At 47.6% G+C, this 72,089-nt stretch overlaps 1 protein-coding gene across 1 annotated transcript; it reads left to right on the top strand.

Annotated features, from left to right (window-relative positions):
* The first annotated feature begins 31,986 nt into the window (after positions 1 to 31,986).
* On the top strand, positions 31,987 to 61,786 carry LOC142301786 (ras-related and estrogen-regulated growth inhibitor-like protein). Its single transcript, XM_075342806.1, has 4 exons — positions 31,987 to 32,230; positions 35,329 to 35,382; positions 47,737 to 47,813; positions 58,268 to 61,786. The coding sequence occupies exons 1-4, from the start codon at positions 32,083 to 32,085 to the stop codon at positions 58,694 to 58,696; spliced, it is 708 nt and encodes a 235-aa protein (XP_075198921.1). The 5' UTR covers positions 31,987 to 32,082; the 3' UTR covers positions 58,697 to 61,786.
* Positions 61,787 to 72,089: the final 10,303 nt, after the last annotated feature.

Here is a 72,089-nt window from a genome sequence, read left to right as displayed (position 1 = left end):
CATGCTTGCGCATTACAGTACTTTGATCTGCCCTCAGCAGGACAAATGAAAGTGTGCCGGGCTGTGTGGATGATATAGACGCGTTATTCACACGGGACTGAGTAGAAGGAGGATGGAGATCACAGCAGAGTGGAGACGCCGGACCAGAGAGCAGTGACACCCATCAGACCAAATTGCCCCATGGGTGAGTATAATAAAAGTGTTTTTCTTCTGTTTTACAAAGCGGCCTGGGCTCTTATATAGAGAATTGTGGAATGTTGTATATAAGAACCTACTGGTGGTGGCTGCAGTTTATAGTCGCCAAATCTGGTGACAGGTTCCTTTTAATCTTAACATCTAAGCACATGCTTTAATAGTTTTACACTTACTCTTAATTGAAATTCCTTATTCTTATGACAGATATGTCATGGGTGATGAGGAAAGAGGTGTTTGATGGCCAGCTATTAAGGGGTGGAGAAAGCTGGATTTTTTTTCAGATACCAGCTCAGAAATGTCATCGAAGTTCCACCGGTTGTAATCCCAGCTCCTGCAGGCGGCCACCACCGTCTGCCTCCTGGCCACAGGGTGTCTGGGCTACGACCCGGACACCTGACAGATGTTCTCCTCTTTCCTGTCACTCTCCCTACTCCTCTCCTTCCTCTCCCTTTCACTCCCCAACGGGAACGCCTCTGTTTTTTCCGCCTCAGGGTCCTCCGAACTCCTGGGTGGGCGGAGCCAACCACCTGGCTCCCCCCACCTGGTGTGTACGTCAGAACCTGAGAGGGGTGACTCAGGGTTTTAGGTTGGCTGATGGTACCCTTTTTAGGGGAAGAATGTTGTGCGGGGGCCTAACTGTGACTACCTGGCTAGTCCAGGGCGTCACACATGCAACTTTCAGATCGTGCTGGCTCCCCCCTTTCTCTGTAGTGACAGCAGATAGCAGCCATCACACATCACACTGGTAATGCCCCTTTTATTTAAAATAAGCTCTGGAGACAGACTTCTCTTCCAGGCAGCATCTGCCCCATAGCCTGGAAGAGCAGAGAGAACAGAGCGGTGCAGAAAGAGAGCAGAGTGCCCCGAAAAGACCACGGGGGGGAACAGATGGAAAGATGTCGGCGTTCCCGGATGGGAGCGGAGAGGCGCCTGCTGCTGGAGCGGCGGGACCCAGAAGGAGCAGAGGTGGAGTAGCCTTTAAGGATGAGGACTGTGGCCCGGGTGAGCTCCCCGCTGGAACCACTGCCTGGTTGGAGCGGGAGCTGGGTCGATTCTGTGTGAAGGTGAGGGCGCAAAGTTTGCAGCAGGTGCTCGACTGGAAAGCGGAGGTACGGAGGATGGTTGCCGTGGTGTGGGCCCATAAGCAGAGGGCCGTCGCAGCCGTGCAGCGCCGGGATAAAGCCACGCAGACCCCCATGTCGTCCCTCATCAGCTGGGAGCTGGAGCCCGCCAGTACCGTGAACAGTGAGCCCGAGGTAGTACAACTCATGGAGGAAGGAGTGCCGTGTACGCTGCCCCCGCCGCCGTTCCCGCTGGAAGTTTACAGCCCAGGGAAATACTGCACCTGGATGGGGAGCCCAATTGATCGTCAGACCGTCGGCCAGTACGGTCCCCTGCGGTGGTAGCCGCCCTGAAGTTGCAAGTTTTACAAGTTTTAAATGTTTTTAAGGACCCGCTGCTACGAAATCCCGTGTTCCTTTGTTGAACGTCCCCATGTTCCTGGGGGACGCCATCCGGTACGCCGGGTGGAATGAGCTGGACCCTGCCCGACTTGTTGAACGCCGCTGCGGTTGGAGTCCCAGTGGGCGCCATCAGGGGTCGGAGCCCCTAGTGGAAGACGGCAGGTAGTTGTGAGGAGCGAGGACAGTTTCCATGAGTAGAGTCCGGTCTATCGTACCCGCACTGCAGGCAGTGGAGGACGGGGTCTTTCTAGACAGTGTCACCGTGAGTGAATGTGGCATTGGGGACCCGTGCAGCCCTGTGGTGGACAGGGGAAAGTGGCTGGAGGAGGCTGCATCGGCAGTGAAGTCCCGTTTGTAAATAGACCTTTGACCGGCCTGTCCCGTCCCGCAGCCTCCGGAGAGGCAGACTGGAGGAAGGGCCTGCGACAGAGGAGGCCGAGGCCCCGTCACCACTGCAACCGGTGACAACCCTCCGGGTCTGGGGTCCACTGGACGTGGGGCCCCTGAGAGACTGCAACTGTGGAGTTCCGTACCCGTCCATAGAGCAACACGTGGGCCCGTTCCTGGACTGGGGAAAAGAGGTGCTGCCCGTTTCTTCGGGGCAGCATCAAGGTTCAGGTTTGCTTGGGTGGGTGACTAAAGGACCCAGTGCCGTTCCCGTTATTAATAAAAATGTTGAAGTTTGCAACGTTAAAGTATGTGCCTCCCGTAAGGGACGTTTCTACAGAAAAATGCTTAATTTGTGAAAAGTTAGTATACTTGTACCTGTTCCGTTTTATCTTTTTTCAGAAAACAAAATAAACCGATGGTAGATGGGCAGCCCGCAGATGGTCTTCATTAAACCAAGGGGGAATGTGACGCCCTGGACTAGCCAGGTAGTCACAGTTAGGCCCCCGCACAACACCCTTCCCCTAAAAAGGGTACCATCAGCCAACCTAAAACCTTGAGTCACCCCTCTCAGGTTCTGACGTACACACCAGGTGGGGGGAGCCAGGCGGTTGGCTCCGCCCACCGAGGAATTCGGAGGACCCTGACGCAGAAAAAACAGAGGAGTTCCCGTTGGGGAGTGAAAGGGAGAGGAAGGAGAGGAGTAGGGAGAGTGACAGGAAAGAGGAGAACGTCTGTCAGGGGTCCGGGTCGTAGCCCAGACACCCTGTGGCCAGGAGGCAGACGGTGGTGGCCGCCTGCAGGAGCTGGGATTACAGCCGGTGGGACCGGGGACGGGCGGTGGCCCACCGGTACCGAACCGGGGAACCGATTGGAAACCGAAGCACCAGGAGGGGTACTCAGACCCAGTACGAGGCCCAGAAACAACTGGGCTGAGTCAAATCAACTGATTGAGGACTGGACTTGAGGTCCCTTCCCATCCAAGGCCTGACTGAAGACAACAGCCCACCCCAACAAGGATGGAAAGCCACCGCCAAGGCATAGAGATCCAAAGGGCCAGCGTCTGCAGGCAAACGGGTTCCTCAGCACACATCCAGCTGGGGAGCGGAGTACCGTCGCTGAGGCGTAGGCAGTCGAACACAAACACAAAAAGGTGCAGGAGAAAGGAGGCAACCACCCGCCCGAGAAAAAGGGGAGAAACGCAGCCGGCTGCGGGCACCGTCCACCATCTTGTTTGGTTTACCAGAGACTCCAGCGTATCTGTGATAGTGAGTACACCAGTGCCCTCGGGCCGAGCACTGCGCCGCACCGCATCACCACTGCCCTACACCAACAATTTACAGCGACCCCCTCGGGCCCCGGGACCATCACCCCTGCCCACGGAGGGGTTAACACCAAGCTGCGGAACACCGTCCCCGGGAGCCTAGTCAACGGTAGCGGTGGTGTCCATCCATTCACCACAACCCGTGGGTGGCGTCACAAACTCAAATTCCCCCTTACAAACAACCACGGCTCCGGCCGTGGACCTCCCCAATAAAGTCCCTGCATGTAACGCCAACCCCCTTTCAGAGCAACGTGACCCCCGGGTCCGCGAGGAGCTCGAGCCACCTACCGACGAGCACAGATCCGAGCGGCTCGGCAGACGGCCGAGCCCCGGGGCGGTACACATGCATCCTATAAAAAGTGCAAATTCACAGATTTATTCCAACTGTACTATAATACAAAATGAGATTTTTAGCAAATAATTGATCAATTTTTTGAGCCACTCCTGCCACGTCACAGCAAATCTCAATAGTCGGGTCCTACTCTATATTATGTATTTCATGTGCCATGCGACCTCATCGATATATTAAAAGCAGAACCATAATATACTGAAGCACACATACCTGTAATCTATATATAACCGCTTCCATGTCGCAAAAAGAGGCAACTGTGGATAAAAAGCAGCCCAGGTCCCAGCATGTGCAGCAGACGCCTCACATACCAGGACAATTATTTATGGTTGCTGGTCTGGCACTGTGATGGTCAGTTCTGACATTGTCCTGGTATGTGAGGGGTCTGCTGCACATGCTGGGATTTGGGCTACCTTTTATCCGCAGTTGCCTCTTTTTGCGACATGGAAGCGGTTATATATAGCAGGGCCGGCGTCACCACCCGGCAAACCCGGGCAAATGCCGGGGCCCTGGACAGCCGGGGGGCCCACTCGCGAGTGCCGGGGACGGCAGTCCTCGCAGGAAACTGAGGCTGCCGTCCATTTAAGGTGCTGCATCCTCCTGGTTTGAACTTCATGTGTGGGCGGAGCTACCGTGTGGCTTCCTGCTCCAGTCCCACAGCACAGATGAAGGAGGCGCAGTGCCAGCCAGCGACCTCAGCACAGCACTGCCCTCCGGCGCTGTGTGGGCCCCCTCTCCACCAGTAATTTTCAGCGGTATGTTCTACACCCCTGCGCCCTACCCGATCTGTATGTGCCCTGAGTCCCCGCCCCCCACTTTATGGACCCAGTGAGGTGTATGGGTTCCCCCCCTCCGAGAGGTATATCCTGGCCCCCCAGAGCTGTGTGGCTGTGTATTCGGGCCCCCCAGAGCTGTGTGTGTCTATGCCCCCCTGCTCCTCCTGTGATGTATATATTGTAGCCCCCAGCCCCACCTGTGATGTATACACAGCAGTGTCAGTGTGCACTGTATGCGGCCATGTCTGATAGTGACGACCATCATGCAGCACAGCCACATGCCCAGGAGGAGCTGGATGGAGACAAGCGGGAATGTGTCTGTATGCATGTACGATGTGTATCTATGTATGTCACTGTATATGACTCTGTATAGATTTGTCTGTTTATAAGTAATTTTGTGAGTTTGTCTTCAACTATGTACATATGCCTGCATGTGAATGTATCTGTATATGTGCGTGTCTGTGTGTGGATGGGGCCCACTGAGACTCTTCCGCCCAGGGCCCACAAAAACCTGGAGCCGGCCCTGATATATATGTTAAAGGTATGTGTGCTTCAGTATATGGTTCTGCTTTTAATTTATCTAGCAGGCCGTATGGCACATGAAATACATAGTATCAATTAGGACCCCCCTATTGAGATTTGTCGTGACGTGGCAGGGGTGGCTCAAAAAATTATCAATTATTTGCTAAAAATCTCATTTTGTATTATAGTACAAAATCTGTGAATTTGCACTTTTTATATGATGCATGCCACTTTCAGATCGTGCTGGCTCCCCCCTTTCACTACAGAGCTGTGTGTGATTATATGGGTATGCTCACACAAGCCGTTATGACTCGCACGAGTATCAGATCGCATCACCCGGCACGGCCGCACAGCATCCGGACAGAAGCGTCTCAGCTGCATAGAAATACATGCAGCCAACTCGCTCCTGTGAGGAGAGTGTGCGGCCGTGCCGGGTGATGTGATCTGATAGTCGTGCGAGCCATGTGGCTCGTGTGATCGCACCCTAAATGACACTTGCAGGTTCCTCTCAGCTTCAGCCTCCAATTCACAGACAGTGTTGCAACATTGTTGCAATGAAGCAGAGCTCAGGGAGCTGCAAAAAATGTGTTTGAAAGAAGAGAAGTTTAATTTCTCCTCTTCTGTGTCAGTTACTTGTCTCACACTGGTAACACCCCTTTTATTTAAAATAAGCACTGGAGGCGGAGTTATCTTTCAAGCAGCATCCGCCCCATAGCCTGGAACAGCTCATTTACATAAAGTGATAAAAGATGATTTTTCCACAAGAAGGCATCTGATATGAGACATACAGGTATGGATTTTTTCATCATTGTATAACCTGTATGCCCCTATTAACAGTTTAAAAAGATCAAAGTGGTGACAGATTCTCTTTAAGTAACAAGTCAAACCAGATACTTTATTTGGTACATGCAATACGTGGCACTAGAGTTGAAGTCTTCTTCCTTTCTGAAGACACAATCTGCATATTAATGAGAACTTGTCACCTACTCACCTGTGGGGCGGTCCCGTCCGATGGATGTCACTGATCTTGACCAGGCGCCTCCTATTTTCTTACGATTGCCATCTTCTTACCCTGCTTCGTGTGGATGATGCATCCTACGTCACACACAGAGTGTGCTCCATTGCACTCTCGTGCATGCTCACTTCTCTCTGAGGGCAGATCAAAGTATTATAGTGCGCATGCAAAGGTGTTCTTTGACCTTTCCCCTGTGCACTACAGTACTTTGCTCTGCCCGCAGCAGGACAGAGAGAAGTGTGCAGGAGGACACTCTGTGGATGATGTAGGAATGCGTCATTCACACAAAGCAAGGAGGATGGTGATCGCAAGCAGAGAGGAGGCACTGGGTCAAGATCAGCGATGCCCATTGAACCTGACCGCACCGCAAGTGAGTAGGCAACAGGTTCTTTTAAATTTCCCAGAGGAACCATTGCTCGGCCTGTTTGTCTCCTTATACTCTTTGGCACTCTTGACAAGGAAAGACATGAGGAGAGTTAAGGCAAACACCCTGAAACGCATGTCGACAAATAAAGGGCCCAATTTATTGTATAGGATTTATTGAAATCATTTTTATGTCTTGTGGAAGCTGCTTTTTTCCCACACATTCTTCAAAATAGGACTTGCGGTTTATCGATTAGTCTAATGTGGTTTATGAATCTGCAAAATAAAAATGTTCTTTATTTTTGCCTTTAACGGTTTCTTGTGACTTTTCAGCACCAAAAGTCGGAAATGATTTGAAAAGTCTCAAACATGCGCCAAATTGAAAACTCCTCCAGAAGCTTCTTCCAGGGGTAAACTGGAAGGAGATGTGCGAAAAAATAAGACATTTTGACATTGCATGAATCTGTCTAAGGCCCCCTTCACACGTCCATGAAAAAACACGCACGTGTGTTAGGTCCGTTTTTCGGGTCCGTTTTCCGTTTTTGTGTCTTTTTTTTGTGTTCGTGTGCCATCTGTGTGAATGCCGTATGCTAGGCATGTGTGCGTGTTGGTTGTCCGTTTATGCGTGGGAGAAAAAACTGACATGTGTATGTGTTGTCCGTGGGAATTTATGCGTGTTTGTGATGCACAATGTCGTAGATACATACCCGCTGACGGCAGACAGAGTCGCGCGTAGAGAATGAACTCGGGTGAACCTCACCCGACTTCATTGTCATACCGCGGCTCTGTCTGTGTCGCGTCCTGATTAGCGGTCACCCGTGAAGGACTCACCGGTGACCGCTAATCACCAGAGTGACTGAATGGAGTACCCCTCTCGCATACTCACTGTTCCCCGATCACCGGCGCGGCTCTGCACGGCTGTTCTCTAAACTCCGGCGGCTTTTCCTCTTTTGAAAAAGCCGGCCGCTCTTTAAACAATCTCGTATTCCCTGCTTTCCCCGCCCACCGGCGCCTATGATTGGTTGCATTGAAGTCCTTGAAAAATCCTTAAAATCCAAAAAAAGTGGCGCCGATCCCCAAATGTATTATATCAGATGTACGGTAATATTTTATAGTAGCCGAATAAAAATTCCTCTCATATAATACATTTGGGGATCAGCGCCATGTTTTTTTGGATTTAAAGGATTTTTCAAGCACTTCAATTTACCAGTTTTCTGTGGAGGTGATTTCACAGTGTATCAAATCCTAGTGAGCAGCAGATCAGCACAGAGATTGTGGAGATTGATCCTAAAGGGATCTTTGGGTTTGACCTAACTTGAAACAAGGTGAGTGCAATTTATGCACATTTCTTAATCATTTTTTATGCTTTTGAACTACTACATTTAGAGTGGTGCCGCGTGTGTCCCTTTTCATGTTAAACCCCTCAAGGTTTACCATCGTATGATTGGTTGCAGTTAGACACGCCCCCACGCTGATTGACAGCTGTCTCACTGCAACCAATCACAGCCGCCGGGGGTTGCAGTGAGACAGCTGTCAATCAGTGTGGGGGAGTGTCTAACTGCAACCAATCATATGCGCCGGTGGGCGGGGAAAGCAGGGAATACGAGATTGTTTAATGAGCGACCGGCTTTTTCAAAAGAGGAAAAGTCGCCGGAGTTTAGTGAACAGCCATGTAGCGCCGCGCTGGTGATCGGGGATCGGTAAGTATGAGAGAGGGGGGAGACTGACCGACAGACAGCGAGGGAGGGACAGACAAGACAGAGAGACCGACCGACGGACTGAGGGAGATTGACCGACATAGACAGGAAAAGAAAGAATGACCGACATCGCTAGAAAAAATAACAAAACGTACACGGAGCATACAGAGATGCATCCGTGTCACGTATTGTGCGCACATAACCATTGATTTTCATGGTGTCCACGTGTGCGTGTTACGTGCAGAAAACGGACATGCTTCCGTGCAAAACGGAAACACATACGGATCACGAACACGGACATTATGAAATAACGCACGTGTGCCCTCAAACATAGATTAACATTGGTGCATGTTTGGCCGTGTCTCCGGTACATACGGAAACGGACCAAACACGGACGTGTTTCACGGACGTGTGAAGGGGGCCTAAAACATCTGGATAAGCAAAGTCGTAAATGAAAAAATAACTTAAATAGTGGTAAAAAAAAAACCACCATAGAAAATAAGGTGCAAATTCTATTGCCTTTAAAAAGAACAAATTATTCCAGAAAAGTGTAAAAACAGCAATGGTGAATCCGGGCCACAGTGCCTGCTTTGTCTTTTATCCTAAGTTATGTGGGAAGGCTTGTTAAAGGGTCGATATTGACTTTTAGGCTATGTGCGCACTAGGCCGTTTTACCCACAGTTTTGCTGCGGAAATTTCTTGAGAAATCTTTGAAATCTTTCTGCAGACATTTCCCAGCAAAACCTATGGGAAAAACAATAGCTGTGTGCACACTGCGTTTTTTTCTCAAGAAAATTCTTTGTGAAGATTGAAATGTCATGAGAAAATGTGCATGTCACTTCTTTTCCGCAGGTACCTGCGGAATACCCCCGGTATTTCATTCCATTCACTGTAATGTAATCGCGAAATTCCGGGGGTATACCGCAGGTAGCAAATGATGTGCGGTATATCCCCAGTATAGCCGCGATTTACCTGCGGTAATGCTCATCGCTCCCTGCGGTTTTGCAGGATGTGATGTCATTATGCCAGGAAGAGGAAGCGGAGCAATGTAAACACACACGTCACACTCCCTGGACGCCGCACAGAAGCACTTCCGTGTGACGTCCGGCGGGTGCCCGTGCAGTCTGTGTCCCGCTCTGGCCCCACCGCTGCACGCACAGCAGTGTCAGTGTCTGCCCACAGTGTCAGCAGCTTGTCACCCTGCAGCGCAAGCAGACACTGACACACAGCAGTGCGTGCAGCCGCGGGGATGCCTAGCGCTGCTGTCAGGAGGTGAGATGAGATCATTACCTGCTGTGACGATCTCCTGCACTGCTGACGTCACCGCGGTCACTGCTGTCTATGCCTGTCTCGCAAGCGGCCCGAGACTGTCACTAGCGGTGACGTCACGGGCTCTCGCGATACTGCTGACAACGCAACGGGCATAGAAGGCAGTGACAGCGCTGATGACAGGACTGTAGGAGATCATCACAGCAGGTAATGATCTCATGTATCCTCCTGACAGCAGCGCTCGTCATCCCCTGCAGTGACCTGGGCTATTGATGTTAGCTCAGGTCACTGCATTGCTCTCCCAGCCAATGGGGAACATTCTGTTCTTCATGGACTGGGACAGCGACTATGGTATGGATCGCCGCGGGACGCCCCCCCTTATTGGATTACGCCGGACGTGGAATTGATTGTTCTTATCAATAAATTGGTGAAAGAGGGAATGTGGGGAGTGTTTTTTTTCAATTAAAACTTTTTTTGTTGTCTATTTTATATTTCTTACTGACTGGGTTCGTGATGTCAGGTATCTGATAGACGCGTGACATCACTAACCCAAGGGCTTGATGTCAGGTGACATTATACATCTGGCATCAACCCCATATATTACCTCGTTTGCCACCGCACCAGGGCAACGGGATGAGTTGAGGCGAAGCGCCAGGATTGGCAGGTCTAATGGATGCGCCACTTCTGGGGCGGCTGCAGCCTGATATTTTTAGGCTGGGGAGTGTCCAATAACAGTGGACCTCCCTAGTCTGAGAATATCAGACCCCAGCTGTCTGCTTTACCTTGGCTGGTGATCCAATTTGGGGGGGACCCCACGTTTTTTGTTTTAAATTATTTATTTAATGTAAAATAACAGCGTGGGGTGCCCTCTGTTTTGGATTACCAGCCAAGGTGAAGCTGCCAGCTGTGGTTTGCAGGCTGCAGCCGTCTGCTTTACCCTAGCTGGCTACAAAAATAGGGGGAACCACCACGTCATTTTTTTTTAAATTATTTATTTATTTTTTGGCTAAATACAATGCTAGGCACCCTTTAGTGCCACATGAAAGTCACTAAAGGGTACCAGCTTAGAATATGCAGGGGGTGGGACATTTATAGGTCTTTCTCATCTATCTATCTATCTATTCATCTATCCATCTTTCCCTCTATCCATTATCTGTCTATCTATCGATTATCTATCTATTATCTATATTATTTATTTCTGTTGAGCATAAAAAAAACGCAGGGACCAACCTGCGGAAAAAACGCGGCAAAAACGCATGCGTTTTTCCCGCGGATTTGGTGCAGTTTTTTACCACAGGTGCGGTAATCTTCAACTCCCGGAAGTTTCTCAAGAAATTTTCTTGAGAAAAATCACTTTTCTAGTGCGCACATAGCCTTAGGATTACTACTTCCAGCAGGTGGCACTAGAGTTCCTGACATTTTCCATTTTGAAGAGACAATCTGCTCTTTGAGAATGCTATTGTGCTCAAACACTCCTCAGCCTTGAGGACTTTATTGTGCTCTGCCTAAAACAGTTCATAGTGTAAGTAGAACGTGTAAGAACATAATGAAGGGGCACAGCGCCCGAAAAATCATCCATACACCTACGGCACACTGACGCAACTGTGCCACAGGTGTATGTCCCTTATCGTCAGTCAGCGGCTCTGCTACATGCTGTAGCACTAAGGTACACATGGAGTACCTACGCCGAAAATTTACTGCTGAAGCTTGCTATACAGGTTTGTGTGTGTTTTCTTTGTCGTCAAACCTTCTCTGTAGTCCAATGGAGTTTTTTGTAGCACTTTGGTGCACACCGGTCATCTATGCTGAATACCTACATTGCGGATTTGATCTGGTCATATTGCAGAGTGATAACGTGCGGGACATGACACAATTGTTTAATTTTATTAACAGTTGTGATTATAAATGAACTTGTATATGAATTGATGGAATTTAACAAATATAAAAATGATGAAATAATAAATATGAATTGATGTGCTGGGCTGTTTATTTTTCTGTTATTCACAGGAACCTGCTAGTCAGGGCTGTGGGCCGAGTTATTACCAGCCCAGAAGTCCTAGCTCTGGTACATCTACTTGAGAAAAAAACAACAATTCTATCAAAACTGCATAAGGCTATGTCCGCACGTTGCTTTTTACCTGCTTTTTACCTGCTTTTTTGCTGCTTTTTCAACTGCAGCGTTTAATGCCAAAATGGTTGTGTTCTGCTTTTCAAGCAAAGTCTATGGGAATTTGGGTTTCTTGTCCGCACTATGCAGTTCAAACTGCAGCCTTTTTGTTGCAGAACTTTGGTCAAAAACTCAGCTTTGCAGTGCAAAACCCAAATGGCAAAAACAATTGACAATTGAGTGTTTATGCATACCGCGTCAGACTAGCTACCGGAGGAATCTCCAGTAATACCAGGTCTGGCCGCAGTTACCTGCACTGAACCCCGGAGCTGTCACAGCCCGGTCTGTCTGCAGCTGTGCTGAACTGAACAGCAATCGCTGGGGAATCAATCACTCGGCGCTCGCTGTTCAGGCTGCACTCTGGAGCTCTGGACAGCTCCGGAGTTCAGTGCATGTAACCGCGGCCAGGCCTGGTATTACTGGAGATTCCTCCGGTAGCCAGTCTGACGCGGTATGCAAGTGTCAAGGATCCGTGTAACATGCGTATGACATCTGTATGACATGCGCATGCCACTCGGATTCTGATTTTTTCTCGCTCCCATAGGATTGCATGGGGGAGCGAGAGCTGAGACTCGGTGAAATCGCAGCATGCTGCGATTTCACCGAGAGCACGAGACGTGCCGTAAAACATTTAGCAAGAGGACACGGCCTCATTGATTAACACTGGTGCGAGTGCGATCCGATTTTCTATCGGATCGCACTCGCACATAGAAATCGCAAGTGGAGAAGAGCCCTTAAATGCAGGCTCACGTGGCGAGCCCGCATATTTCCCAGCACGTCGGCTCATTTGATCAGCTGACATGTAGCTAACAGGCTCGGTGGATCGAAGGTCCACCAGCGCGTGTGAACTAGTTAAATCAAGCTGTCAATCTCTGACAGCAGGATTTAGCGTGCGCCATTCTCCACCTCATCAGTAGCCCATGATGTGATGGGGTGCCGATGGATTGTCATGACAGTCGGGGTCATCTGATGACCCCTGTCACTGTCATGACATAGTTCTTGTGAACATCGGCATTCACAGGAGATTTGCATTTCTGCTGAAGTACCACTGAGAATCATCATGAAGCAGAAATGATCACATTGTCAGCTTCAATAAAAAGTGTAAAAAAAAGGTTTAAAAAATATGATCAAGTAAAAAAACAAGATCAAATCACCCCTTTTGGCTCATTGAAAATAAAACAAAAAATACACATATTTGGTATCAACGAGTTCAGAAATGTCCGATTTATCAAAATATAACATAAATGAATCTGATCGGTACACAGCGTAATGAGAAAAAAAATCGAAAAGTCCGAATTAGTTATTTTGGTTGCCGCAATATTGCAATAACATGCAATAAGAGGCGATCAAAACATTGCATCTACCCAAACATAGTATTAAAAATGGCTGCTCAATACACAAAAAATTAGCAGTCAATGAGCCCAGATCCCGAAAAATGAGAATGCTAAGGGTCTTGGAAAATTGCAACAAAAACGCAATTCTTTTTTTTAAAAAAATTTCTGATTTTTTTTTTCACCATTGAAATAAAAAAAACCCAAAACACTATATGTGTTTGGTATCTACAAACTTGTACTGACCTGGGGAATCATACTGCAGGGTCAGTGTTTTACTGTATACTTTAATTAAAAAAAACACAAAAAAAATTGTAGAATAGCACTATTATTGCAATTTTCCAGTACAAAAAACAAACCCTCCTATGGCTTTATTGATGGAAAAGTAAAAAAAGTATGGCTCTCTGATGAAAGGGAGAAAAAAAACGAGCATGTAAGTCATAGGAAGTTGAACAAAATGATACCTTGATAACTGTGATCGGATGTCTTATTCCAGAGAAATCCACGTTTTTCTTATATGTAAATGAGCTGTTAAGATCTATGGGCCAGACACAGATCTTCCTGAGAATCGGCCTCCAGAGCCTATTTTAAATGAAAGGGTGAGTTAGGCTAGTTTCACACTTGCGTCGTTTGGCAGCCGTTGCAATCCGCCACTTAGGGAAACAGCGCAATCCGTTAACGGCTTGCGCTGCATCCCATAGACTTATATTGATGACGCATTGCGACGCAAGTGTCTGCGTTGCATCTGCCGCTCATCCAACGCTGAGTTGTTATTTTGACTGAGCACCGGGCGGATGGAACGCAGAATGTAGCATTTTTTGTTGCTGTAACAAAACGCACTCCGCAGGATTCCGTCGGGATCCGTTAAGAGGCATTATGAATGTCTATAGTGCTGGATTCCGTCGCCATGCATTTGGTGACGGATTCCAGCGCAGGATTCCGTCACGTTCTACTGAGCATGCTCAGCATGTCCAGCAGAATGTTCTAAATCGTTTAAAAGCACTCCTGGTCTCTCTCTCTCTGTCGGTCTCTCGCTCTGTGGGTCGGTCTCTCTCTGTCGGTCGGTCTGTTGGTTGGTCTCTCTCTCTTTTAGTCTCTCTCTCTGTCAGTATGTCTCTCCCTCTCACCCCTTCTCTCATACTCACCGATCACCGGTGCAGCGCTGCAGAGCTGTCACACTGCTCTGGCAGCTTCTCCTGCTTTTGAAAATGCCGTCAGCTCATTATTCCGTCTCATATTCACTGCTTCCCCCGCCCACCGGCGCCTATGATTGGTTACAGTCAGACGCGCCCCCACGCTCAGTGACATCTGTCTCACTGCAACCAATCAGAGCCGCCAATGGGCGGGTCCATATCGTGCAGTACAATAAATAAATTTAAAAAACTGGCATGTGGTCCCCCCAATTTTGATACCAGCCAAGACAAATCCACACGGCTGAAGGCTGGGCTGATATTCTCAGGATAGGGAGCCCCACATTATGGGGAGCCCCCCAGCCTAAAAATATCAGCCAGCAGCCGCCCGGAATTGCCGCATCCATTAGATGCGGCAGTCCCGGGACTCGACCCGGCTCATCCCGAATTGGCCTGGTGCGGTGGCAATCCGGGTAATAAGGAGTTAAAGGGAACCTGTCTGCAGAAATTTCGCCCAAAACCTAAAAGATTCTCCCTCTGCAGCTCCTGGGCTGCATTCTAGAAAGGTCCCTGTTATTATTGTGCCCCCTTTCTGACCAAAATAAAGACTTTATAAAGTGGTACCTTTTTGTATTCAGATTCTGTAAATGTGACACGGGGGCGGGCTGCCTGATGGCCGTTAGTCTGCCTCCTGCCGCTTTAGGCCGTCCCCCATCGCTGATTTCCATAGCTGTGGACGCCGCCCAGTGCTCCACAGGTCCCCGCGCATGCCCAGTGCCTATCTCTCGTGGATGAGCACTGTGCCCAGTGTCACCGCTGGTGACGTGCGCGCAGGCTTTAGATTATGGGCGGTGCTGTGATGTTTATTACCAAGCAACCGTCCATAATCGCGGGGCCGCGCTTTCCCCCTCGGCGTCCTTCGTTCTGCGCAAGCGCGGTGCTGCTGACCCCACGTCACCTCCTTCCCATCTTGCCCTGAGGCAGGAAATAGATGGGAAGGAGGTGACGTGGGGTCAGCAGCACCATGCTTGCGCAGAACGAAGGACGCCGAGGGGGAAAGCGCGGTCCCGCGATTATGGGCGGTTGCTTGGTAATAAACATCACAGCACCGCCCATAATCTAAAGCCTGCGCGCACGTCACCAGCGGTGACACTGGGCACAGTGCTCATCCACGAGAGATAGGCACTGGGCATGCGTGGGGACCTGTGGCGCACTGGGCGGCATCCACAGCTATGGAAATCAGCGATGGGGGACGGCCTAAAGCGGCAGGAGGCAGAATAACGGCCATCAGGCAGCCCGCCCCCGTGTCACATTTACAGAATCTGAATACAAAAAGGTGCCACTTTATAAAGTCTTTATTTTGGTCAGAAAGGAGGCACAATAATAACAGGGACCTTTCTAGAATGCAGTCCAGGAGCTGCAGAGGGGGAATCTTTTAGGTTTTGGGCGAAATTTCTGCTGACAGGTTCCCTTTAATGGTAGCCCATAGCTGCCACTAAGTCCTAGGTTAATCAAGGCAGGCACCTATGAGACACCCCCAATGATTAACCTGTAAGTGAAAGTAAATAAACACACCCAAAAAAATACAGTTAGGTCCAGAAATATTTGGACAGTGACACAATTTTCGCGAGTTGAGCTCTGCATGCCACCACATTGGATTTGAAATGAAACCTCTACAACAGAATTCAAGTGCAGATTGTAACGTTTAATTTGAAGGTTTGAACAAAAATATCTGATAGAAATTGTAGGAATTGTACACATTTCTTTACAAACACTCCACATTTTAGGAGGTCAAAAGTAATTGGACAAATAAACCAAACCCAAACAAAATATTTTTATTTTCAATATTTTGTTGCGAATCCTTTGGAGGCAATCACTGCCTTAAGTCTGCAACCCATGGACATCACCAAACGCTGGGTTTCCTCCTTCTTAATGCTTTGCCAGGCCTTTACAGCCGCAGCCTTCAGGTCTTGCTTGTTTGTGGGTCTTTCCGTCTTAAGTCTGGATTTGAGCAAGTGAAATGCATGCTCAATTGGGTTAAGATCTGGTGATTGACTTGGCCATTGCAGAATGTTCCACTTTTTTGCACTCATGAACTTCTGGGTAGCTTTGGCTGTATGCTTGGGGTCATTGTCCATCTGTACTATGAAGCGCCGTCCGATCAACTTTGCGGCATTTGGCTGAATCTGGGCTGAAAGTATATCCCGGTACACTTCAGAATTCATCCGGCTACTCTTGTCTGCTGTTATGTCATCAATAAACACAAGTGACCCAGTGCCATTGAAAGCCATGCATCACGTTGCCTCCACCATGTTTTACAGAGGATGTGGTGTGCCTTGGATCATGTGCCGTTCCCTTTCTTCTCCAAACTTTTTTCTTCCCATCATTCTGGTACAGGGTGATCTTTGTCTCATCTGTCCATAGAATACGTTTCCAGAACTGAGCTGGCTTCATGAGGTGTTTTTCAGCAAATTTAACTCTGGCCTGTCTATTTTTGGAATTGATGAATGGTTTACATCTAGATGTGAACCCTTTGTATTTACTTTCATGGAGTCTTCTCTTTACTGTTGACTTAGAGACAGATACACCTACTTCACTGAGAGTGTTCTGAACTTCAGTTGATGTTGTGAACGGGTTCTTCTTCACCAAAGAAAGTATGCGGCGATCATCCACCACTGTTGTCATCCGTGGACGCCCAGGCCTTTTTGAGTTCCCAAGCTCACCAGTCAATTCCTTTTTTCTCAGAATGTACCCGACTGTTGATTTTGCTACTCCAAGCATGTCTGCTATCTCTCTGATGGATTTTTTCTTTTTTTTCAGCCTCAGGATGTTCTGCTTCACCTCAATTGAGAGTTCCTTAGACCGCATGTTGTCTGGTCACAGCAACAGCTTCCAAATATAAAACCACACACCTGTAATCAACCCCAGACCTTTTAACTACTTCATTGATTACAGGTTAACGAGGGAGACGCCTTCAGAGTTAATTGCAGCCCTTAGAGTCCCTTGTCCAATTACTTTTGGTCCTTTGAAAAAGAGGAGGCTATGCATTACAGAGCTATGATTCCTAAACCCTTTCTCCGATTTGGATGTGAAAACTCTCATATTGCAGCTGGGAGTGTGCACTTTCAGCCCATATTATATATATAATTGTATTTCTGAACATGTTTTTGTAAACAGCTAAAATAACAAAACTTGTGTCACTGTCCAAATATTTCTGGCTCTGACTGTACTTTATTTGGAATAAAAGACAAAAAAACACCCTTTCACCACTTTATTAATCCCCAGGGCCGACGTAATCCACATGAGGTCCCACAACGCTTTCAGCTCTGCTACATCGGAAGCTGACAGGAGCGGCCATAGAACACCGCCACTCTCTGTCAGCTCCACGCAGCAACTGAAATGAATTGCGCTGTCAGCGAGGACGTCACTGAGATAGTGGCGGTGTGTGTGCGGTGATGATGGGTGCGGTAGTGCCTGCGTGTGTGCGGTGATGATGCGTGCGGTAGTGCCTGCGTGTGTGCGGTGATGATGGGGGCAGTAGTGCCTGCGTGTGTGCGGTGATGATGGGAGCGATAGTGCCGGGGTGTGTGTGGTGATGATGGGTGCGGTAGTGCCGGTCTGTGTGCGGTGATGATGGGTGCGGTAGTGCCGGGGTGTGTGCGGTGATGATGGGGGCGGTAGTGCCGGTGTGTGCGGTGATTATGTGTGCGGTAGTGCCGGGGTGTGTGCGGTGATGATGGGTGCGGTAGTGCTGGGGCGTGTGCGGTGATGATGGGGGCGGTAGTGTTGAGTTGTGTGCGGTGATGATGGGGGCGGTAGTGCTTATTGTGTGTGCGGTGATGATGGGGTCTTTCTCTCTCTCTCTCGCTCTCTCTCGGCTAAAGAAAACTAAAAGAACGCAACACGTTATTTCACAGGAATCCATTGCCTTTATTATCACACTATTTACAACGCATCAGTCACATGTTCTTATAATCACACAGTTCTCCAATGAGATAAGAGCTAACAGAACAGCAAAAATGAACTTTGTCTCGTTTGCAGCAGAAGTTGCCCTCTTTTAGAGCTGTGCCTGATTATAACCAAAGCACTACAGTAGAGCTGAACCTTGTCTCATTGCAAACATATCTGCAGTTATTTTAGCACTGTTGTACTGCCGGCCACACATTGGCTGCTTGTGAGATTGAAGCCGAAGCACTGAGAGGACACCTGCAAATGTTAGTACAACAGAAGTGAACTTTGTCTCTTTACAGTATTACCTCAGAGCACTGTGTGATTATGAGAACACTGTCAGTCATTACATGTCTCACACTGGTAACACCCATAGATCTGAAGAACATTTACATAAAATGTGGATTGCTCTGGAATTAGACATCAGATCGCAGATATCAAGGCATCATTGTATTCACCTTCCTATATATAACATGCATTCTCATATAGACTGCTTAGGAGGGCTGATCCTATTAATTACCTATAAAAAACACAGCATGTCTGTTATTTGGAATCTGTCACCTTCACATGTCTGTGTTTCCAGTACGTGCAGCATCCATTTTTTTCATAGATACCATACGCACCCATTATATCCTATCGTGATCTTCACATGTCACTTTTGTCCAGGCAGCATGGATGACAATGGTCAATACAAGTCTATAAGCCTGTTAAAAACACATACAGCACACAGGTGGCATCAGTGCGTTGTCCGTGTGCTGTGAATGTTTAAAATCCCACTCCACCATTTCTTTGGAGTGGTGCTTTAAATGTAAGTCCCATGTCTTAGACCCCCTTCACACATGCATGTTTCTGTTATGTGTGGCATCCGTTTTCACATGTATCGGAGACATATTCACACACACCCCCTTTATAATGTATGCTGATCTTCACACCTCCGTGTTTTCACTTTGACCGTGTGTACCACACGTGTATCCATGTGATTCACATGCAGATATGTCAGTTTTTTCCCGTTAGCACGGATCACATGAACCCATACAAGTCAAAGTGTCCATGAAAAACACGGATGACATGCATGTGACATCTGTGTGCTGTCCATGTGACACGTGCCAAAATTAAATGCATTCAAGAATTAATGATTTTTATAAGTTAAAGATGTGCAAAGATGATAGATTGTACAGATTGATATTAACCAAATAAATAATTAAATTAAAAAAATGACATGGAGTCTCTTCCATTTTTGATAGCGAGCAAAGGGAAAACAGACAGCTGTGAGTTGATATTATCAGGCTGAGATGGTTTGTGGTTATTTAGCCCTTCCCAGCCTAAAAATACCAGCCTGCATCCACCCCAGAAGTGGAGCATCATGAGATGCTCCAATTCTGACACTTCGCATCAGTTCCTCCCAATGCCCTGGTGCGGGGGCAATTCGGGTAATGGTTTATGGAGTTGATGTAAGCTGTGTTGTGTCAGCTGGCATGAGGCGCTGGTGTTAGTAATTGAGAGGTATCTATCATATAACCTAGAATATAAGACATATTTGCAGTTGTTTCACACTTTTTTAAGTATTTCATTCCACATGTTTTGATTCATAGTTTTGATGCCTTCAATGTGAGTCTACAATTTTTAGAGTCATGAAAATAAAGAAAACTCTTTGAATGAGAAGGTGTATCCAAACTTTTGGTCTGTACGGTACAAATATTTTTATTAATCAAAAAATAGTAAAGAATATTTTAGAAGAAATAACATACAGTAAAACAAGGTGCTACATGTTGTTACAAAAACAGGAGGGCAAACAAATAATCCCACAATAGGCAGACACAGAAGTGTTCTCTACGGGGAAATCCAGGGAGAGTACTCAATTTAATAACAAATAGGGGGACTAGAATATCGAACACCATTATTGCCCTATTTAGCCACAGTATTGCTGCTTATCCCGGCCACAATAAAACACATTATTCCAAGTAAAGTTCCCCAGAAAAATTAATTCGTGTCTTACCCATGAACACAGTAACCCTCACAATATGCCTCTAACTGCCAAAAAAGACCTTCGACGCTCTCTTCACGATGTTAGTTTGACTGCTTCATCAAGGAGAGATAAAGAAAATGTACACCGCAGGACCTTAAATCCCCGGTAATGTGACCGGATTGGATGTTACACACAAGGACCTGGCATATTCCAACAGCAAATGCTAAGCCGTCCCTCGGTGCATGTGCACTGCGGGTACTGTGACGCCCTGGGCAAGCCAGGGGTCACAGGTCATTGCACCAACACACCCTACACCCCAGTTAGGCACATCAAAGCTAACCAAAAATCCTTGTTGCCTTCCTCCAGGGGCTGATTTTCACACCAGGGGGTGGGCCAGGCGGTTGGCTCCGCCCACCGAGGAGGACACAGCTCTGGAGGCGGGAGAAACCAGGCAGTCCAGTGAGGGACATGAAGGAGTAAACAACAGAGATTAGCCCAGGCAGGGCTTGAGTGAAGTTCAGATAGAGAAAGGAGGTGAAAGTGAAAGGAAGTGAAGTGGAAGTGGTAAAGGAGGAGTAGGAGAAACTGAAGGAAGGTGAAAGGTGACAGAAAGAAAGCCTGAAGTAGTCCAGCTGTGTGCAGGACAGAGTCAGCAAGGTCAGCAACGGCGGTGACTGTCTGGAGGGGGACCGTTTGGAAGTTCCTGGAAGGACCGCGGACGGGTAGTGGCCCGGCGGTCTGGAGCAGTGTACCAAAGGACAGTCAGCACCAGGGCAGGGGCCTCTCGGACCCCGGCAAGGCTAGGAGTCGCCATAGTTTGCCAAATCCGTCAGTGAAGGGGACGTAGATCCCCCAACAACCAAGTCCCGATTGAAGGCAACAGCCCAACCATTGTAGCAGAAACACCGCCACCGCCAAGGCACCAGTTTCTCAGGGCCAGCGCCTGCGGGCAAAGAGTAGAGCTCCTCCGGTCCAGCTTGAAGCCGGGGAGCGGGTTACCGGTGGGAACCCATCGCTACCAACACAGAAACAAAGGTGCAAGGAAAAGGGACATCACCGTCACCTACTGGGAGAGCAAGTGCAGCCGTCCGTGGGAACCGTCTTTCCAGCCGTGTGGTTTACCGTAAAACTGTGTCAACGTCTCAGGCTGAGTGAGTACCACAGTGCCGCAAGGCACAGCGCTGCCCCCGCGTCCCTGCGCCCACCAGGCCCTGCATCTCCCATCTCATCACCGGGCCCCGGGATCACCAACCCCTACCCACGGAGGGGCAACACAACACCTGGCTGCTCCGCATCACCATCCCCGGGATCCCCATATTGAGCAGCGGTGGTGAAATCACCACAACCGTGGGTGGCGTCACGGACAATAAACTATCCCCACACCCAACAACCCCCTTTCACTCACGGGCGAGGAGTGCCGCTCGAGAACCCCCGGGATCCGGCCCACAGCTCGAGCCACCACTGAGCAGCAACCGCCGGACCCGAGCAGAAGGGGGTGAGCGTAGTGTGCTGACTCCCTCCTCCCCGCCTGAGACAACTTGGCGTCACGAACAGGATCTTACCGCTCTGCCGTTTGGTAGAGGTGCGCCTTGTTACCTCCGGAGGTATCCGGCTGAAAAATTTCAGAAGTCGCCATCTTTGGCGCGAAAAGTTCCCGCTCGAGCGTCTTCTCGAGTAGCAGAGGCGCGAAGGCCAAAACCCCGCCCCGAGAGAGGAGTGGCCGAAAAGAGCTAAGGGGGACTCGATGGCGGCTGGCTGCATGTAGCTGCAGCTATAAAAGCAGGGACGCCAGGACTCTGCAGACACACCGTTCCTGGAAGAAGAAGTCACCATGTGGATGCCGTCCCGCGACACCGTAGCCCCCGCGCCTGGAACCACGGCGTGGGTGGAAATCCGGACCGCGCAGCTCTACCAACAGCTGCAGGTGAAGATGCAGCTCCTCATGGAGGAGTGGGAGGCCGACATGGCGGATGTTATAGCCACCGTGCGGAGACGCGAGGAGGAAGCGGAGAAAGGGAGGGTGAGTGACCCACGCCCCTATGTCCCCGAGGGACCGGTCGCTGCGGCTGAGGGACCCGGTCCAAGCCCTCTCCCCCCGCTGCCTCCCTCGCCACCCGTCCCGGGGGCCGTGACCCCGCCATTAGGCCTGCTACCACCGCAACCGGTAGCAACACCCAGCATCCCCGCCCAGGCGGGCCAACCTGTAGCCGGAGCCCGTAGTAAACCGGAGGTGTTGCCGTGGAAGATTCCGAAGGTTGAACCGGAGGCATCCCCTAAAAAGTCCCCCGAGCCGGAGCCGATGACCCGCTCCGAGCCGAAGGCCCAGCAGCGGAAAGCCCCTATGCCCATCCCCCACACCTCGGCTGAGGTAGCGCCGGGTTGTTGCTGTAAGGCAGCGCCCAAGGCCAAGACACCGCGGGACACGCCGCCCAGATTCCTGACAGTGGGCAACGTCCAGAATATCCCGCGGGGCCCGACCCGTGCGCCGGAGCTCGCAGCAGCGCCGTATTGGGATAGGGAGCCGGTACCGCTGGGCCTGGAGATCGCTGAGAGGGAACGGAAGAAGGCCGAGCTGGTGGCCCGAGCTATCCGGGAGAAGGAGAATCTCCACCAGGCCACGTTCCGTGTCCGGGGTCCGCTGTACGAGGGGCAGGTGAGGCGGTTTGATGTCCGCCGGGGCTACGGGTTTATATATGAACCGGGCCTGGAGGCCGAAGTGTTTGTGGCCCGGCGGGATGTGAATGCCCACCTGCCTGAGGAGCATCCCGGCCGCAACCTAATGCCGGGAGACATCGTTCAGTATACCCGACACTGCGGAGAGAGGGGGTGGTTTGCCCTGGATGTGAAACTGCGGGGCAGCCAGGAGAGCAGAGTGAGTCCTGCACCCTCTCCCTCGGATGAAGCTGAAGGCCTGGAGTAGGGCAGCGGAGCACCGTTGTCCAGTCCCCGTTGGGACCACCAGAGTGTTGTTTAAAAGTTTAAAGAAGTTGAAAATGATAAGTGAAATGATACCGAGTACTTCATCAGATTGTCTTTGTGATTGAACCGGCCGGAGCCGGCACCGTTGTCCCTGTGGGGACCGTTTAAAAAGTTTTGCATGGGAACTATCCATGGACAAGCCCGTGAACTTGCAGAGCACCCACAAACGTTAAGTGGCTTGTAAATATGTTGTTTACCGTTACCTTTTTCCGCAATGCCGCCTCCGGAGAGGCAGGTTGGAGGGAGGGCCCTCAGCAGAGCAGGCTGGGGCCCAGCCACCAAAGGAACCGGTGGCTACCCTCTGGAGGGGAAGGACAGATCCCGCTCGGGTACCGTGTGCTGGACTGTGGGTCAAGGGGTGCTGCCTGGGCTTTAGGGGCAGCATCAGGGCCAGGTTGCTTGGGTGGGAGAGAGCGGAAACCGTAACCGTAAACCGTTTGAAACGTTTAAGTAAAAGTGCCTCCCGTTATGGGAAGATTCATTAAAAATGTAAATATGTTGCCGTTTTACCATGTTATACCTTTTTATGCTTTACAGAAAATAAAACCGGTCTTGGACGGGCAGCCCGCGGACGGTCTGCACTTTGCTAAGGGGGAATGTGATGCCCTGGGCAAGCCAGGGGTCACAGGTCATTGCACCAACACACCCTACACCCCAGTTAGGCACATCAAAGCTAACCAAAAATCCTTGTTGCCTTCCTCCAGGGGCTGATGTTCACACCAGGGGGTGGGCCAGGCAGTTGGCTCCGCCCACCGAGGAGGACACAGCTCTGGAGGTGGGAGAAACCAGGCAGTCCAGTGAGGGACATGAAGGAGTAAACAACAGAGATTAGCCCAGGAAGGGCTTGAGTGAAGTTCAGATAGAGAAAGGAGGTGAAAGTGAAAGGAAGTGAAGTGGAAGTGGTAAAGGAGGAGTAGGAGAAACTGAAGGAAGGTGAAAGGTGACAGAAAGAAAGCCTGAAGTAGTCCAGCTGTGTGCAGGACAGAGTCAGCAAGGTCAGCAACGGCGGTGACTGTCTGGAGGGGGACCGTTTGGAAGTTCCTGGAAGGACCGCGGACGGGTAGTGGCCCGGCGGTCTGGAGCAGTGTACCAAAGGACAGTCAGCACCAGGGCAGGGGCCTCTCGGACCCCGGCAAGGCTAGGAGTCGCCATAATTTGCCAAATCCGTCAGTGAAGGGGACGTAGATCCCCCAACAACCAAGTCCCGATTGAAGGCAACAGCCCAACCATTGTAGCAGAAACACCGCCACCGCCAAGGCACCAGTTTCTCAGGGCCAGCGCCTGCGGGCAAAGAGTAGAGCTCCTCCGGTCCAGCTTGAAGCCGGGGAGCGGGTTACCGGTGGGAACCCATCGCTACCAACACAGAAACAAAGGTGCAAGGAAAAGGGACATCACCGTCACCTACTGGGAGAGCAAGTGCAGCCGTCCGTGGGAACCGTCTTTCCAGCCGTGTGGTTTACCGTAAAACTGTGTCAACGTCTCAGGCTGAGTGAGTACCACAGTGCCGCAAGGCACAGCGCTGCCCCCGCGTCCCTGCGCCCACCAGGCCCTGCATCTCCCATCTCATCACCGGGCCCCGGGATCACCAACCCCTACCCATGGAGGGGCAACACAACACCTGGCTGCTCCGCATCACCATCCCCGGGATCCCCATATTGAGCAGCGGTGGTGAAATCACCACAACCGTGGGTGGCATCACGGACAATAAACTATCCCCACACCCAACAACCCCCTTTCACTCACGGGCGAGGAGTGCCGCTCGAGAACCCCCGGGATCCGGCCCACAGCTCGAGCCACCACTGAGCAGCAACCGCCGGACCCGAGCAGAAGGGGGTGAGCGTAGTGTGCTGACTCCCTCCTCCCCGCCCGCGACAGTACCGCACCCGGGAACGCCCACACCGGCCATCATGGGACTACAATAGAGAGTGCGGATGGTGTCGATGGTAACCATGGATGCCGCACACACCCCCATCCCCACTCACTTACACTCATGTCACTCTCACTTCCAGGGAATTGAGAGTCAGGGTTAGAGAACATGTGAGGGATATTGGCACAGCAAAGACAGCGACTAATGATGTTGACCTGAAAACAATCTCAAGACATTTTAAGGCCGGTCATGGCTGTAGTCTTAAATCTTTTAATGTAAAGGGGGTGTTACACGCAGCGATATCGAAAGCACCCAATCCCGTTGTTTGTGTGTCACGGGCAAATCGCTGCCTGTGGCGCACAAAATCGTTTGGAGCCGTCCCACGGACTTACCTGCCTAGCGACGTCGCTGTTGCTGGCGAACCGCCTCCTTTCTAAGGGGGCAGTTCGTGCGGCGTCACTAAGCGGCCGCCCAATAGAAGCATCTCCTTCCTTCCGCATTGCCGGCGGCCGCAGGTAAGCTGCAGGTCGTCGTTCCCGAGGTGTCACATGTAGCGATGTGTGCTGCCTCGGGAACGACGAACAACCTGTGTGCTCAACAATCAATGATTTTTTAAAAAGGAACGACGTGTCAACGATGGACGATAAGGTGATTATTTTCCATCGTTAACGGTCGTTCCTTGCTGTCACACGCAACGACATCGCTAACAATGCTGAATGTGCGTCACGGAATCTGTGACCCTGGCGATATATCGTTAGATCCGTCGTTGCGTGTAATGGGGCCTTTAGGGGGATTGATGTGGTCCATATGGTCATAACAGGGGGGTGACATCAAGAAATTGTTGGCCCAGAGGGAGGCCAAGTGGATTACTATATTAGGCAGAATGACTCCCAAAGGGTTAAATGAGTCATTAAGTTTCTCCTGTTTTTTTGTAAATGGTAGTACTTGTAATTTTTGTCTTCTGGGAGTGTGATAAACTTAAACATATATGGTCTATATGTTGTTTTGAGTATCAATGGCTTCAGTTTTTAATCTGTTTTTATGTGTTTATTTATGCTATTTTTTTTTTTTTAAAAAAAAACAACCAAATTGTGATAAGACTCTTCTGCCTTTATGTCATGACTGCAGAACTAATCGAATTGTACCCCTGGTTCTATGACAAATGGAACAAATGAAACCTATACCCTATGGCTGCCCTCCATGCTACATCCTGAGACTGATGTAGAGTGTCACTTTATATTTATTATAATAAGACTTTTTGCATGTTTTCATTGGAATTGTGTATTACTGAAAATGACATGATGTGTTATTTAACTACATATTTGTTATGTTGTTTTTCTCTCTATGGTTGTACGATTTAGAGGGGTCTGCTGCTATAGAGTGTTAGCAGACGGTGATATGGCTTCAGCTTCTCCTTACCTCCTGTGCACCTGCATACTGCTGGTCCAGATCTGCGATATCCTCATCGGCATCTCTATGGGGGTGGGGTGTGTACGGCGTCCATGGTTACCACTGGTGCCGTCCGCACTCTCTACTGTATTCCCATGATTGCCGATGTGGGCATTTCTGGGTACGAGACCCGTAGTGCGCATGCGCCGAGGGACTGCTTACGATTGGCTGTTGGAATATGCTAGGGCCTTCTGTATATCATGAAGATGTGAACAGCTCATCAGACTGTTGAATGAGGGTGCGGTGCTCGGAAACCTGACCGGCAGTCAGGTGGAACTTGAGAAAAAATTGAAGGAAAATCCAACAGGTTAACTGTTCGAAACGCTTAGACGGACTATCTAGTCTACTTGGAATATTGTCATGGTTTTTTCTAGTTTTTAATTTTTTCAATAAAGCCATATTTTAATTTTATATGCGGATGCTGGATTTTCCTTCACTTTTTCCTTCTGTGTAACATCCAATCTGGTCACATGACTGGGGATTTAAGGTCCTGCTGTGTAGATTTTTTTTAACTCTCCCTGGCGAAACGCGCGTTGGAGGTCTTTTTTGGCAGTTAGAGGCATATTGTGGGGGTTACTGTGTCCATGGGTAAGACTTTAATTAATTTTTCTGGGGAACCTTACTTGGAATAATGTATTTTATTGTGGCCGGGATAAGCAGCAATACTGTGGCTAAATAGGGCAATAATGGTGCCCAATAGATTCCTTCTATGTTTTAGTCCCCCTATTTGTTATTAAATTGAGTACTCTCCCTGGATTTTCCTGTATAGAACACTCTTGTGTCTGCCTATTGTGGGATTATTTGTTTCCCCTCCTGTTTTTGTAACATCATGTAGCACCTTGTTTTACTGTGTTATTTCTTCTAAAATATTCTTTACTATTTTTTGATAATTAAAAATATTTGTACTTTAAGCCATTTAGCTCTCCTTGTGTTCTCCTGTTTGCTCCTATTACTGACGTGTGCACCTCGCTGCTAATGTCTGGGTGGGTTATGCACGTGTATCCCCGCCCTCCCCAGCCGCCTGTTCCTCCCTCCCTCTGGCCGTATGTAAATTTCTAATCTTCAGTTACACGGCGTCGGATTTAGCGCTTTCGCATAGCGCTCATCTCCAGCACCGTGTTTCTGATTCTGAAGCCCACAGTATTATGGTGCATGACAGGGCGGCGCATGCACCCTCGCTTCTTCAGATCTGTTGTGACCGCGGGAGCGTGTGCGGTCACATCAGGACTGGAAAACAGCTGATCTTACCGATTAGCTGCAGCAGACGATATCGTAGCAGACGTCTGCTGCAGCTAATCAGGGTAAGATCAGCTTTGCTCCAGTCCTGTTGTGACCGCACGCGCTCCCGCGGTCACAACAGATCGGAAGAAGCGAGGGCGCATGCGCCACCCTCTCATGCACCGCCCTCTCATGTACCATAATACTGTGGGCTTCAGAAACATGGCGCCGGAGATGAGCGCTATGCGCAGGCGCCAGCTCCGACGCCGTGTAACTGAAGATTAGAAATTTACATACGGCTAGAGGGAGGGAGGAACAGGCGGCGGGGGGGGGGGGGAACACATGCATAACCCGCCCGGACATTAGCAGCAGAGGTGCACACGTCAATCAAAAAGTGCATGAATTTTCAAACTTTATAAAGTTGAATTTCACAGCCTAAACACCCGAGCTGCCCACTAATGGTATGTACAGCCTGTGCCTGATAGTGCCAGTACTGCACTGGCTGCACCTTATATAGGAAAATGCTGATGTTTGGTTCCCTTTAACACATAAAACCCATGAATTTCAGTGTCGTGTTTTTTTCTGGTATGTGTCACAAAAATAGCTACAATGATGGTCAAACCAGAACGTGGCACTAATGTATTTTTTGTGCGAATGTGTGAAAGGCATCTTATACTCCCTTCTGGCGGCTTCTTCTGTTATTGGTGCTGCTCTGGTTGGTTTCTGGTAGAGTTGAGCGAGTACCTAACTATTCGTACTTGCTATACTCATAACGAGTACTGTCTAATACTCGTATTCATTTTGAATAGCATGTGCAATGCAAGTCAATAGGGAAAACACGGAAAGTAACAAGTAGCCCAAATATCGTACTATTCGCTACTCGCACAAAAAGTACGGCATTCCGGTTACTCGTTACTTTGCGAGTTTTCCCCATTGACTTGCATTGCACACGCTATCTGGAAAGAATATACGAGTATTAGACAGTGCTCGTTAGGAGTATAGTGAATACGAATAGTTAGGTACTCGCTCAACTCTAGTCTCCGATGATTTGTGACCTGCCGCATGCTCAAGTGTTTGCCTGAGTGCGTCGGAGGGCACAACTCAATACATCTCTATGAGAGCCTCATTCTGACCTCACATGCTCTGCTTTTTACCTCACATACTCTGCCCTGTACCTCACATACTCTGCCCTGTACCTCACATGCTCTCCTTTTTACCTCACATACTCTGTACCTCACATACTCTGCCCTGTACCTCACATGCTCTGCTCTGTACCTCACATACTCTGTACCTCACATTCTGCTCTGCACCTCACATACTCTGCCCTGTACCTCACATACTCTGCCCTGTACCTCACATACTCTGCCCTGTACCTTACATATTCTGCTCTGAACCTCACATGCTCTGCTCTGTACCTCACATGCTCTGCCCTGCACCTCACATGCTCTGCCCTGTACCTCACATGCTCTGCCCTGTACCTCACATACTCTGCCCTGTACCTCACATGCTCTGCCCTGTACCTCACATACTCTGCCCTGTACCTCACATGCTCTGCCCTGTACCTCACATACTCTGCCCTGTACCTCACATACTCTGCCCTGTACCTCACATACTCTGCTCTGTACCTCACTTGCTCTGCCTGTACCTCATATGCTCTGCCCTGTACCTCACATACTCTGCCCTGTACCTCACATACTCTGCCCTGTACCTCACATGCTCTGCCCTGTACCTCACTTGCTCTGCCTGTACCTCATATGCTCTGCCCTGTACCTCACATACTCTGCCCTGTACCTCACATACTCTGCCCTGTACCTCACATGCTCTGCCCTGTACCTCACATACTGTGCCCTGTACCTCACATACTCTGCTCTGTACCTCACTTGCTCTGCCTGTACCTCATATGCTCTGCCCTGTACCTCACATACTCTGCCCTGTACCTCACATACTCTGCCCTGTACCTCACATGCTCTGCCCTGTACCTCACTTGCTCTGCCTGTACCTCATATGCTCTGCCCTGTACCTCATATGCTCTGCCCTGTACCATGCTCTGCCCTGTACCTCACATACTCTGCCCTGTACCTCACATGCTCTGCCCTGTACCTCACATACTCTGCCCTGTACCTCACATGCTCTGCCCTGTACCTCACATACTCTGCCCTGTACCTCACATGCTCTGCCCTGTACCTCACATACTCTGCCCTGTACCTCACATACTCTGCCCTGTACCTCACATACTCTGCCCTGTACCTCACATATTCTGCTCTGAACCTCACATGCTCTGCTCTGTACCTCACATGCTCTGCCCTGCACCTCACATGCATTGCTCTGCCCTGCACCTCACATGCTCTGCCCTGTACCTCACATGCTCTGCTCTGTACCTCACATGCTCTGCCCTGTACCTCACATACTCTGCCCTGTACCTCACATACTCTGCCCAGTACCTCACATACTCTGCCCTGTACCTCACATGCTCTGCCCTGTACCTCACATACTCTGCCCTGTACCTCACATACTCTGCCCTGTACCTCACATACTCTGCTCTGTACCTCACTTGCTCTGCCTGTACCTCATATGCTCTGCCCTGTACCTCACATACTCTGCCCTGTACCTCACATACTCTGCCCTGTACCTCACATGCTCTGCCCTGTACCTCACTTGCTCTGCCTGTACCTCATATGCTCTGCCCTGTACCTCATATGCTCTGCCCTGTACCTCACATTTTATGCCCTGTACCTCACATGCTCTGCTCTGTACCTCACATGCTCTGCCCTGTACCTCACATACTCTGCCCTGTACCTCACATACTCTGCCCAGTACCTCACATACTCTGCCCTGTACCTCACATGCTCTGCCCTGTACCTCACATACTCTGCCCTGTACCTCACATACTCTGCTCTGTACCTCACTTGCTCTGCCTGTACCTCATATGCTCTGCCCTGTACCTCACATACTCTGCCCTGTACCTCACATACTCTGCCCTGTACCTCACATGCTCTGCCCTGTACCTCACTTGCTCTGCCTGTACCTCATATGCTGCCCTGTACCTCACATTTTATGCCCTGTACCTCACATGCTCTGCTCTGTACCTCACATGCTCTGCCCTGTACCTCACATACTCTGCCCTGTACCTCACATACTCTGCCCTGTACCTCACATGCTCTGCCCTGTACCTCACATGCTCTGCCCTGTACCTCACATACTCTGCCCTGTACCTCACATACTCTGCTCTGTACCTCATATGCTCTGCCCTGTACCTCACATTTTATGCCCTGTACCTCACATGCTCTGCTCTGTACCTCACATGCTCTGCCCTGTACCTCACATACTCTGCCCTGTACCTCACATACTCTGCCCTGTACCTCACTTGCTCTGCCTGTACCGCATATGCTCTGCCCTGTACCTCACTTGCTCTGCCCTGTACCTCACATACTGAGCTCTGTACCTCACATGCTCTGCCCTGTACCTCACATGCTCTGCCCTGTACCTCACATGCTCTGCCCTGTACCTCACATGCTCTGCCCTGTACCTCACATGCTCTGCCCTGTACCTCACATGCTCTGCCCTGTACCTCACATGCTCAGCTCTGTACCTCACATGCTCTGCCCTGTACCTCACTTGCTCTGCCCTGTACCTCACATGCTCAGCTCTGTACCTCACATACTCTGCCCTGTACCTCACATACTCTGCCCTGTACCTCACATGCTCTGCCCTGTACCTCACTTGCTCTGCCTGTACCTCATATGCTCTGCCCTGTACCTCATATGCTCTGCCCTGTACCTCACATTTTATGCCCTGTACCTCACATGCTCTGCTCTGTACCTCACATGCTCTGCCCTGTACCTCACATACTCTGCCCTGTACCTCACATACTCTGCCCAGTACCTCACATACTCTGCCCTGTACCTCACATACTCTGCCCTGTACCTCACATGCTCTGCCCTGTACCTCACATACTCTGCTCTGTACCTCACTTGCTCTGCCTGTACCTCATATGCTCTGCCCTGTACCTCACATACTCTGCCCTGTACCTCACATACTCTGCCCTGTACCTCACATGCTCTGCCCTGTACCTCACTTGCTCTGCCTGTACCTCATATGCTCTGCCCTGTACCTCACATACTCTGCCCTGTACCTCACATACTCTGCCCTGTACCTCACATGCTCTGCTCTGTACCTCACTTGCTCTGCCCTGTACCTCACATGCTCTGCCCTGTACCTCACATGCTCTGCTCTGTACCTCACTTGCTCTGCCCTGTACCATGCTCTGCTCTGTACCTCACATACTCTGCTCTGTACCTCACTTGCTCTGCTCTGTACCTCACATGCTCTGCACCTCACATACTGAGCTCAGTTCGTCACAGTAGTGTTCCAGCAGCCAGAAGAATACTAAATATTGGGATGTACCAAAATACCGAGACGGTACACTCTCATATAAACCACAATGACTATTCTCGTTCCTTTTCTATGTTACAGTAGAGCACCGACTTCACTGCCTTACAAGATACACCCCGTGTGACGTCAGTGTTCCCCTATAATCCCCCCCATGTCTGGCGCTAGATGGTAGGACCCAGTGAAATGCCTGCGCTGCGCTCCGGGCCGGGCTCACACTGAGCGGTCGCCGGCGGAGGAGGCAGCTGCTGCCGCAATCACTGCCGGACAATCTGCAAATGGTTCTAAAAATCCCTCTCCGGAGATCTGTGAGCCTGAGCCCCGAACACCAGCCCTGTGTGCCCCCGGCAGACATGACTGGACCCACCGCGCTAAAGATGGAAGCAAATATCTTAGTGCTTGGTGCAGACGGAGTCGGAAAATCAGGTGAGTGGCTGTACCCGTGCTGAGCCACCTATGGAGGGACTACTAGTCCCAGCATGTCGACAGTCACATCTCTGGGGTCCGGGTCTCTGCACTTCTCATAGGATGTGTGATTGCACTTGGTTTATTATGTATGCTTCATTTCACATGTAAATAATGGAATAAATGGCTGTAATAATAATTGTACAGTTCTTCCTCTGCTGTCGCTCCTGACATGACCTCTGTGTAGTTTATAGATCATCGCACTTATTTTTTTTGTTTTGTAAACAATACAAAGTTATTTTCCTGTTATTTCCACACAAGTGATTAATATTAGGAGGTGATCAAATAGATTCAATGTCACCACAAAGCCAAAGTGTTTATATTCTATATACCTGGCAGTTAAACGCACAGGGGCTGATATATACCTGGCAGTTAAACGCACAGGGACTGATATATACCTCGTAGTTAAACGCGCAGGGACTGATATATACCTGGCAGTGAAACACGCAGAGACTAATATATACCTGGCAGTGAAACGCGCAGAGACTGATATATACCTGGCAGTGAAACACGCAGAGACTAATATATACCTGGCAGTGAAACGCGCAGAGACTGATATATACCTGGCAGTGAAACGCGCAGAGACTGATATATACCTGGCAGTGAAACACGCAGGGACTGATATATACCTGGCAGTGAAACACGCAGGGACTGATATATACCTGGCAGTGAAACACGCAGGGACTGATATATATATATATATATATATATGGCAGTGAAACGCGCAGGGACTGAGATATACCTGGCAGTGAAACGCGCAGGAACTGAAATATATATGGCAGGGAAACGCGCAGGGACTGATATATACTTGGCAGTGAAACGCGCAGGAACTGATATATACCTGGCAGTGAAACGCGCAGGACTGATATATACCTGGCAGTGAAACGCGCAGGGACTGATATATACCTGGCAGTGAAACGCGCAGGGACTGATATATACCTGGCAGTTAAACACGCAGGGACTGATATATACCTGGCAGTGAAATGCGCAGGGACTGATATATACCTGGCAGTGAAACGCGCAGGGACTGATATATACCTGGCAGTGAAACGCGCAGTGACTGATATATATATATATATATGGCAGTGAAACGCGCAGGGACTGAGATATACCTGGCAGTGAAACGCGCAGGAACTGAAATATATATGGCAGGGAAACGCGCAGGGACTGATATATACGTGGCAGTGAAACGCGCAGGGACTGATATATACCTGGCAGTGAAACGCGCAGGACTGATATATACCTGGCAGTGAAACGCACAGGGACTGATATATACCTGGCAGTTAAACACGTAGGGACTGATATATACCTGGCAGTGAAATGCGCAGGGACTGATATATACCTGGCAGTGAAACGCGCAGGGACTGATATATACCTGGCAGTGAAACGCGCAGGAACTGAAATATATATGGCAGGGAAACACGCAGGGACTGAAATATACCTGGCAGTGAAACGCGCAGAGACTGATATATACCTGGCAGTGAAACGCGCAGGAACTGAAATATATATGGCAGTGAAACGCTCAGGGACTGATATATACCTGGCAGTGAAACGCGCAGAGACTGATATATACCTGGCAGTGAAGCACGCAGGAACTGAAATATATATGGCAGGGAAACGCGCAGGGACTGATATATACCTGGCAGTGAAACGCGCAGGGACTGATATATACCTGGCAGTGAAACGCACAGAGACTGATGTGACAGCGGATCATACTTTGCTATGGGATCGCTCACATTTATCCAGTGCACCAGTTTATTGCACCTGATTCTTCACAGATCCAGATCTGAAATGCCCCATGTTGCATTATGTCATCCAGCTCACCAATTCTGCAATAAAAGCTTGGTGATCATAATGCTATATGACAGCTAGTACCATCCGTTGTGACATAAAAAAAAATTGATATGGATGCGGCTACATTTGGACCTCTCCCCCCCCCCTTCCCCAAACAAATCATTATTTTTAATCAAACTTAGAAGGTAGACTTGATAAATCCTACCGCCTGCTGAAGGAAATGGATTGCAAAACAGTGAAATGTAAGTGAAGCTAAACAAATGATCCATTTTATATGACTGTTCCCAAATTTTAAGTGATGTCAGCCTCATAATAGGGTATGGTTGGTATCTGACCTGTGGAACCGCTCCAATCCTGTGAATAAAGGGGCCACAACAGTGGTTTAGGTCGGTGTGCCCTTCATTGTTTTCCCTGATCAGTGACGTCCCAGCCCCCTACTGTATGGGGAACTTCAGGTAGGGCGAAATCGATGCTGTGTCAATACATTGCCATTGTCTGACACCAATTGATCATACTATGCCATCACTTTAAGATGGGAATAACCGCTTTAGATCTGTAAGATCATGTAGAATATTTTGCCACCAAAGTTCTCAGTGTACCTCTGTGGCTGAATAAGGACTCAATAGATTCAGGGACAGTAGAATAACTTGTAAAGGATGGATTCTCACATTCTAACTTCACAAATCATTGCTTTGTTCTATTCGTTTTTTGTGTGTCCAGTTATTAAATGACATTCTTTCCATCTGTTTTACCTAGTAGTCGATTGTTTTGAAAAAAGTAATGCATCAGTTTATGGTAAAATATGCACAGTGGAACCTTGAATCAAGAGTAACTTGGTTTGAGAGCATTTTGCAAGACAAGCAAAGCTTTTTAAAAAACTGTAACTTGGTTTAAGAGCAATGATTTGCAATAAGAGCAAATCCTCACCGTGCACACTTCCGGTTCTGTCCTTTCACCACACTCTGACCCGCTCTGGAGGTAACTTTCTGTCCATATGTACTGTATACTGTACTAGGTATACCATTGTACAGTCCACATATACTATTTAGCATATCTATCAAGAGTATAAGTGTAACTTAGTTTAAGAGCACACTCCCGGAACCAATTATGCTCGAAATCCAAGGCTCCACTGTATTTTCTTTCCTGTGTAATATACCACTGATGACACAAACAGAACAAGGGCTACTAGTCCTATGTTATAGAAGATCAGGCTGTCAGTGTTGGCTCCTAATACTGTAGTAACTTGGGATATTGTTTCTTTTCAGCACTGACAGTCCGATTCCTAACCAGACGTTTCATTGGAGAATATGGTGAACTGGGTAAGTGCTTACTTTATATGACGTGACATATCTACCTGTACGGGGAAATATTTCCTTGTTAAATCATCTTTGAACACCAACTTCACCAACTTTTGATTTTTCCAGTATTATATGCGATACTTTTGGTTAGCTTTTGATTAGTGAAGTATTTGTTAAATGAACCTTCTATGGCGGACTCCTGAATCTGGTAGATAGATTTACTGATGTCTTCATAAAAGTATATCATGTAATGCAATAAGGTGATTCTAAACCCCCTAAAGGTTCACGATGAAAAGGTCAAGTGTTTTAATATGATGATTTTAGATAGAATGTGAAACCCTTGTATTGCCTGAGGGGACTGCATTTTTCTGCCGAGCTATCATGGTAAAGGGCAAGTCTTAGAGGATGTTTTCAGACTTATAATAAAACATAGAAACAACAAAGAGCCAGCACCAATGTGCACTAAGGCATCAAATATTCCAAACTGCATTATAAAATTTTTTTTGAGATTTTTGGCAAAAAATTGCAATTTCTTGAGCTGCTTCGCCACGTCACGGCAAATCTCATTTGAAGCAGTCCTACACTAAAATATTTTTATAAAATGTGCCATGCGGCCTCACATATAAATAGCAGAACTGCTCTCAGCAGCACTCACCTGGTCTATTGCAGTCCCGTACCCATGACTGAGTCATGGCTGTGGGCGGGACAGGTCCAAGCAAATGCTGCATGAAGTATATATATAGCCTGTGGACAAAGCCTGATGACCCAATGTGAACAGTCACCAAACGCCAAAATCTATACAGATGGAATATATCCCAAATTGGGGTGCATAGCAAGGTGGAGGTCAACCACCGACCAATTCAACAAAGAAACAACAAAGAGCCAGCACCAATGTGCACTAAGGCATCAAATATTCCAAACTGCATTATAAAAAATTTTTTGAGATTTTTGGCAAAAAATTGCAATTTCTTGAGCTGCTTCGCCACGTCACGGCAAATCTCATTTGAAGCAGTCCTACACTAAAATATTTTTATAAAATGTGCCATGCGGCCTCACATATAAATAGCAGAACTGCTCTCAGCAGCACTCACCTGGTCTATTGCAGTCCCGTACCTATGACTGAGTCATGGCTGTGGGCGGGACAGGTCCAAGCAAATGCTGCATGAAGTATATATATAGCCTGTGGACAAAGCCTGATGACCCAATGTGAACAGTCACCAAACGCCAAAATCTATACAGATGGAATATATCCCAAATTGGGGTGCATAGCAAGGTGGAGGTCAACCACCGACCAATTCAACAAAGAAACAACAAAGAGCCAGCACCAATGTGCACTAAGGCATCAAATATTCCAAACTGCATTATAAAATTTTTTTTGAGATTTTTGGCAAAAAATTGCAATTTCTTGAGCTGCTTCGCCACGTCACGGCAAATCTCATTTGAAGCAGTCCTACACTAAAATATTTTTATAAAATGTGCCATGCGGCCTCACATATAAATAGCAGAACTGCTCTCAGCAGCACTCACCTGGTCTATTGCAGTCCCGTACCCATGACTGAGTCATGGCTGTGGGCGGGACAGGTCCAAGCAAATGCTGCATGAAGTATATATATAGCCTGTGGACAAAGCCTGATGACCCAATGTGAACAGTCACCAAACGCCAAAATCTATACAGATGGAATATATCCCAAATTGGGGTGCATAGCAAGGTGGAGGTCAACCACCGACCAATTCAACAAAGAAACAACAAAGAGCCAGCACCAATGTGCACTAAGGCATCAAATATTCCAAACTGCATTATAAAAATTTTTTTGAGATTTTTGGCAAAAAATTGCAATTTCTTGAGCTGCTTCGCCACGTCACGGCAAATCTCATTTGAAGCAGTCCTACACTAAAATATTTTTATAAAATGTGCCATGCGGCCTCACATATAAATAGCAGAACTGCTCTCAGCAGCACTCACCTGGTCTATTGCAGTCCCGTACCCATGACTGAGTCATGGCTGTGGGCGGGACAGGTCCAAGCAAATGCTGCATGAAGTATATATATAGCCTGTGGACAAAGCCTGATGACCCAATGTGAACAGTCACCAAACGCCAAAATCTATACAGATGGAATATATCCCAAATTGGGGTGCATAGCAAGGTGGAGGTCAACCACCGACCAATTCAACAAAGAAACAACAAAGAGCCAGCACCAATGTGCACTAAGGCATCAAATATTCCAAACTGCATTATAAAAATTTTTTTGAGATTTTTGGCAAAAAATTGCAATTTCTTGAGCTGCTTCGCCACGTCACGGCAAATCTCATTTGAAGCAGTCCTACACTAAAATATTTTTATAAAATGTGCCATGCGGCCTCACATATAAATAGCAGAACTGCTCTCAGCAGCACTCACCTGGTCTATTGCAGTCCCGTACCCATGACTGAGTCATGGCTGTGGGCGGGACAGGTCCAAGCAAATGCTGCATGAAGTATATATATAGCCTGTGGACAAAGCCTGATGACCCAATGTGAACAGTCACCAAACGCCAAAATCTATACAGATGGAATATATCCCAAATTGGGGTGCATAGCAAGGTGGAGGTCAACCACCGACCAATTCAACAAAGAAACAACAAAGAGCCAGCACCAATGTGCACTAAGGCATCAAATATTCCAAACTGCATTCTAAAAATTTTTTTGAGATTTTTGGCAAAAAATTGCAATTTCTTGAGCTGCTTCGCCACGTCACGGCAAATCTCATTTGAAGCAGTCCTACACTAAAATATTTTTATAAAATGTGCCATGCGGCCTCACATATAAATAGCAGAACTGCTCTCAGCAGCACTCACCTGGTCTATTGCAGTCCCGTACCCATGACTGAGTCATGGCTGTGGGCGGGACAGGTCCAAGCAAATGCTGCATGAAGTATATATATAGCCTGTGGACAAAGCCTGATGACCCAATGTGAACAGTCACCAAAGTTTTATAAAAATATTTTAGTGTAGGACTGCTTCAAATGAGATTTGCCGTGACGTGGCGAAGCAGCTCAAGAAATTGCAATTTTTTGCCAAAAATCTCAAAAAAAATTTTTATAATGCAGTTTGGAATATTTGATGCCTTAGTGCACATTGGTGCTGGCTCTTTGTTGTTTCTTTGTTGAATTGGTCGGTGGTTGACCTCCACCTTGCTATGCACCCCAATTTGGGATATATTCCATCTGTATAGATTTTGGCGTTTGGTGACTGTTCACATTGGGTCATCAGGCTTTGTCCACAGGCTATATATATACTTCATGCAGCATTTGCTTGGACCTGTCCCGCCCACAGCCATGACTCAGTCATGGGTACGGGACTGCAATAGACCAGGTGAGTGCTGCTGAGAGCAGTTCTGCTATTTATATGTGAGGCCGCATGGCACATTTTATAAAAATATTTTAGTGTAGGACTGCTTCAAATGAGATTTGCCGTGACGTGGCGAAGCAGCTCAAGAAATTGCAATTTTTTGCCAAAAATCTCAAAAAAATTTTTATAATGCAGTTTGGAATATTTGATGCCTTAGTGCACATTGGTGCTGGCTCTTTGTTGTTTCTTTGTTGAATTGGTCGGTGGTTGACCTCCACCTTGCTATGCACCCCAATTTGGGATATATTCCATCTGTATAGATTTTGGCGTTTGGTTTGGCGTTTGGCGCATGGCACATTTTATAAAAATATTTTAGTGTAGGACTGCTTCAAATGAGATTTGCCGTGACGTGGCGAAGCAGCTCAAGAAATTGCAATTTTTTGCCAAAAATCTCAAAAAAAATTTTATAATGCAGTTTGGAATATTTGATGCCTTAGTGCACATTGGTGCTGGCTCTTTGTTGTTTCTTTTTTTATAATAAAACATAACCTTAATTTAAAATACATAGCAATAATATATTCTGTATACATTGCCACAGATTGATTGCATTCTGTCATTTGTCCTATACCCAGCCATGTATCAGGAATATTTACAGATAGATAAACATACAGCATATAAGTATGTTTAGTATAAGTGCATTGCATACTCTGTACAGTACAGTAGTTTCCAGTGTAAAATATACTAACTATGACTAGTATAGTAAAGAAACTGGGGGGACTATTCAAGCGCAATAGGGTTTTATCCTAAAAACTGATAATTAGGCCGGAGTCACACTTGCAAGTGACTCGTGCATAACTCACATCGCATCACCCAACACGGCCTGCTCCCTCCGGACAGGAGCGGGTCGGCTCCATGTACTCCTATGCAGCTGAGACACTCTTGTCCAGAACGCGGCAGGTCGTGCCGGGTGATGCAATGTGAGTTATGCACGAGTCACTCGCAAGTGTGACTCCAGCCTTATAGTGAGAAACTAGTTATGACTGTGCCCCTACATTCACGTGTTACTTACACAATACCTAACAGGTCCCTGTTCACACTAGGATAGTCCCTAATCTGATCCTAATTTGTCCCCACTTAACCATGGAGGTTGGCACCCTAAGAATACTCAATGGCAATACCATTCAACGTGGACTGACCCCGAGTGTCTTTAACTGCATCCTGGTCAATGTGCAACACAAAAACAGGGATAACAGAAAAGCAAAATACACATAACTAGAGGATGAGGTGCATACCAGCCACCCAAACCATGTTACTTATGACTGTTTGTATATGAACCTCTGAACAGTAAATGTGACTATGTTGGCGCAATATAAATAAAGAATATTATTATTATTTTCTAAGAGAAAAGAAAGAGCAGTCGGGAGGGGAATCACTCACAAATTCTTTTGAAGGGAAAACAAATAGGATTTACCATTCAAGATAAACCCCCTAGCTAAAGAGCTAAAACTCCAACTACCTATCCAACTGGAAATATAACCAGCAAAGAAGGCCGGTGCAAGGAGAGTATAAATAACCCCTCCCAAGTTGCGAAAGGACAAAACCAAATAGGGAAGTGGGGACACCTGTATTAGAAGTATACTCAAGAAAGGGAAGAAAAGACAAAAGAACCATCAGCAGTTGGACAGAGACCAAAACAGGCTTTTGGATTTGCAGAGTGGGCGACAGACCATGTAGCAAGAGCTAAGGGATTGATTCCCAAAACAAAGGCATGACATTAATGCTGTTCACCTTGTGGGGTTGTGTGACTACAACACTAGTTAAAAGGGTATTCCCATCTCCAAGATGCTATCACATTATGTAGTAGGTGTAATAATAATATTAGCAATTGCCTCCAATTAGAAATGTAGTATAGTTCTCTTAATTAGCTATGTCACTTGCCTCATGTGCAGGGCATTGCAGTAGCTATGTATCCATGGTTACGACCACTCATATACAGTTACATGTCAATGGTTGTAACCATGGATAGCAAAGCTACTGTAATCCCCTGCAGATTAGGTAAGTGACATAACTAATCAGGCTTTTACATTTCTAATTAGAGGTATTCGATATTATTATTATTATTTTCTTTTTCGCTCCTAATTGGGAGACCCAGACAATTGGGTGTATAGGGTGTATAGCTACTGCCTCCGGAGGCCGCACAAAGTACTACACTTAAAAGTGTAAGGCCCCTCCCCTTCTGGCTATACACCCCCCCGTGGGAGCACGGGTCCCTCAGTTTTTGCTTTGTGCGAAGGAGGTCAGACACGCACGCATAGCTCCACTGTTTAGTCAGCAGCAGCTGCTGACTATGTCGGATGGAAGAAAAGAGGGCCCATACGAGGGCCCCCAGCATGCTCCCTTCTCACCCCACTTTCTGTCGGCGGTGTTTGTTAAGGTTGAGGTACCCATTGTGGGTACGGAGGCTGGAGCCCACATGCTGATTCCTTCCCCATCCCCATTAGGGCTCTGGGTGAAGTGGGACTTTACCGGTCTCCAGGCACTGAGACCGTGCTCCATCCGCAGCCCCTGGAGAAGCCGCTGGATATGGAGCTGAGTATCGTCAGGGACATGGCCCTGCTCCGTCAAGGTACTCTGTGTCCCCGTGCATACGCGCGCACACCGCAGCATTGCTGGGTGTGTTAGTGCGCCGGGGACATCAGCGCTGCTGCGCTTGTGCCATTTCCTCACTACAGCTCGGCTGAGTGGGTAGATCAGGGCGAACGGTCGCGCCGGCCGCTGGGGTCAGTCGCACTGTGACACGGCTGGGACTTGTGGTGCGCCGGGGACTTCCGCGCTGGCCATGCATATATCTCGGCCGCGCTTATTACTACAGTCCCCGGCTTTTGCGGCCTAGTTCGTCTCGTGCCCGCCTCCGCACCTGCCAGTCAGGAGGAGGGCGGGACGCTGTACAGAGCATCAGCGCTGAGGCCTGGAGTCTTTTTTACATACTCCAGCCCTCACACTAGGCACAGGGGGACGCAGTTTCCCGCACTTTTGTCTGTGGCACGCCCACGGTCCGCCCCTCTTCACAGGACGCCGGCAGCCATTCCTGCCTGCACGCTGAGCTGCAGAGGGGAGACGGGGAGACCCAGACACGGGATTCTACGGCCTCATACCCGCTGTTCAGCGGGCGGTAAGCAGCCCTCAAGGGCTCACCCCCACTTGTGCCGTTTGTGTACCTGGTATTTTGTGTTTGCAAATACTGACACTGTACGGTCGCTGGTGTTCTCGGCTATATACCCTCCTAGATTACAAGGAGGCAACAGCATGTCGTCCGCAAAACGCAAGGGTGCCAAGGCACAGACGTTATATGCTGCCTGTACCGCATGTGGGACTGCTCTACCGGCAGGTTCCACTGACCCCCATTGTGTGCAGTGCTCGGCCCCTGTGACACTTGCACAGCCGGGGCCTCTGCTAGACGTGACCCAGGGTGTACCACCTGTGAATGCTGTCCAGGTGACAGGAACGGAGTTTGCAGCTTTTGCTGACAGATTGTCTATGACTATGTCTAAAATTCTTGAAACATTGCAGTCTAGACCAGTAACTCAGACCACGGACACTGTTGAATCATTGCTCCCTGGTCCCCCTCAACTGGAACACTTCCGTGCTCCGGGGGTGTCACACGCACCCCAGGGTGACGTCTCTGACTCGGACGACAGTCCCAGACACCCTAAACGGGCTCGCTATGAGGGGCCCTCAACTTCGTCTCACTGGTCAGGATCCCAGCGGGATGAATCTATGGGTGATGAGGCGGATGTAACTGACCAGGATTCTGATCCTGGGACCGCTCTCAATCTCGATACACCGGATGGTGACGCCATAGTGAATGATCTTATAGCGTCCATCAATAAGATGTTAGATATTTCTCCGTCAGCTCCTCCTGCGGAGGAGTCAGCTTCACAGCATGAGAAATTCCATTTCAGATATCCCAAGCGTAAATTAAGCTCTTTTCTGGACCACGCTGACTTTAGAGACGCAATCCAGAAACACCACGCTTCTCCTGATAAGCGGTTTTCCAAACGGCTTAAAGATACACGCTATCCTTTCCCCCCTGACGTGGTCAAGGGCTGGACCCAGTGTCCCAAGGTGGATCCTCCAATCTCCAGGCTTGCAGCTAGATCCTTAGTTGCAGTAGAAGATGGAGCGGCACTTAAAGATGCCACTGATAGACAGATGGAGCTCTGGTTGAAATCCATCTATGAAGCTATTGGAGCGTCGTTGGCGCCAGCATTTGCAGCCGTATGGGCACTCCAAGCTATTTCAGCTGGGCTTACGCAAGTCGACTCAGTCACACGTACATCTGCTCCGCAGGTGGCACCATTGACCTCTCAAATGTCTGCATTCGCGTCTTACGCGATTAATGCTGTCCTAGACTCTACGAGCCGTACGGCGGTGGCGTCAGCCAACTCCGTGGTTTTACGCAGAGCCCTATGGTTGAGAGAATGGAAGGCAGATTCGGCTTCCAAGAAGTGCTTAACCAGTTTGCCCTTTTCTCGTGACCGATTGTTTGGTGAGCGTTTGGATGAAATCATTAAACACTCCAAGGGTAAGGATTCATCCTTACCTCAACACAGACAAAACAAACCCCAACAAAGGAGGGGTCAGTCTGGTTTTCGGTCCTTTCGAGGCTCAGGCAGGTCCCAATTCTCCTCGTCCAAAAGGACTCAAAAGGATCAGAGAGGCTCAGATTCTTGGCGGACTCAATCACGCCCAAAAAAGACAGCAGGAAGAACCGTTACCAAGACGGCTTCCTCATGACTCTCAGCCTCCTCTCTCCGCATCCTCGGTCGGTGGCAGGCTCTCCCGCTTTGGCGACATTTGGCTGTCACAGGTCAAAGACCGTTGGGTGAGGGACATTCTGTCTCACGGGTACAGGATAGAGTTCAGCTCTCGTCCTCCAACTCGTTTCTTCAGAACTTCTCCACCGCCTGACCGGGCCGATGCTCTGCTGCAGGCGGTGGCCGCTCTAAAGGCGGAAGGAGTGGTGACTTCCGTTCCTCTTCAGGAACAAGGTCACGGTTTTTACTCCAATTTGTTTGTGGTGCCAAAGAAGGACGGGTCGTTTCGTCCCGTCCTGGATCTAAAGTTGCTCAACAAACACGTAAAAACCAGGAGATTCCGGATGGAATCTCTCCGCTCCGTCATCGCCTCAATGTCTCAAGGAGATTTCCTAGCATCAATAGACATCAAAGATGCTTATCTCCACGTACCGATTGCGCCAGAGCATCAGCGTTTTCTACGCTTCGTTATAGGAAGCGAACACCTGCAGTTCGTAGCGCTTCCTTTCGGGCTGGCAACAGCCCCTCGGGTCTTCACCAAGGTCATGGCAGCAGTAGTAGCAGTCCTGCACTCACAGGGTCACTCTGTGATCCCGTATCTGGACGATCTGCTGATAAAGGCACCCTCTCTAGAGGCATGCCAACACAGTCTGAACGTGGCACTGAAGACTCTCCAGAGGTTCGGGTGGATTGTCAACTTTTCAAAGTCAAATCTAACCCCGACCCAATCACTAACATATCTTGGCATGGAGTTTCATACTCTCTCAGCGATAGTGAAACTTCCACTGGACAAGCAGTGCTCGCTGCAGACAGGGGTGCAATCTCTTCTTCAGAGCCAGTCGCACTCCTTGAGGCGCCTCATGCATTTCCTAGGGAAAATGGTGGCAGCAATGGAAGCAGTCCCTTTCGCGCAGTTTCATCTGCGCCCTCTACAATGGGACATTCTCCGCCAATGGGACGGGAAGTCGACGTCCCTCGACAGGGATGTCTCCCTCTCTCAGACAGCCAGGGACTCTCTCCGGTGGTGGCTTCTTCCAACCTCATTGTCAAAGGGAAGGTCGTTTCTACCCCCATCCTGGGCGGTGGTCACGACAGATGCGAGCCTATCAGGGTGGGGAGCAGTGTTTCTTCACCACAGGGCTCAGGGTACGTGGACTCAGAGTCCACCCTTCAGATCAATGTTCTGGAAATCAGAGCAGTTTTTCTTGCCCTGCGAGCCTTCCAACAGTGGCTGGCAGGCAAGCAGATCCGGATTCAGTCGGACAATTCCACAGCGGTGGCGTACATCAACCACCAAGGGGGAACACGCAGTCGGCAAGCCTTCCAGGAAGTCCGGCGGATTCTGACGTTGGTGGAAGACACAGCATCCACCATATCCGCAGTTCACATCCCAGGCGTGGAAAACTGGGAAGCAGACTTTCTAAGTCGCCAGGGCATGGACGCAGGAGAATGGTCCCTCCACCCGGACGTGTTTCAGGAGATCTGTCGCCACTGGGGGATGCCGGACGTCGACCTGATGGCGTCACGGCACAACAACAAGGTCCCGGTTTTCATGGCACGGTCTCACGATCACCGAGCTCTGGCGGCAGACGCCTTAGTTCAAGATTGGTCGCAGTTCCAGCTACCTTATGTGTTCCCACCTCTGGCATTGTTGCCCAGAGTGCTCCGCAAAATCAGGTCCGACTGCCGCCGCGCCATTCTCGTGGCTCCAGACTGGCCAAGGAGGTCGTGGTACCCGGATCTGTGGCATCTCACAGTAGGCCAACCGTGGGCGCTACCAGACCGTCCAGACTTGCTGTCTCAAGGGCCGTTTTTCCATCTGAATTCCGCGGCCCTGAACCTGACTGTGTGGCCATTGAGTCCTGGATCCTAGGGACCTCAGGTTTATCTCATGAAGTTGTTGCCACCATGAGACAGGCTAGGAAACCATCCTCCGCCAAGATCTACCACAGGACGTGGAAGATATTCCTATCTTGGTGCTCTGCCCAGGGAGTTTCTCCCTGGCCATTTGCATTGCCTATTTTTCTTTCCTTCCTGCAGTCTGGGTTGGAAAAAGGTTTGTCGCTTAGCTCCCTTAAAGGTCAAGTTTCCGCGCTATCCGTATTTTTTCAGAAACGCCTAGCGCGACTTCCTAAGGTACGCACGTTCTTGCAAGGGGTTTGTCATATCGTTCCCCCTTACAAGCGGCCGTTGGAACCCTGGGATCTGAACAAGGTTCTAATTGCTCTCCAGAAGCCGCCTTTCGAGCCTATGAAGGAGATTTCTTTTTCTCGGCTTTCACAGAAAGTGGCTTTTCTAGTGGCGGTCACGTCTCTTCGGAGAGTGTCCGAGCTGGCGGCGTTATCTTGCAAATCTCCCTTCCTGGTGTTTCACCAAGATAAGGTAGTTCTGCGTCCAATACCAGAGTTTCTTCCCAAGGTGGTATCTTCCTTTCATCTCAATCAGGATATCACTTTACCATCCTTGTGTCCGCATCCAGTTCACCAATTTGAAAAGGGTTTGCATCTGTTGGACCTGGTGAGAGCACTCAGGATCTACATTTCCCGCACGGCGCCTATGCACCGTTCGGATGCACTCTTTATCCTGGTCGCTGGTCAGCACAAAGGGTCGCAAGCTTCCAAATCCACCCTTGCGCGGTGGATCAAGGAACCAATTCTTCACACCTACCGTTCTGCTGGGCTTCCGATTCCATCTGGACTGAAGGCCCATTCTACCAGAGCCGTGGGTGCGTCCTGGGCATTACGGCATCAGGCTACGGCTCAGCAGGTGTGCCAGGCGGCTACCTGGTCGAGTCTGCACACTTTTACCAAGCATTATCAGGTGCATACCTACGCTTCGGCGGATGCCAGCCTAGGTAGACAAGTCCTTCAGGCGGCGGTGGCCCACCTGTAAGAAAGGGCTGCTTGACAGCCCTTTCACGAGGTATTCTTTTACCCACCCAGGGACTGCTTTTGGACGTCCCAATTGTCTGGGTCTCCCAATTAGGAGCGAAAAAGAAGAAGGGAATTTTGTTTACTTACCGTAAATTCCTTTTCTTCTAGCTCCAATTGGGAGACCCAGCACCCGCCCTGTTTTTTTCTTAGGGTATTTGTTTTTCGGATGCACATGTTGTTCATGTTGATAAGTTGTGTTCTCCGATATTGTCTATCGGATTGAATTTGTTTTTGAAACAGTTATTGGCTTTCCTCCTTCTTGCTTTTGCACTAAAACTGAGGGACCCGTGCTCCCACGGGGGGGTGTATAGCCAGAAGGGGAGGGGCCTTACACTTTTAAGTGTAGTACTTTGTGCGGCCTCCGGAGGCAGTAGCTATACACCCTATACACCCAATTGTCTGGGTCTCCCAATTGGAGCTAGAAGAAAAGGAATTTACGGTAAGTAAACAAAATTCCCTTCATTATTATTATTCCACCTACTACATATTTTGATAGATTCTTGGAGCTTTTGAAAAGAGATGTTCCAGCTGCTGCATCCCCATCAGGTTGGAAGGTCCAACATGGTAGTCAATATAGCGGAGAGAGTTGGTGATCTGCGCTGCTTGTTTCGTATTGACTGTGAAACGTCCATTGTGCGGTATCGGGGTGTCTATGCAGTTTTATTCTCAAAGCGTTTCGAAGTTAACAGATGTCTTCTTCAGGAGTCAAAATTGTACTATTCTGGTTCTTCTTCTGAAGAAGTTTGTTAACTTCGAGACAGGTTGAAAATAAAACTGCATAGACACCCCGATACCACACATTGGACTTTTTATTGTGGATACAAAACCAGCAGCACAGATCACCCACTTTATCCACTATATTTATTAGTATAGTAAAGAAAAACAATTTGTAGATACTGTTGTGTGCCATATATTCCAATTTCCATAATCCTAATGCCTGGGAAACATCACTAATGTCATTACTGCAGAGTGCATTGTACTTGTCCTCCTCCTGTTTGTTCCTAACGTCATAATAAACCTATTTTTAGACGGTGCCATTCACGTGAAATAAAGAAACTGCCTAATTAACTTAGAAACTGTAGGATAACATCATTTGTCTGCGGCTTTCTGCACAATCCTACATATACAGTAAATGTAATGAAATAAAAGCTCCGTATTAAGGTGATCAGACGCAGATGTGGCTTAGTGGATATTGATGTATTCAAGTTCTGAACATGCAAACTGGTTTTCCTACAATCCTCTGCACATATCGTACAGTATGTTAATCCTGTTATGACCGTGCTGTGCTTTCATTGCAGAATCTATATATAGCCACAATGTTTTGGTGGATGGAAAGGAAGTCATCTTTAATATTTGGGATTTTCCATATTCCAAGGTGAGCGATTTGTATTTCTCCTGGCCATTACCTCACTGTAGTTTTAGTCAAACTAGAAAGAAAATTATTTTTAGGCAGTATATCAAATTTTTTACTAGCAATCCTACCTTCATTAAATATTTAAAACATCAATTTTTATTAGATACATTTTAAAAGTACAAAATAATCTCACACCGTGAGTGAATAAACACAGCCAACAAAGTTTTTAAATATTTAATGAAGGTAGGATTGCTAGTAAAAAATTTGATATACTGCCTAAAAATAATTTTCTTTCTAGTTTGCTCACTGTAGTTTTCCAGAAAACTTTACTATTTGTTTGTATATAGGCTGTGATAAGGTACAACACGAAATATCTCAATACAATGGTGGCTCTTGGGGCTAGTTCACACGACCAAACAGTGGCTGTATTTTCTTATCCATATTCTCACCGCATGACCAGGGGCCCATTTCTACCTCTAAAACAGGTTGAATTGTGCATGGGTGGCAAAGGGCTCATATACTGTTCTTGCACAGTGGCTCTCCTCTTCTCTCCGTGTCTGCCACTGAGCTCAAACACATGTTTTGTGACCAGAATTACCATTACTTCATAGGTTTATGAGTTTATCCGCAACTTGTTGCCATATCACGGACTTTAAAATATGACTACTACACCGTGTGCAGAATTATTAGGCAAGTTGTATTTTAGAGGGTTTTTTTTATTATTGATCAACAACGATGTTCTCAATCAACCCAAAAGGCTCATATATATCAAAGCTTAATATTTTTGGAAGTTGGAGTGGGTTTTTTTTTAGCTCTGATCTTAGGAGGATATCTGTTTGTGCAGGTAACTATTGCTGTGCAGAATTATTAGGCAACTTAATAAAAACCAAATATATTCCCATCTCACTTGTTTATTTTCACCAGGTAAATCAATATAACTGCACAAAATTAAGAAAGAAATATTTCTGACATACAAAAACAAAACCACCAAAAAATTAGTGGCCAATATAGCCACCTTTCTTTATGATGACACCCAACAGCCTACCATCCATAGATTCTGTCAGTTGCTTGATCTGTTTACGATCAACATTGCGTGCAGCAGCCACCACAGCATCCAGACACTGTTCCGAGAGGTGTACTGTTTTCCCTCCATGTAGCTCTCACGTTTTATGAGGGACCACAGGTTCTCTATGGGGTTCAGATCAGGTGAACAAGGGAGCCATATCATTATTTTTTCATCTTTTAGACCTTTACTGGCCAGCCACGCTGTGGAGAAGTTGGATGCATGTGATGGAGCATTGTCCTGCATGAAAATCATGTTTTTCTTGAACGATACCGACTTCTTCCTGTACCACTGCTTGAAGAAGTTGTCTTCCAGAAACTGGCAGTAGGTCTGGGAGTTGAGCTTCACTCCATCCTCAACCCGAAAAGGTCCCACAAGTTCATCTTTGATGATACCAGCCCATACCTGTCCTCCACCTCCACCTTGCTGGCGTCTGAGTCGGAGTGGAGCTCTCTGCCCCTTACTGATCCAGCTCTGCCCCATCCATCTGGCCCATCAAGAGTCACTCTCATTTCATCAGTCCATAAAACCTTTCAAAAATCAGTCTTAAGATATTTCTTGGTCCAGTCTTGACGTTTTATCTTATGTTTCTTGTTCAAAGGTGGTTGTTTTTCAACCTTCCTTACCTTGGCCATGTCCCTGAGTATGGCACACCTTGTGCTTTTTGATACTCCAGTAACGTTGCAGCTCTGAAATATGGCCAAACTGGTGGCAAATGGCATCTTGGCAGCTTCACGCTTGATTTTCCTCAATTCATGGAAAGTTATTTTGCGCCTTTTTTGCCCAACACGCTTCTTGCGACCCTGTTGGCTATTTGCCATGAAATGCTTGATTGTTCGGTGATCACGCTTCAAACGTTTGGCAGTTTCAAGACCTCTGCATCCCTCTGCAAGACATCTCACAATTTTGGACTTTTGAGAGCCCGTCAAATCTTTCTTCTGACCCATTTTACGAAAGGAAAGGTAGTTGCCTAATAATTAAGCACACCTTTTATAGGATGTTGATGTCATTACACCACACCCCTCCTCATTACAGAGATGCACATCACCTGATTTACTTAATTGGTAGCTGGCTCTCAAGCTTATACAGCTTGGAGTAGGACAACATGTATAAAAAGTATCATGTGCTCAAAATACTCATTTGCCTAATAATTCTGCACACAGTGTATATCGTCATGTGAAATGGCTTTTAGGTTCACGTGTTGGAAACAGGTAAAATGTCCATATGTTAGGAACTGAGGGATTTTGACTAGGACTAATTTGTGATGATTGCACAACTCCAAAAGTATCTCCAAAGCCCTTGTGGAGTGTTTTTTTTTTGGATGCAGTGGCTTGAGAAATCAAGGAAAGGACACTAAGTGAACAGGCAATTGGGTCATCATGGTTCCTAGGACTTTTTGATGCATGTGGTGATGGATGAGGTGAGTCCATCTGATCCTTTCCCACAGAACTACTGTAGCACAAATGTGTGATTATGTTAATGTTGGCTATAATAGAAAGGTGTGAGACCAAAATGAGCATTAAGTCTTGATGTGTATGGGACTTCATAGCTTAGGCCACTTTAAATACCCCTGTCCGTCGCCAAGCATCAGAATAACAAGCTGTTTCTCAAAATTCAACACAAAATACCACTTTTACTGACTACTGCAGTCTCAATATTAGGCCGGTTTCAGATGTCTGTGTTTAATCAGGTACAAGCCACACGCTTGTGTATGGTAATATGTGTGTCATACGTGTGTCACATGTGTGTTTGCATATGTGTGACACGTACCGGAGAAAACACGTGTCTTTGAAATAAAACGATTTTCTATATTCACCTGTATCCAATGATGCGGTCTTCGGCTCTGCTGTCTCCTTCTTCTGGCCCACGCTAATTATGCTCATTGAATATTCACTGCACCTCGGACCTGGAAGCAAGAGCATCGCCGGGGACAGCATCGGTGACCGCATCGCCAGTGACAGATGAGTATACAGCAAGCAGTGTACAATGCTGGCCAAAAGTATTGGCACCCCTGCAATTCTGTCAGATAATACTCAGTTTCTTCTTGAAAATGATTGCAATCACAAATTCTTTGATATTATTATCTTCATTTATTTTGCTTGCAATGAAAAAACACAAAAGAGAATGAAACAAGAATCAAATCATTGATCATTTCACACAAAACTACAAAAATGGGCCAGACAAAAGTATTGGCACCCTTAAGGCCCCGTCACACATAGAGATAAATCTTTGGCAGATCTGTGGTTGCAGTGAAATCATGGACATATTGTTCCATTTGTACACAGCCACAAGCCTGGCACTGATTGTCCACAATTTCACTGCAACCACAGATCTGCCGCAGATTTATCTCTGTGCGTGACAGGGCCTATAGCCTAATACTTGGTTGAAACAACCTGTAGCCAAAATAACTGCGAACAACCGCTTCCGGTAACCATCAATGAGTTTCTTACAATGCTCTGCTGGAATTTTAGACCATTCTTCTTTGGCAAACTGCTCCAGGTCCCTGAGATTTGAAGGGTGCCTTCTCCAAACTGCCATTTTGAGATCTCTCCACAGGTGTTCTATGGGATTCAGGTCTGGACTCATTTTTGGCCACTTTAGTAGTCGCCAGTGCTTTCTATCAAACCATTTTCTAGTGCTTGTTGAAGTGTGTTTTGGGTCATTGTCCTGCTGGAAGACCCATGACCTCTGAGGAAGACCCAGCTTTCTCACACCGGGCCCTACATTATACTGCAAAATTTGTTGGTAGTCTTCAGACTTCATAATGCCATGCACACGGTCAAGCAGTCCAGTGCCAGAGGCAGCAAAGCAACCCCAAAACATCAAGGAACCTCCGCCATGTTTGACGGTAGAGACCGTGTTCTTTTCTTTGAATGCCTCTTTTTTTTTTTTTCCTGTAAACTCTATGTTGATGGCTTTTCCCAAAAAGCTCTACTTTTGTCTCATCTGACCAGAGAACATTCTTCCAAAATGTTTTGGCAAACTCCAGCCTGGCTTTTTTATGTCTTGGGGTAAGAAGTGGGGTCTTCCCTAGTATCCTACCATACAGTCCCTTTTCATTCAGACGCCGACGGATAGTACGGGTTGACACTGTTGTACCTTCGGACTGCAGGGCAGCTTGAACTTGTTTGGATGTTAGTCGAGGTTCTTTATCCACCATCCGCACAATCTTGCGTTGAAATCTCTCGTCAATTTGTCTTTTCCTTCCACATCTAGGGAGGTTAGCCACCGTGTCATGGGCTTTAAACTTCTTGATGACACTGCGCACCGTAGACACAGGAACTTTCAGGTCTTTGGAGATGGACTTATAGCCTTGAGATTGCTCATGCTTCCTCACAATTTTGATTCTCAAGTCCTCAGACAGTTCTTTGGTCTTCTTTCTTTTCTCCATGCTCAATGTGGTACACACAAGGACACAGGACAGAGGTTGAGTCAACTTTAATCCATGTCAACTGGCTGCAAGTGTGATTTATTTATTGCCAGCACCTGTTAGGTGCCACAGGTAGGTTACAGGTGCTGTTAATTACACAAATTAGAGAAGCATCACATGATTTTTCAAACAGTGCCAATACTTTTGTCCACCCCCTTTTTTATGTTTGGTGTGGAATTATATCCAATTTGGCCTTATGACAATTTTTTTTTATTTCATTGAAGACAAATTAAATGAAGATAATAATACCAAAGAATTTGTGATTGCAATCATTCTCAAGATTAAACTGAGTATTATCTGACAGAATTGCAGGGGTGCCAATACTTTTGGCCAGCACTGTATGTGCAGTGACGTCCAGGAGGTCATCGGAGTTCCCAATGAACTCTGATGACCTCCTGATGACACCCACGCTAAAGCAGGTGTCACGATGGTGATTTCATGGATTCATCAGAGTTCATTGGGAACTCTGATGACCTCCTGGAGTCGCTGCACACACACACTGCTTACTGGCTGGTCACCTGTCCCTGGTGATGCTGTCCCTCGAGGACATCGCTGGATACAGGTGAATATATAATATCTTTTTATTTCAAAGACACGTGTTTTCTCCGGTATGTGTCACATGGATCACATCAGTGTGCAATCCATGTGATGCCGGAGAAAAAACGGATAGGTCACTGTGTGTACGTGAGTGGCCACGAGGGGTCACACGGTCCGTGTGAAAACACAGCCATGTGTGTAATTCCAGAGAATAACATGGGTGTGTGTGGCATCCGTGTTAAAAACAGATGTCACACGTACCTGAAACACGGACGTCTGAAACCGGCCTTATTCATTCCCATCATGACAAGTGTCTTTACTGTAGAACATAGTAGAGCCCCTATGGCTTTTATAACCTGCTGCTAATATGATGCATAGCCAGACACCAGCTTATAGCCAAATCCTCTTGTGCGAAGGACTCCAGATCACTAATATTCTTGGATACACAGTTATTAGTGGAAATGCCCACTCTACAAACAGGAGAGCTCCTATAATAACCCTGCAGAGCTACTCTCCTCTATGGTGTCATCCATTCTGGATTGCATGGAATTTCAGATTTTTGTTTTATTCACCTCCTGAATATCCTGAGAATACATACATTGTTTTTGGCTGATGTGATCTCACACACATTGCATTGTTCGGGTACAGACTGCTGTAAACACAGTCTGTACTCTGCTGACCATACACATAGGGAAAAGGCTGAAAGTTTGATATTCCTTGTATGTTGATGCCACCTGAAAGGTAATGGCATAAATCTTGAGACTCCTTACAACCCTGCAGTGATTGTCATCTTTTATAGCATTGGTAGAATATATGCAGGTTTTGCATTGGTTAATGTCCTACTTGTAAAGGGAGTGGTGACCGCACACATCCAGCCTGTAGAAGAATTAAATGGTAAAAAAAAATTGTCACAAGGCATGGGCACATTGTTTAATAAGTTACTCTTAAACGTTTAATAAATAACTAAAAGTAGCAGGGAAAATACCAGTGACTTTCCATTGCCCGCTGTACAGATCCTCAATAACAATATTGATTGGTTGGAGATCTGAAAAGACAGAACAGACATCTGAGGAGCATAACAAGCCGAGCGAGCCACTGTACCAGCGTAAGATCATGTGCAGAATGTCAAGTGAGATAAGGAGAATCACTACCACCTGCTGGACTAGCACAACGCCTTATGTTTATGCAATTTCACTAACCATTTTCACATATTTTCTAGTTTGATTAAGTATTGAGGAATGCAATAATTTCTCAAAATTAAGAGTGGAATGTACCTAGCATGTAACACTTCTTTATTGTGCTCATTAAAAATTAAACAAAATCCTGCCTGGCATAATGTAAGTTTGTGAGGCCATGATGTGTATCACTATTTATTATTCAAGTATTTCCCTAGGTATAATAGTTATTTAGGACCACTTTGCCATCTCATGTAAATGGGGAACTTGGGTCTATACAATTAGTTGTCGGATGAGTGATCGCTTCCCCATGCAAGGGAGCTGTCAAATGAATGATCGCTTCCCCATGCAAGGGAGCTGGCGGATGAATTATCACTTCCCCATGCAAGGGAGCTGTCCAATGAATGATTGCTTCCCCATGTAAGGGAGCTGTCGAATGATCGTTTCCCCATGCAATAGAGCTGTCCAATGAATGATCGCTTCCCCATGCAAGAGAGCTGTCGAATAAATGCTCGCTTCCCCATGCAAGGGAGCTGTCGGATGAATTATCGCTTCCCCATGCAAGGGAGCTGTCCAATGAATGATTGCTTCCCCATGCAAGGGAGCTGTCAAATGAATGATCGCTTCCCCTTGCAAGGGAGCTGTCAAATGAATGATCACTTCCCCATGCAAGGGAGCTGTCAAATGAATGATCGCTTCCCCATGTAAGGGAGCTGTCGAATGATCGTTTCCCCATGCAATAGAGCTGTCCAATGAATGATCGCTTCCCCATGCAAGAGAGCTGTCGAATAAATGCTCGCTTCCCCATGCAAGGGAGCTGTCGGATGAATTATCGCTTCCCCATGCAAGGGAGCTGTCCAATGAATGATTGCTTCCCCATGCAAGGGAGCTGTCAAATGAATGATCGCTTCCCCTTGCAAGGGAGCTGTCAAATGAATGATCACTTCCCCATGCAAGGGAGCTGTCAAATGAATGATCGCTTCCCCTTGCAAGGGAGCTGACCAATGAGTGATCGCTTCCCCATGCAAGGGAGCTGTCAAATGAATGATCGCTTCCCCTTGCAAGGGAGCTGTCAAATGAATGATCACTTCCCCATGCAAGGGAGCTGTCGGATGAATGATCGCTTCCCCATGCAAGGGAGCTGTTGGATGAATTATCGCTTTCCCATGCAAGGGTGCTGTTGGATGAATTATCGCTTTCCCATGCAAGGGAGCTGTTGGATGAATTATCGCTTTCCCATGCAAGGGAGTTGTCGAATAAATAATCGCTTCCCCATGCAAGGGAGCTGTCGGATGAATGATCGCTTCCCCATGCAAGGGATCTGTCGGATGAATTATCGCTTTTCCATGCAAGGCAGTTGTAGGATGAATGATCGCTTCCCCATGCAAGGGAGCTGTTGGATGAATGATTGCTTCCCCATGCAAGGGAGCTGTCGGATGAATTATCGCTTTCCCTTGCAAGGGAGCTGTCGGATGAATGATCGCTTCCCCATGCAAGAGAGCTGTCGGATGAATGATCGCTTCCCCATGCAAGGGAGCTGTCGGATGAATGATCGCTTGCCCATGCAAGGCAGTTGTAGGATGAATGATCGCTTCCCCATGCAAGGGAGCTGTTGGATGAATGATTGCTTCCCCATGCAAGGGAGCTGTCGGATGAATTATCGCTTTCCCTTGCAAGGGAGCTGTCGGATGAATGATCGCTTCCCCATGCAAGAGAGCTGTCGGATGAATGATCGCTTCCCCATGCAAGGGAGCTGTCGGATGAATGATCGCTTCCCCATGCAAGGGAGCTGTGGGATGAATTATCGCTTTCCCATGCAAGGGAGCTGTTGGATGAATTATCGCTTTCCCATGCAAGGGAGTTGTCAAATAAATGATCGCTTCCCCATGTAAGGGAGCTGTTGGATGAATGATTGCTTCCCCATGAAAGGGAGCTGTCGGATGAATTATCGCTTCCCCATGCAAGGGAGTTGTCAAATAAATGATCGTTTCCCCATGCAAGGGAGCTGTCTAATGAATGATTGCTTCCCCATGAAAGGGAGCTGTCGGATGAATTATCGCTTCCCCATGCAAGGGAGCTGTCGAATAAATGATCGCTTCCCCATGCAAGGGAGCTGTCGAATGAATGATTGCTTCCCCATGCAGCGCCTATCTCCTGAATGATAAAAGGGTTAGGCGGTAAAATTTAAATTGCCCAACATTTACCATATCTCCCCAAACATCATCTGTCGGGGGTGTCGGGAGGCTCCCATACACATTTGAGATTTACCCAATCTTAGAATATTACCATTTGGATTAGGCTCTGCTCACCATAACATATTTCTTCTGTTTTTAAGGGATTTTCTGAGACCAACAAAATTGGGCTTGTTCACATGCTGGTTTTTTTCCATACATTTTTCAAGAATAAGAAAACAGTGCACTTTACAGAACCAGAAAAGTTAATGGTTTTTCTGGAACCTCATGCAGTTGCTACTTACCTTTTCCTTTCAGATTTGAACAGTCAGAGCATGTTTTCAAATCTGCAGCTTGACAATTCTTCCAGCGTTTTCACCCATTGAAATTAATTGAAAACAACAAACAAGTGTATTGTATGCAGCGTTTATACAGCCAACCCTCTGGGTTTTGGTACTGAAAGGTTTGCTGGTAAAATTCCATGTGTTCACATACCCTAAGAGCAATAAATTGCACTGCTATAGGAAAGTAAACAGAGAGCAGAGGGAAACACTGGAGCTATTATGTGCAATTTATCTACATGACCGCTGCAGTCAGTCACTGGCGTCCAAGGCCTTTGCTGTCTTCCTTGGCATCACTGTTGATGTCAGCAATAGGCTGTAGTGGTCATGTGGGTAAGCAGACCGTGACTACTACAGGTTAGTAAACAGAGGCCAGTGGGGAACACTGGAGTCATGGGATTCGTCTTCTAATTAATGGCTCTTTTGTTATTTTATGTCAATTAGCCTAGTTTTTGTCAACCCCCGAAAACCCCTTTATTGAATCAGAAACATACAGTATCTGCATTGAGTGCTGTCAGGTTAAATGCAGCATTACGTTCATCCAGCCTTGATTGTTTTCTTTTTGATCCCCTTCTGAGATAAATTTATAATACATACCCTATAAGGCAGTGATCCCCAACTTTTCTTACCTCAAGAGGCAAATTTAGCTCTGTAGGTTGCAAACCACATCCAGAGGCCCTCCCGAATAGTTGGATCCATCTCCTGTCTCCCCCACAGTAGGTACACACAGGGCCTCTATTATTAGTATCCAGATCTGCTCTTCTGTGTGGGGTCTACTCACAAAAGTCACCATGTGAAGATCTGCTCATCACAGTAGTTTGCTAGACCTGTTGCTAATGAACCATATAGGCAGATAGCCATGAGGTACACATCATGGTTTCTCGAGCCACGTGTGTCTCCTGAGCCACGGGTTGAGAATTTCTGCTATAAGGGAACATGCATGTATTTGCACTGGCTCTGACTAGAGTAGATCCCCGACAAAGAGATGCTAGAAAGGGTGGTCCTAAAGAACAAGAACCAATCAAACCCATTGTTTTTACTTAAAATGAGCTACTTGGTTGATCCCCTGCCTCTTGCACACTAGGAGATCCTCTGCTGTGTTTTCCTGGGCTACTGGCTGGCAGGTTGATTGACAGTGCAAGCTTCCATGCTGGATCTGGGAGCGAGGGGCTGACTGCTCAGGTGTTCCATCTTCTGGGGAATTGCTCTACTTCTTTAGTGAGCATGCTCTCCCAGAACCTTGCCAGTCATACTTTCTGGTTCTGTTGTTGTGCTGTTGCCCTGTGTTCCTCCCTGTGCTCTGATCTTTGTTTCCTGACCCCGGACTGTTGTTTGACTCCTCTCTGCCCGCTTCCTGTTCTTGTCGTGATCTCCGGCCTTTTGACCTCGGACCGTTACCTGACCACATTTCAGTGTTCTCCCTAAATCCATTACGTGCCTTCCCGGAATTCAAATCCTTGGATCGTAACCTGACTACACCTCTGTGTATTACCTGTGTACATACGTGTCCTCCTGTTACCAGACTCCGGCTTTCCTGACTACTCTATCGTTTGTACTACCTGTAAGTAGTGACTAGCATCACACCAGCATTGATATTGTTAAGTGAAGGACCTGCCACATGATCATGAGTTGCTGAATTACTTGATTATGGGATGTTTATTTGAAAGGTTTCCAATCCTTACTACCAAAATAGATCTGCTCTGTGAAAGTGATTAGGTCTCTGGTCTTTACTAATGACATTTCCTTATTTCCCCATAGGAGCCTACAGATGAAAGCTGTGCTGAGGAGGAGAAACGCATTCAGTGGGCAGATGGTTTTGTTCTCGTCTACAGCATTTCTGACAGAGCAAGTTTTAATGTAGTTAGTCAGACAATTGAGCTCATCAAAGCTTCCAAAGACTGCTTAGGCCCGGAGAAACTGCCGATAGTCATTGTAGGCAACAAACGTGATCTCCATCACCTACGAACAGTATCCAGTGAAGAAGGAAGGCTCTTGGCTCTTTCTATGGACTGTGACTTCTATGAGGTTTCAGCAGCAGAGGCCTATCATGGTGTGCTGATGGTATTTCATGGATTAGTAGACAAAATTAAAGAATCCAAATTGGTTACAAAGAAGGGGACGGGAATACGAGGTATTGTAAAGAGCATGTCTGCAGTGTTTGCCAGGAGAAGAACGGACTCTCTGTAATACCGGAGAAAAGCTCCCAACGTTTGGAGAACTTGTTCCTGCTTCCTTTTTTATCTTTTCCTGGAGATTCTTCGAGACAACACTTTAACTAAAACTGTTCCTTTCTCTGCTGTTGATCATTGCTTTTTATTCAGTTGGTTAAATGGTTTACTTGACAGCTTCTAAAGATGTCACTAAAAAGTGGAGATGTTAGAAATAACCACAGATTGCAGCAAAGCAGTGGAAACCTCAGTCTGATGAGATTTACCACAAATTAGGAGGATCAAAAGAGTCCTCATCTTTCATCTGCGTATTATCTTTTATCAGGCCTGTCGGCTCTTGCTGCTGCCTGCGCTGTTTTGTTTTCAGTCATGTATCTTGGCTACATCTTTGCGTAGATTCCCATACACACTATGAATATACGAGTGCATCCTGCTTGGTAAAATGATGATGTACGTATTCCCATTAGTGCCTTATTTCTGTCTTCTGTGTGTTCTCCGCGATGTCCCTTGTATACACTGAGAGGAATGCTCCTTTATGTGGGTAAGGAATGTGTGGTGCAGACATTCCATGCTGTGACAATACAGAGGCACCTCATGGCTAATTGCAGAAATCACAATAAACAGATGTCTGTATACTTTGCGGTAAAACCATAAAGTGAACTAGTTCATTCCCCAGACTGGGAATAAAAAGCTTATGGACTTTATGCTGAACCTGTTCACCCACAAGTTATTTTTTTTACATCGTCAGGATTACCAATCCCATGTGTAAGTGGAGATATACGCAAGTTATACACTTGACTGGTAGAATCAGTTATGATAAACTTCAGAATTAAGGCATATAACCTTTTAATTAACCCCTTTGCACGATCCTCCTTATCGTTACATCTTTTCCAGGGGCCTTGGAACTTAGGAGGGTGGGGGCAGAAGAGGTCCTTTTGCCCGAAGACCTATGAAAGACACATGATAGTTGAGGGCCTTGTTTGAGGTTTTACATTATGGCCCACAAGCTTCAAGTAAAGGCAGTGAAAGTGGCACGGCGGTATTGTGTAGAATGGACCAAGGTGCTGAGCTTAAAGGGGCATTCTCCAAGATCCTATCCCAATATGTAGTTGGAGTTATTTTAATAATATTAGTAAATACCAATACCAGTTAGAAATGTAGTATAGTTCTTGTGATTCGCTATGTTGCTTACCTCATGTTCAGGGCATTGCAGGACCTTTTTAATTATCCATGGTTATGACCACACATATTGTCACAGTTAGTTTCTAGTGGTTGTAACCATGGATACCTAAGGTTCTGCAATGCCCTGAACATGAAGTAAGCGACATAGTGAATCAGGAGAACTATACTACATTGGTAATTGGAGGTATTTACTAATATAATTATTATTACACCTAATACTTATTTGGATAGCATCTTGGTGATGGAAATACCCCTTCAAATTCTTACACAGCAGTTGCTGTCAGTTGGTTATTAAAGTGAACACACTATGCAACAATGGCCAGAATCTGAAGGAGGTCAGAGAAACTCCCTGGCCTAACAGCCTATATAGACCATGATAAATGGCTACCATGAGATATAATCAGCTAGACAAATGGAGGGAGCTACATTGTCACCATATCTAGCACCCCCTCTCTGATAAAATAATCTAAGGGGCTGTCAATGCAGCTGGAGGTGTAAGGAAGGCCTCACATCTGCCATCTTCTTACTTTTAGACCCTAAAGGCCCAGTCACACACAACGATTTACCAGCGATCCCGACAATGATATGACCTGATAAGGATCGCTGGTAAGTCGCTGGGAGGTCGCTGGTGAGATGTCAAACAGTCAGACCTTACCAACGACGCAGTAACGATACAGGTCGCAGTAGCCACCTGTATAACGATCGGCAGTCATTGGGACCCTGTCGCACAGTGTCAAACACAGTGATGCGTCCTGCCCAGCAGGACATCGCCTTTGAAGAAAATGGTCCGAACCATTCCGCAACAACTAGAGATCTCACAGCAGGGGCCTGATCGCTAGTAGGTGTCACACATAACGAGATCGTTGGTGAGATCGCTGCTGCGTCACAGAAACTGTGACTCAGCAATTATCTCTTTAGCGATCTCGTGTGTGACGGGGCCTTAAGGTTTATCTGAAAGGCCATAATACACATCAGAAGTATTACAGTGTATTACGCAAGTGATTATATGTTCAAGTCCCCTAGTGATCAACAACAAAAAAAAATCAAAGTGCAAAAATCACTTTTCCTATTTAAATCAATTATGATTGTGTTTTTTTACATAATAGATTTGTCCATAATGATCCAAACGTTTAAAATGACTATTTTGTATTTATTCTGTACAGTGAGCCCCATGTTATAATCCCCCTTGTAATAGGTTCAGACATCACTATGTATACCTAGAAGTCTTCTTTATACTATGTAGTACAGTCTTATGTGCCTGTCTTCCTATGTCCAGTAATGTGTCCGCCATTCCTGGTAAAAGCACCATTGATCGCAAATTCCAGGGGTCTATTTATTGTAAGGGTACGTTCACTTTTTATTTTTTGTACATAGAGGTAAATGTTGGGAGTTTTTCCCAAAGTAAACCTCACATAGAAGGAAAATACGTCCTTCTGTGTTGGAAAGCTAATCAGACCTTACTTTCTTATAATATTACAAAAAAAAAAAAGTCTTCTGTGCATAACGGCCCAGAGAATCCCAAAAGTGGAATAAACCGTACCATGTGCAAACTGAATGAGCAAATAGTTCAGGAGCTTAAGTTGGTAAAATCAAACAACGCTCTATAATGTTTAATGTGTACTGTTGATTCATAGAGATCCATTTATAACGTCTCTGGAACAAGTGACTTTGTCTGTGATACGTTTGACAATCTGTCATGTTTTGGCAATTCCTTTTTAAGTGTAATGTACCCAAGAGCTTCTGTAAGTGTTATATATAGTATGTACATATAGAATTTGTATATTTGTATAGAGCTGTGTCTTTTATTGTATATGAACACCTTACCTACATAAACTGGTCAAAGAAATGTATATGTACATAGCAAAGTAAAATATTTAAAACAGTGTGCATAATATATTCAATATATAAATAAAATATTCTTACCCTATGTATGCCTGTCATTTTCATGTGTTTTGCAATAACCTTAATTAGTGTCATGAAGTATAAAGGGGATTACTGGGGACTGGGGCTCCTAGATTTGCCCTCAGTCTTGGGGGCAATAGCTGTCCCTTATCCCAGAGGTACTTCTGATGGTGAAGAGGTCTACACCGCCAACCTCGTCCTGCTCCTGGCCAGCCCTGCTCTAATAACCCTGGGGAGGGCTGGGAGAGGAGTGGTTAAACCTCACACAAATAGACAAACAGGGAACCACAATGATAACTCACAACAATCACACACAGAGGAATTAGACAATACGTGATCAGGAGGAAATATAGAGCAGAGAGGGATAAACAGACAAGAGAATTCCCACAACACACCAAACAGCACTCAGTAGTTCACCAGCAACTGGATCACAACAGCACTTGCATCAGTGATAGGTTTTTCATAATATGTGATCCTAGAGGTAACAAGCGGGCTAGGCGAGATTAACCTCTGCCAGCCCGATCACTAACACACAACTGTTTGACACCCAGGCCTGCTTCTGCAACTTAGAAGCCCCAGGGAAAACAGTGTGGAGTGTCACACTGTTGGGAGTCTTTGGGGTGGACAACGCCAGATACTGCCATGACACTCAGCGAGTTTTGAGCTAAACGCCATGAGACAATTAGAGAATATGGCTCTTAGGAGCTACCCATGTCTCCAGCAGATGGTCATAGTCATTTCTAGCTGTAGAAACAAATGGTTGGGCATGATCCACACTCATGGAGCCTGTGGCATGTTGTAGTACTATCTACAGGTCATGGTGGGCTTGGGTTAACGCATAAAACTGGAAAAGGTGGAATCAGGGTGGCACAGGAGCGGGCCAAGAAATGTCAGCTCCAGTGGATCTGATACAGAGGCATGAAAAAGCTTGCGCACCCCTTGTTACCACTACTGTTATTGGAAACAGTCAAGGAAGTTGAAGATGAAATGATTTCTAAAAGGCATAAAGTTCAAGATGACACAGATCCTTTTGTATTTTAGGCAAAAAAAATATAAAAAACATTATTTTTTTATATTTTTAAATTAGCTAAAAGTAAAAAAATACCTTTTCAAAAGTTTGGGCAACCTGCATGGATAGTACCTAGTAACACCTCCTTTGGCAAGTATCACAGCTTGTAAACACTTTTTGTAACCAGCCAAGAGTCTTTCAATTCTTGTCCACTATAAGTTGTGGCCACCACCAGTAAGCTCTTATATACAATATTCTATAATGCTGTATATAAGTGCTAAAGTTGATCTGTATAATGTAAAAAAACACCATTTATTATACTCACTTGTTGGCCGGTCCGATGGGGGTCGCTGGTCTTGTTCCGGCGCATCCTCTCTGCTTGCAATCACCATGTTTCTTACTTTAGGTCATGTCCTATGCCATCCACACAGTGGTCTCCATTGTGCTCCTGTGCATGCGCACTTCTCTCTGTAATGCGCACTCGCGGGTGTTCTTTGACCTTTTCCTGCATCTGCACATTACTGTACTGTGATCTGCCCATACAGGGCAGAGAGAAATGCAGGAGTGCAATTTCAGACTCTGTGTGGCTAAAGTAGGACGTGTCATCAACACGAAGCAAGAAGGAAGATAGCGATTGCAAGCGGAGAGGAGGTGCCGCCGGACCGAGACCAGCGACGCCCATGGGACTGGAGGTGCAGGTTCTGCAGGTGAGTATAATAAAAGCACTTTTTTACATTATACAGATCTGCCTTGGCACTTATATACAGAATTCTAAAATACTGTATATAAGTGCTTACTGTTGATGGCCGCAGCTTATATTGGGACAAATCTGATGACAGATTCCCTTTAAGGGCTTTTCATCCATTTTTCCTTAGAAAAATCTTCTAGTTCTGTAAGATTACTGGCTTGTTTTGCATGCACTGCTCTTTTGAGGTCTAGCCACAGATTTTCAATCATGTTCAGATCAGTGGACTGTGAGGACCATCGTAAAACCTTTAGCTTGCGCCTTTTGAGGCTGTCTATTGTGGATTTGGACGTGTTTTTAGGATCATTATCCATTTGCACTGGAAATGCGGGGTGGCACATTTCCAGTAGCAGGGGCCCTTCTTTGTGAATAAAATTTGGTCCAGCTCACACAGGACATTCTTGCCCAAGACGACGGGCACATCTTCTTTGATTAGCTCTGGAACCAACAAGATTCCTTTTGTCCCCCACCTCCTGTCTGTAGAGGTGAACCTTCATCCACACGACCCCAGTAACTGGGATTGGTTGTTGGTTGGCAGCAGTCACTCGGATCAGTGTCTCTCGCTCGGGATTGGAAAGCGCCAGGAAGTGCTCATTGAAGTATGCTTCGGACATGGTTGTTACTTGCGACCTGGTATCTGCTAAGCAGTCTACTTGGATGCCCTCGAAATCAGCATGCAGGATACGGCATCTGGCCACTAGATTCTCATTGTCATAAGGGGCGGACTCTCTTCTTGCTTCCCCCACAGTGTACCACACTACCACGGAGATTGGTGATTTAGCAGCAGCTCTCGTTCAGTTTGGGAATCCTTCCGGCACTCTCTGGCCCAATGGCCCCGATTGCCTCACTCCCGACAGAATACGTCCTCTCTCCTGCGGAATCTGCTCCGGTTCTGGCGTTCAGTCTCTATAGGTTGACTGGGGGACTAGTAGAACCATGGTTGGCCTAAATGTCGCGACTCCATGGTGGGACGTGGAGGGTATGGATGGTAAGGATATTGTGGAGCTGAGTAAAAGGCTTTGGTGACCGAGAGATTTTTCATCACCTGTTTCATCCAGATCAGCTTTTCCTGCATGTTCGTCAGGGAGGCCTGTAGGTTCTGCACCGCTTGTATGAGGACCACTTCCTGGGTGGGGCCTCAGCTAGGGCTGGCGGTGTAGTGGTGTATGACTCCAGAAGCGTAGACCTCTTTCTTGCTTCGGGACACTGTTTCCGCCAGAATATTCCGAAACGAGAGGGTCTTGTCCGCCCAGACATGTTCCTTCAGGGATGACGTCATAAGAGGGTGTTATAAAGTCCCAGTATAAATTGTTTCGGAAGTATTCGGCCAACGGGCCCTAAGCCATCACCTCCTGTAACGCCATGGCATACTGGGAAACCTCCTCTTCTTCCCCCTGTAATCTAGAGAAGAATTTTGCCCGGAGGTGTCCTGCGCTTGCAGTGTCACCATACATCTCTTCTAGGAAGACCACTAGCTCTTTTAAAGTGCTGCGCGTGTTCTCCGGTTGTAGGCAGATGCTTCTACGGGCTTCTCCCTCTCTGGGGTGGTCAAGGCAATATCTACTTCAAGGGCAGGGCTGATGTTCTAAATGTTCAGTATGCCTTGTAAGCGGGACACCCAATCCGAATACAGCATGTTTTCTTCAGCGCTCTATTGGGAGACCCAGACAATTGGGTGTATAGCTACTGCCTCCGGAGGTCACACAAAGTATTACACTAAAAAGTGTAAGGCCCCTCCCCTTCTGGCTATACACCCCCCGTGGGATCACGGGCTTACTCAGTTTTAGCTTTGTGTGCGAAGGAGGTCATACATCCACGCATAGCTCCACATTGTATAGTCAGCAGTAGCTGCTGACTATCTCGGATGGAAGAAAAGAGGACACATATAGTGTCCCCAGCATGCTCCCTTCTCACCAGATGGTGTTGCAAGGTTGAGGTACCTATTGCTGGTACAGAGGCCGGAGCCCCACATGCTGTTTTCCTTCCACATCCCCTTGGAGGGCCCTGTGGAAGTGGGATCTGTCGGCCTCCAAGCCCTGAGGCCGGGCTCCATCCACAGACCCAGAAGAACCTGATGGATGTGGAGCACGAGTACTATCAGGGACAAGGCCCTGCATCGGTCAGGTACTCGGTGTCTCCGGCAAGCACAGCACGCTCCGGGCTTGCTGGGCGTTATAGTGCGCCGGGGACATTAGTGATGGGCTTATGTTGCTGCAGCCATGGCTGAGCGACGGGTCATGTTTAGGAACTTGCGCCGACCGCTCATACGGCGGCGGCGCTGATGTGACTTGTAGTGCGCCGGGGACTTGGCGCCGACCGCGCTTTTACGGCGGGGGCGCCTGTAACTTTAGTCCCCGGCTTCTGAGGCCTGGCACCGCTTCGTTCCCGCCCCCAGCCCTGCCAGTCAGAGGAGGGGCGGGACGCTGTACAGATCTCAGCGCAGGGAGCTGGAGTCTGCTTTGCATTCTCCAGCCCCCTCTCACTGAACACAGGAGATGCCGGGTTCCCGCTCTTGGCTGGGGCTCGCCCACGGCCCGCCCCTCTGCACAGGACGTGGAAGAGAAGCCGGCAGCCATTATGGTTTCCACTCTGGGAGAACGGAACCAGGCACAGGTTTTTGAGCGACCTCATACTCGCGCTGGGCGGGCGATAGGCAGTACTGGTCCCACTAATACTGAAGTGGGCTTTTGAACTGTGTGCGGATATGCGATGCAGCACTGTACTGTCGCTATTCTGGGCATACTCTCCTAGATGGCTAGACAAGTGTTCAATGATTAGTCTGCAGTATTTGTTGGCAGATTTGGCAACAGCAAAGTGCCAAGGCACAAGCTTTCATTGCCGCTTCGTTTGCAGGTGCTGCAATTGGGTTTATTGTCATGCTATACATGCACTATATGTCGTTTTTCTTGGCTAATGCACCTAGTTAAACAGACAATAGCAGCAGTAAGGCAAGGCTGCCAAGGCACAGGCTCTCAATGCTGCTTGATTTGCTTGTACTGCAGTGTTTTTCTGTCATGCTTGTCTGCTATACATTTCCTGTATGTCGCTATCCTTGCCTCATGCTCCTAGTTAACTAGACAACAGCAGCAGTAGAGCAGTGGTGCCAAGGCACCAGCTTGCAAGGCTGCTTCATTTGCATGTGCTGGCAGTGTTTACTGTCATGTTTGTATGCGATACATTCACTGTATGTCGCTATCCTTGTCTCATACTCCTAGATATATAGACAATAGCAGCAGAAGGCCTAATGTGCTAAGCCACAAGTTTCAATGCTGCGTGTACTACATGTGCTGAAGTGTTTACTTGTACTTCAGGCTTGTATGCTATACATTCACTGTATGTCGCTATCCTTGTCTCATACTCCTAGATATATAGACAATAGCAGCAGAAGAGCTAATGTGCCAAGCCACAAGTTTTCAATGCTGCGGGTACTACAGGTGCTGAAGTGTTTACTTGTACTTCGTGCTTGAATGCTATACATTCACTGTATGTCGCTATCCTTGTCTCAAGCTCCTGGATAAATAGACAACAGCAGCAGAAGAGCTAATGTGCCAAGCCACAAGTTTTCAATGCTGCGTGTACTACATGAGCTGAAGTGTTTATTTGTACTTCATGCTTGTATGATTATTTACTGTACGGTCGCTATCCTAGGCTATGCACTTAGATAGCTAGACAACAACAGCAGAAAAAGAAAAGGCCAATGAGGACTTTATCTGTTGCTTGTACTGCATGTAATACGAGTCTAGGACCCCAGTGCGGGCAATTGCTTGACCGGGGTTTTCGGCTATATGTGGTTAAAAGAACCACCTGTGCTTCCTGTCCAGAGACAGGGACGAAATTGCAGTTTCTTTCCGCTGTTATATTGGCTGTGACTATGGCTGACATCTTACAGTCTGGCAGCCCACGCAGTCCTTGGGCAATATAGTTGCAATGCCCCTGGCCACCATGATTTGAGGAGCAGCTCAAGGCTCCAGGGTGGTTTTCACGCGTCCCAGGGGGCAGGCTCCGACACGGACGTCAGTTCAAGAGGGCCTAAGCAGGCTCGCTGGGAATAGCCCTCGACTCCATCAGTGAAAGAGTCAGCTTCACAGCAGGGGAGATCTCTTTTCTAATATCGCAAGCAATTGCGTACTCGTCTGGCCCTCTGATCCTAGAGATGCAGTCCAGAAACGCAACGCTTTTCACGATAAGCGTTCTCCGACCGTATTAATGAGACACTCTCCTCCCTGATTGGACAAGCGCTAGCCCAGGTCCAAATGTGGATCTCCCGATCTCCAGGCTTGCAGCTGGATCTATAGTTGTAGTGGTGGATGGGGCTTCACGTCAAAATGCCATTGACAGATAGATAGGTTCTGGCCGCAATCTGTCTATGAAGCTATCGGCAGGTCGGTTGCTCCGGCAGTCGCAGCCGTGAAGGCACTCCAAGCTATTTCAGATAGTGTTGCGCAGAGGGACGCTGTCACCGGTACATCTCGGTCTCAGCAGCGTCTGTAATCTCGCAATCGCCGCATGGCGAACCATGCTGTTAAGGCTGTCCGAGACTCTACGAGCCGGACGTCGGTGGCATCGGCCATCTCCGTATTTTTTACGCAGAGCCTAGTGGTTAACAGATTGGATCAGATGCTTCTTCCAACAAAGTGCTTAACCAGGTTGCCTTTATCTAGTGATAGTCTGTTGGTAAGGGTTGAATGAATTCATTCAACTGTCCAAAACGACTCAAAAGGCCCAGAAGGGCATAGATTCCTAGCAGGCTCAAGTACGCCCGGGGAAGGCAGCCGGAGGAATCGCTACCAAAGCGTTTTTTTCTCATAATTTTCAGCCTTCTCACTCCGCTACCGCGGGGAGCAGACTCCCCCGCTTTAGCGACATTTACCTACCACAGGTCAAAGGCCGGTGAGAGAGAGTCAGTTTGTCTCAAACTACCTCTCCGACCGAGCCGAGGCTCTTCTGCAGGCAGGACGAGTGGTAATCCCTGTTCCTCTTCAGGAACCAGTTACGCCTTTTGCTTCGACCTGGTCGTGGTGCCAAGATAGGACGGCTCCTTCCGTCCCGTTCTGGAATTTAAACTGCTTAACAAGCACGTGACAACCAGGCGGTTCCGGAGGGAATCACTCCGCTCCGTCATTGCCTCACTGTCTCAAAGAGTTTTTTCCTAACATCCATAGACATTAGGATGCTTATCTCCACGTGCCGATTGCTCCAAGGCACCGGCGTTGGCTACGGGCATATTTCGTTTTGTAGCCCTACCCTTCGGCTGGCGACAGCCCCACGGGTTTTTCACCAAGTTCATGGCAGCAGTGGGAGCAGTCCCGCGCTCTTACGGTCACTCTGTGATCCCTTTCTTGGACAATCTACTTGTCAAGGCACTCTCTTTTAGAAGCATGCCAACACAACCTGAACATGGCGCTGGACCCTTCCCAGAGTTTCGGGGAGGTCTTTGACTTCTTCTAAGTTGAACCCAATCGCTGGCATATCTTGGCATAGAGTTTTCACACTCTCTCAGTGATAGTGAATTCCGCTGGACAAACAGCGTTCACTACAGACGAGGGTGCAGTCTCTCTTTCAAGGAGGCGCCTCATCCAGAGGCGAGCCTTTTCACGCAGTTTCATCTGCGTCCGCATCATTAGAAGATTCTTCGCTAAGGGGAAGGAAGTCGATGTTCCTACACAGTAACGTTCCCCTTTCACAGACGGTCAAAGACCGTCTTCAGAGGAGTCCACTCTTCAACTCAGTGGTCTAGAGCTCTGGGCAGTGTATCTTGCACTGCAAGCTTTCCTGCAGTGGCTGGAATGCAATCAGAACCGAATTCAGTCGGACTATCCACAGCGGGGGCGTACACATTCCGGACGTACAACACTAGGAAGCAAGTCTTCCTCAGTCGCGAGGACGTGGACGCAGGGGAATGGGACCTGCTCCCGTTTGGCTTCAAGAAATCGGTAGCCGCGGGATGAGGACGGACGTCGACATCATGGCGTCTCGGCAACTACAAGGTCTCGATTTTCATGGCGGGAGCTCTGGCGACAGGCGCCTTGGCTCAAGATTGGTCGCAGTTCCAGCTTCCGATTGCTGCCGCACTATTCTCGTCGCCCCAGACTGGCCGAGGAGGTTGTGGTACCGAGATCTGTGGCATCTCACCGTCAGTCGACTGTGAGCATTACGTCAGGGTCACAATGAGACGGGCTCGCCAGCCGCGGTTTGCCAAGATATTCCACAACTCGTGGAAGATATTCTTATCTTGGTGTTTTGCTCAGGGAGTGTATCCCTGGCCATCGGCTTTGCCTACTTTGCCTGCCCTCCTGCACTCTGGTCGGGAAAACGGTTGGTCGCTCGGCTCCCTTTAAGGGCAAGTCTCGGCACTATCCGTGTTGTTTCAGAAGCGTCTAGCACGTCTTCCTAAGGTGCGCACGTTGCTACAGGGAGTGTCATATTGTGCCCCCGTACGAGCGGCCGTTAGATCCATGGGATCTGAACGAGGTACTCGTTGCTCTCCAGAAGCCTCCTTTCGAGCCTCTGATGGGAGTTTCCCCTTTCTCGCCTGTCACAGAAAGTGGCTTTTCTAGGGCGATCACGTTTCTTCGGCGAGTGTATGAGCTGGCAGCTCTGTCATATCAGGCTCCCTTCCTGGTGTTTCACCAGGACTAGGTAGTGTTGCGCTCCATTCAGGAGTTTCTCCCTAAGGTAGTATCCGCGTTTCAGCTTAATCAGGATATATCATTACCTTCATTTTGTCCTCATCCGACTCACCGGTTTGAAACGGGTTTACATTTGTTAGATCTGGTCAGAGGACTCAGAATCTACTTTTCCCGCACGGCGCCTATGCGCCGATCTGATGCACTGTTTGTCCTTGTCGCTGGTACGCGCAAGGGATTGCAGGCTTCTAAAGCCAACATGGCTCGATGGCTCAAAGAACCAATTCTTGAAGCCTACCGTTCTGCTGAGCTTCCGGTTCCATCAGGGCTGAAGGCCCATTCAACCAGAGCCGTGGGTGTGTCCTGGGCATTACGCCACCAGGCTACGGCTCAACAGGTGTGCCAGGCAGCTACCTGGTCGAGTCTGCACATTTTCACCAAACATTATCAGGTGCATACCTATGCTTCGGCGGATGCCGGCCTAGGTAGAAGAGTACTGCAGGCGGCAGTGGCCTCCCCGTAGGGGAGCGCTGTCTTGCAGCCCTATCAAGAGGTATTTATTTACCCACCCAGGGACAGCTTTTGAACGTCCCAATTGTCTGGGTCTCCCAATAGAGCGCTGAAGAAGAAGGGAATTTTGTACTTACCGTAAATTCCTTTTCTTCTAGCTCTTATTGGGAGACCCAGCACCCGCCCTGTTGTCCTTCGGGATTCTTGGTTTGTTGCGGGTACACATGTTATTCATGTTGAACGGTTTGCAGTTCTCCGATGTTATTCGGAGTGAATTTGTTTAAACCAGTTATTGGCTTTCCTCCTTCTTGCTTTGGCACTAAAACTGAGTAAGCCCGTGATCCCACGGGGGGTGTATAGCCAGAAGGGGAGGGGCCTTACACTTTTTAGTGTAATACTTTGTGTGACCTCCGGAGGCAGTAGCTATACACCCAATTGTCTGGGTCTCCCAATAAGAGCTAGAAGAAAAGGAATTTACGGTAAGTACAAAATTCCCTTCTTTACCGCCAAATTTGGGTAACATGTTAAATATGGTACCCATTGGAAGGGTCCTTGCAGGGGTTCCACCATTGCCCTCAGCAGCTTCATTAATGTTACCAACAACATTCCCACTATGACTATCTGCAGCCTCCATCTTAGTAACCATAACCCTGCTCGCAGCGCCACTTGAAGTGATGTCCCCAGGACCACCACAGTGCAGAGTGAGTTATGACACAAGACAAGACTAAAGATAAGCAAGTTTTTTTTTACAGGCAGGAACACACAAATGCTGCAAGGCAGCATAAAGGGGGCATGAGGAATTGCAGAGGTAATAAACCAGCAGACTGCGTAGCTGAAGTTGACTACAACTATCACAACACAAAGTGGGAACAGGATAGAACATAAAAAAAAACATTTAACTACACTACGGTCTGATTGGCCTCCTTGACTGTGGTCGCATGGCTAATGCGCTCTAATGATTGCGGCCTACACTACGGCCTGACCAAGGTGCACCAATGCAGACTCACAGTACCGTTGTGAGGAATTCTCTCTCTCTAGGGCAGCCAGGTTTGTTGGCATGCGTTTCTCCAGGCAGGGCAAGATGAGTGATTTATCTTCTCTTCAGACACCTGGCGGTTGGGCTCCTCCGGGCAGCATCTTTCCTTCTTATGGGTCCTGGTCTGGCTAAAGTCTTGGTTCGCTGAAGGCTCGACTGACAGAAGTTGCAGTGTTGGCACCATGTATCTCCTTCCTCCATGCTCCTTTCTCCTTAGGCAGCATCCCGCAAGAATGAATCGGATCAGAGGCACAACATTTCCTGAATCCACTCAGACAGTCTCTGTCCTCACAAACGCATTCCCGCACTTTTTCTGTCCAGGTTAAACCACAAATAGTCTCAAGGAGGGGATGCATCAGCCAAGCCAACTCAGACCTTTAATGTAGTCCCAAAACATACATT

Source organism: Anomaloglossus baeobatrachus, chromosome 4 (genome assembly GCF_048569485.1).
Source record: "Anomaloglossus baeobatrachus isolate aAnoBae1 chromosome 4, aAnoBae1.hap1, whole genome shotgun sequence".
In the NCBI taxonomy this organism is placed as follows: domain Eukaryota; kingdom Metazoa; phylum Chordata; class Amphibia; order Anura; family Aromobatidae; genus Anomaloglossus; species Anomaloglossus baeobatrachus.
This window is presented reverse-complemented; position numbering and strand designations above follow the sequence as displayed.

Bases quoted from the DNA above. Each gene is read 5' to 3' on its own strand.
- LOC142301786 (XM_075342806.1), top strand. From the start codon at position 32,083: ATGGTTCTAAAAATCCCTCTCCGGAGATCTGTGAGCCTGAGCCCCGAA. The intron at 35,383-47,736 runs GTAAGTGCTTAC...CTTTCATTGCAG, and splicing joins TGGAGAATATGGTGAACTGG to AATCTATATATAGCCACAAT. The intron at 47,814-58,267 runs GTGAGCGATTTG...ATTTCCCCATAG, and splicing joins GGGATTTTCCATATTCCAAG to GAGCCTACAGATGAAAGCTG.